Source organism: Abramis brama (genome assembly GCF_963993115.1).
Source record: "Abramis brama genome assembly, chromosome: 1".
Lineage (NCBI taxonomy): Eukaryota > Metazoa > Chordata > Actinopteri > Cypriniformes > Leuciscidae > Abramis > Abramis brama.
In genome coordinates this window covers 64,515,661-64,570,082 of record NC_139963.1, presented here as the reverse complement: position 1 = coordinate 64,570,082, position 54,422 = coordinate 64,515,661, and the positions used below count along the sequence as shown (strand labels likewise).

At 39.7% G+C, this 54,422-nt stretch overlaps 1 protein-coding gene across 3 annotated transcripts; it reads right to left on the bottom strand.

The window, feature by feature from the left end:
- Positions 1-980: 980 nt before the first annotated feature.
- LOC311077351 (uncharacterized protein) lies at positions 981-33,531 on the bottom strand. 3 transcript variants are annotated; one of them, XM_084105747.1, is made up of 4 exons: positions 33,489-33,531; positions 31,637-31,857; positions 28,251-29,427; positions 981-1,100 (listed from the first exon to the last, which is right to left on the bottom strand). In XM_084105747.1, coding segments are annotated over exons 3-4 (1,173 nt in total). In that variant the 5' UTR covers positions 29,423-29,427; positions 31,637-31,857; positions 33,489-33,531; the 3' UTR covers positions 981-1,099. The 3 variants fall into 3 exon arrangements, with proteins under 3 accessions (XP_083961873.1, XP_083961871.1, XP_083961872.1); XM_084105745.1 differs by lacking the exon at positions 981-1,100 and adding an exon at positions 24,036-24,649; XM_084105746.1 differs by lacking the exons at positions 981-1,100; positions 33,489-33,531 and adding exons at positions 24,036-24,649; positions 32,417-32,459.
- Between the last annotated feature and the right edge of the window lie 20,891 nt (positions 33,532-54,422).

The following is a 54,422-nucleotide window of genomic DNA, read 5'->3' as shown; positions in this document are numbered from 1 at the left end:
ATTTTCCCATAACTTTTGTAATTATACGAAATATTTTGTAAAAATCGAAATTAATATCGATATCGCAATATCACTCATTGTCAATATCGTTCACCCCTACCGTGATCTCAGACTGCGTTGATGTGGTTTCTCCACTGAATGGATCTTCATGTGTCGCTTCAGGTCACTTTTAACAGAGAAACTCTTTCCACACTGATCACACATGAATGGTTTCTCTCCAGTGTGGATCCTCTCATGTGTTGTTTTATCTGCCGACTGAATGAATCTCTTGTCACAGTGTGAACACTTGTAAGGTTTTTCTCCAGTGTGGATCCTCTCATGTGTTTTCAGAGATGATGAGTGACTGAATCTCTTGTCACAGTGTGAACACTTGTAAGGTTTTTCTCCAGTGTGAATTCTCTGGTGCTCTTTTAAATGTTTAGCTGCAGTAAAAGTCTTCTCACACTTAAAGCACATGTACTCTCTCACACCAGTGTGTATTTTCTCATGATTCTGTAAAGTATGCAGCAGTGAAAAACTCTTTCCACACACAGAACATGAATGCGGCTTCTCCTTCGTATGAACTGTCAGGTGTGTCTTCAGGTTTGATGCACAGAGAAATGTTTTGCTGCATTGATCACATGTGTACGGCTTCTCTCCAGTGTGGATCCTCATGTGAATCTTAAGATAACTTTTGTATGAGAATCTCTTTTCACACAGATCACACATGAATGGCTTCTCTCCAGTGTGGATCCTCATGTGTTCTTTATGGTGTGAAGATTGACTGAAATCTTTCCCACATTGATCACACTTAAATGGCTTCTCTCCAGTGTGGATCATCATGTGACGCTCAAGACGTTGTTTGGTTATAAAACTCTTTCCACACTGAGCGCAGGTGAACGGATTTTCTCCAGAATGAACTCTCATGTGAAGCTCAAGACTATGTTTGTGTGTGAAACTCTTTCCACACTGAGTGCAGGTTGTAGATTTCTTGGCTCCTCTTTTCTTTAAAAATGTATTTTTAGTCTCTGAGCGACTCAAAGGTTTTCCTCCAGGTTTGACATGATGTTCCTCCTCCACTTCACTCAGTTCTTCACTCTCCTCGCTCTCTTCCATCAGGTCTGACATGAAAGAAAAATGTATTAAATTTCATTTTCAGTACATCAACATAATTAAAAGAGAAATATAAAGTGAAAGGACATGAAATTGAACCCTGATGTAATAGTAGAAAGTAGACAACTGTTATAAAATATTATGATAATTTAATGCCTTTTTATAAATTGATGATATGCCCATGAAACTTTCCAAGAATGAGGTAAATTTATCTTCCAATTATTATTTTTAAAACATTATAGGCACAAATCCCATGTTTCTTTAGCAAAAACTATTACATATATTTGATAAATAACACAATTATCTAGCATGATATTAACATAAAAATATACAATACTGCCATATTTTTTCACCGACTTTGAGATTGATATTTATTTTACTAAAAACGTTTGAATTATTAATGGCCGTTCACACTAGACTTTTCCTTCATAGACTTCCATTCATGCGCATGTAAAAGTGGGACACCAGAAACACAAGCTCAAGTGAATTACCCTGTGAGAAATAACACAAACGTTCAGCATTCAAGTGGAGTGGATTGTTTTATTTTTAAATTATTATTATTTGTTATGTTGAACTTGTGTTTGTAAAAAAGCTGCCGCAGAGTTTGACGTCATTTCACGACCGTTGCAGTGTCTGTAGAAACTTCACAAGCTCAAAGTGTAGAGTAGCCGCAGCTTTAACTAAATTTAAATTGACTATTTTATTATATTTATCTGTGTCCTATATGTTTCACTCAACCCAGAAAGTTATTCCTGACATGATTTTCCTCCTTTCAAAAACAGAGCATTTCAACATACATGTTTCACATTATTTTTGTGACAAGAAAACATCCCTACAGCTTCTGAAAGTGAACATCAGTGTTTTACTGTAACATAAGAAGTGTTATTTTAACATCAGGGTAAACCACAGGGTTCAGGGTTTCAGGTTATCCTACATTAGGGTTATTTAACAACAGAAACTGAATAATCAAATGTAAAAATAAAACACTGCTTAGTTTTCACTATATAAATTAAATATATACTGATTCTACAAAAAAGTTATTCAGTCAAGAGCAGTGAGTGATTTTCTCTTTGTCTTTTGTTCATGACCCCAGTTATTACAAACCGTTTCGATATGGATATCGCGATATATGCCTTTGCGATATTTCGAATTCAATATATTGTGCAGCCCTACTTAAAACTGTGACACCCAGGAAATGACATCATCTGAGGTCTTTCTACTGCATGATGGGAAGGCAAGAAAATAATCTCAATCCAGATGTGTTTTGTTGTGAAAGAAATACTGTTTCAATTTCAAGCATTTTATCCAAAATGTAAGCACTTTTCAAACCTTGAAAACACAACATCAAATTTCAAGCACTTTCAAGGATTTCAAGCACCCGTACGAACCCTGCTCATAATTTGGCCTTTTCCTTGCATTGCAGTTTTTTTCTTATTCTTAATGCGATCAACATTTGATGTGTTTGAGGAATTTGACTAACATGTAACATTTTACATGCATTCTGCTGAAATGAACGAAATGACTCGAAAAAAGATTCAACGATCCGAGTCTGTAAAATGATCCGAACTTCCCTCTACTAGAGGTGAAACTGGGCTCTTTCTACTGCATGATGGGAAGACAAGGAAATAATCTTAATCCATTGTCTCAGTTTTGACACAAACTGTAGCATTGACTGTATCCATCAACCCTGTTACCAAAGTTACTGTAAGAAGAATCTTTATAACTATGAATAACTTACATTTACATTAATTCATTTAGCTGACGCTTTTATCCAAAGCGACTTACAATTGCTATACATGTCAGAGGTCGCACGCCTCTGGAGCAACTACGGATTAAGTGTCTTGCTCGGGGACACATTGGTGTCTCACAGTGGATTCGAACCCGGGTTTCTCACATCAAAGGCATGTGTCTTACCCACTGCACCATCACAACTTGAATCGCTATAACTATGAATACGTTGAAAATGACAAAAATTCTGGTAACGTTGTTGCAAATTGGGAACCAGATATAAAATAAATGTCAAACAAAACTGTTAAAATAGTATTTAGCTTGATCTGATGTTGACAATCAATATACAAAATTCTCAAACCTCCCTTTACTGAAAATTTGTTGAAAACAAACAAAAAACATTCTGTACCATCTCATAGTTTAACTGTTTATCTAAAAGTGCTTGAATGTTTCTAACATGAATGTTCTTCAGCATCTTGAATGAATGAAGAATAAACACCAACCTCTTTGTTCTTCAGGATCTTCAGTGTGTTTCATTCTGCAGGGTTCTGGATCACTCATGTTCTCACTGTCCTCTTTAATAAACTCAGTCTTTGCAGATTTCAGCTCTTCCTGATGCTCTGATGCTCGCCTTCTCTTGTAGCTGATGGGAATTTACAACATTTATTGGAGAATTGCTGTGGGAAGAGCTTCACTGATTATGTGATTGCTATGGGAGGAGCTTCACTGATGATGAATTCCAGTGTGGGAGGAGCTTATCTTCCAAAATCAAAAATATAAATTACTGAGTTTGTTTTTATAATAAATTACACTTCTAAGCATTTATGTCCGTCTATATATTGACCGTACAGTAACTGATGCCAATTAATGAATTATTTTCAATGCTAATCCTAACATTATTCTGCTTCATTAAAATACAGTTATCTAGAAATAAAAAAAAATGATTATAAATATTACAATCATTGCACTAATGTTATTTAAAACTGACAATGATCCTAAAAAACTCACTATAAGCTCAATGTGAAGTATTTAGTGTTTGGAAGTTTTCCTCTCTGTCCTACAGTTGCCACGCCCCATTTTTCTTTGCCACTCAGTTCCCCATGCAGTTCACCACACCTTCAACTAATTAGCCTCAATCAGCCACAGACTTCATTAGACAGCACCTGTACACACAGCCCCTTCCTTTTGTTCATGCCACATGGAGGAATCCTTGTGTGTTGCTGCTGGAAATGCTGTCTCCTGCCTTGTGTGTGTTATTGAACTATGTAAGTTCCATATGTTTCTACTGTTAGATTAAACAGTTTAACTTGGTTTATATTGCTCATGTGACTCACTGTGGTAATTGTTAGAATGTGTATTTGAGGATTTATTGGCATTACCAGTTCATTAATTACGGGGCAGAGAAAATGTATGTATTGACTTTGTTTGTAGTATACCTAGCTAATTTTCTGCATTCTTAGTTATTGTACAAATGTTTGATTCTCATTCAAATGAATTGTGGCCTTGTATTGTAGGTTTATGTAGCTAATTGTATCCCATATCCCTTTCCCTCCTAGAAACCACACACAGACATACATACATACACATACCTAATAAAGAAAGACATTGTGTAATTAAAGTGACTGGACTGGACTGTTCTTACCGACACCTTCATTGGTCTTAAGCCAGCCACCTACACATCCCTCTCAAACCTCCTTTACATGGTCCTTCGAGCCGGAGCCATTGACGACCAGTGGAGATGTCCAGTCACTCCTTGCCTTCGTTACTTCAGCGTCCTCACCGCCAAGCCCCGCGTCCTGTACGCTATGATGACCACGTCATGGAATATGGTCCTGCTGCAGCACCAGAGCCACCACCGCTTCACTCTGCAGACATCTGTGGTGTTGGACCTCAGTATCAACCACAGTATGAGTCTGAGGAGGAGGAAGAGCCACCTCAACTACCCAGCGAGGAGGATGAAGAGCTGGAGCCAGCAACAGACTCTCCCTCACATGTCTCTTCTGGAAGAGCCTTAGCCCCTGAGTACCCACATGACCCTCATGTAGCCCCAATTCTTGACCCTCAAACTGAGTTCTTACAGCAGTTACAAAAAGAAGCAAGAAATCAAGGTAGACTAATCCAGTGCTGTATGCTTAGTAAAGGTCACTCCTCACGGTCTCGTTCAGTACCATCCCCTGAAAGCCCTCAGTTAGTAGTATCACAAGCCCAACATGCTACGATGCCACCCCAGGCTACCACAAGTGACTATAAGCCCTTTTCTTCCCAACCTCGAGAGCAGCTTTCTTATCCACCTTCTGTAAGCCGTGCCCCTGCCATTCAGCCCTTAGCTCAGTCCTGGCAGCACACAAATCCTTCTGACCATAGTCAGTTCCCTGCCACCTGTCAAGTCCCAGTCTCACGTAACCCCTTGCTCCCAGCCTACATGTCGTCACCTCAAATTTCGCCTAGAGCTATGGCCCACTCTGCCCAGCCAGCATACCAGCCCCATAATGTGCAGCCTCACCATCTTACTTCTGCAGCCCCACCAAGCCATTTAGCTCCCCCTCCAAGCCGACTGCAGTCATATAGCAAGATAGAAGGTCCCCCATTCTCTGATCTTACTAGAGGATGAAAGCCAGTATATGATGTTAAAGATGGCCCTATCCAACCTGTTGGACCCAGGAGAGTCAGAGCAGTATAAATATTACATCTTACTGAATCACTTAAAGGTAGATTAGGCGAAGCGGCTTGCCTTAGCTTATGTTTATGCCCAAGATCCCTACTCAAGCTATTCGGTCCCTAGATGAGCGTTATGGCCAACCCGGACAGCTTGCTCTGAGAGAGCTCCGTGCTATAATGGAGATGCCTGCTATCCGGATAGGTGAAGGTAGAGGCCTAGATCAGTTTTCCCTTAGAGTACAGGCCTTAGCGGGTCTCCTCCAGTCCATGGGCCGGGAAGGTCTCTCCGAGCTTACCTGTTGCTCATGTCGAGCGGCTACTAGATAAACTACCCAGTGAGCACTTTTGTCAATTTAAGAGAAGCATGTGTTTGAGCAGACCAGGTCTCCTTTCCTATAACTTCCTAGATTTCTTCTCCTGGCTACAACAGGAAACCCACTGCCAGCCCAGAAGGAAGAGAACCCTTCAGCCTGTCCAACCAAGGCCACCACCCTCTCACCCAGTCAGAGCTACAGCAATATTCCATGGTAGCAAGACTTCCCAAGTGACCTCCCCTAATGTCCAGATGGCTCCTCCTAAAGCCAGTCAGCTTCCCCTGACTGGGGAACACCACATCCACACGCTGTCCAGTGTGTGGTTACTGTAATTCCCCTGAACATCATGTCAATAAATGTGATGACTTTCTCCAGCTCACTGAAGATCAGAGAACTAGTTGGATCAAAGGACAGAAACGCTGCTGTCGGTGTGCACAAGACCACTTTGCAAACCAGTGTGATCTGAAGGGATGCTGCAACCAATGCAATGGGAAACATCTGCAGGTCCTATGCAACATCAACCAGTGACAAGTGCAGAATTTCTACTAGACCATCCTAGCGATTGCAATAAAGTGCTGCTGAAGGTAGTTGAAGTGACCCTGCGTAATGGAAACAAGTCCTTAGATACATATGCCATACTGGATGATGGGTCAGAACGTATGATCCTTCTGCATCCTGCTACCCAGAAACTCCAGTTGGTAGGAGAGTCTGAGAGCTTGAAGCGGAGGACTGTGAGACAGGATGTCCAGACTTTAAACGGTGCCGCCACTGCTGATCAGCTTTCCTTGTCCGAACATTCTCATCCTGTGAAATCCCTCCAGCGGCGCTACACTCATCTCCGGCAGATTCCCTTGAAGCAGCATGATAACGTAAGCCCCCTTCTACTCATAGGAGCTGATCATGCCCACCTGATCACTCCAACACTGCCTGTAAAGTTAGGCCCCCTGGAGCCCCTGTAGCGATCAAAACCCGTCTTGGCTGGACGTTACAGGGCCCTGCTAGAGATATTGTTAGCTCTCCCTCCACCAAGTGTCATTATATCTTCTTTAAATGCCCACCTGATGACATCCACCACAATGTGCAAAAACTGTGGCAGCTGGACACAGTACCTCCGAGGAACACAAAAATGGTTGTCCGCTCTAAACAGGACCAATATGCAATTCACCAGCTGGAGACTCAAACCATCCAAATTCCTGTTGATGACATCCTACGGTATGCCACACCTTTCCTCTGAATAGATCCCTGGCCCCCCCTAAAGGCCCCTAAGGAAGCAGTTATGTCACGTCTTCGCAGCTGTGAGAGGCGACTGCTCCAAAAAAACCCACAGGCAGAGACCTATACCAGAGAGATCTAGAAGTTAGTTGATGCTTGGTATGTCAAGAAGTTAACCTCATCTGAAATAGCAGATGCTCCTGAGTCTTGGTACATACCTTACCACATTGTGCGTCATAATGGAAAGGACCGCATTGTATTTGATTGTTCGTTCTCCTATCAGAATCAGTGCCTGAATTCACAATTGCTCACTGGTCCAACCCATGGGCCTTCCCTCCTTGGAGTTCACCTCCGTTTCAGGCAGCACAAGATTGCCATCAGCGGAGACGTTAAATCCATGTTCCACCAGATGCGCCTGGTACCCCAAGATAAACCCCTCCTGCGCTTCCTCTGGCGTGACAGTAGATCACCTCCAACTGTATATGAATGGCAAGTCATCCCATTTGGCACCACCTCCAGCCACCGCATTACCTATTCCATACAGCATTGTTTCTATGTGGATAACTGCCTTCAAAGTCTTCCCACACCAGAGGAAGCTAAGGACCTCCTTCACTGCATGCGTGTAACCCTCTCCTCTGGTGGCTTTGAGATTAGACAATGGGCCAGTAATGACCCCAAGGTCATCTGTGATCTCCCTCCCAATGCTAGGTCAGACCAGGCAGATCTCTGGCTGTCACATCATCCTTCCCTTGATCCCATGGAATCTACTCTAGGCCTCCACTGGAATTGCCATACGGACACCCTGAAATACAGGCACAGAGCTATTGAGCTATTGTCCTACGGTATGCCACACCTTTCCTCTGAGTAGATCCCTGCCCCCCCCCAAAGGCCCCTAAGGAAGCAGTTATGTCACGTCTTCACAGCTGTGAGAGGCGACTGCTCCAAAACCCCCCACAGGCAGAGACCTATATCAGAGAGATCCAGAAGTTAGTTGATGCTTGGTATGTCAAGAAGTTAACCTCATCTGAAGTAGCAGATGCTCCTGAGTCTTGGCACATACCTCACCACATTGTGCGTCATAATGGAAAGGACCGCATTGTATTTGATTGTTCTTTCTCCTATCAGAATCAGTGCCTGAATTCACAATTGCTCCCTGGTCCAACATTTGGGCCTTCCCTCCTTGGAGTTCTCCTCCGCTTCAGGCAGCACAAGATTGCCATCAGCGGAGACGTTAATCCATGTTCCACCAGGTGCATGGGAGGAGGAGAACTCCCTAATCTCTCCTCAATACTACTGCCCCGTTGTCTTATCCATTGGACAGTAGACACCCCCTCAGCCATCCAAGACCTGCACATCTTCTGCGATGCATCAGAACAGTCTTATGGTGCAGTCGCCTATATGTGACAATGGTTGTCCGCTTCACAATTGCTCCCTGGTCCAACCCTTAGGCCTTCCCTCCTTCTCCCGATGACATCTCTGACCCTACCCAGTGCACCACCTTTCAGGATCTCCTTGACTCTACCACTGCCTCCCACTCTGAGGTGGCAGAGCCTCCTGAAAACACCATCGGCAGCAACCTACCTCGATGCAGAGATTGCCATCCTAAGACAGACCCAGCTGGATTCCTTTGGAAATTATCTAGCATGCCTTCAGACCCACAAACCCCTTCCACATTCCTGTCATCTTCTCTCCCTTGCTCTGGAACTAGACCCAGTGTCAGGTCTCATTCGAGTAGGTCGAAGGTTACGACAAAGCAGTGGCCTGCCTCCTGATGCCATACATCCAGTTGTCCTGGTCCCTGCCCATCCGATTACAAAACTTATAATTAAAGATTGTGATGACCACCTACATCATTCTGGTCCCGAGAGGCTATTCGCTGAGCTGAGGAGGCGATTCTGGATCCTGAGGGGTCGTGAGGCTGTCATGAGACATCAGCACAGGTGTGCCAGCAGTCCTGTGCCAAACTCCTTATTCCTCAAATGGCCGATCTCCCTCCTGCTCGCTTCCGCAATCCTCCCTTCTATTCCACCGGGGTGCTGTTTGGAAGATTTCCTCTCTTTCCTGCAGTTGCCATGCCCCATTTTTCTTTACCACTCAGTTCCCCATGCAGTTCACCACACCTTCAACTAATTAGCCTCAATCAGCCACAGACTTCATTAGACAGCTCCTGTACAACCAGCCCCTTCCTTTTGTTAATGCCACATGGAGGAATCCTTGTGTGTTGCTGCTGGAAATGCCATGTCTCCTGCCTTGTGTGCGTTATTGAACTATGTTCCACACCTAATAAAGAAAGACATTGTGTACCTAAAGTGACTGGACTGGACTGTTCTTGCCGACACCTCCATTGGTCTCAAGCCAGCCACATACACATCCCTCTCAAACCTCCTTTACATTTAGCCATATCTGTTCCAGTGTATTTTAACAATGTGAAGTAACAAATTTGATTCGTTAAAGATAAAACTTTGACTCTTGACTTGACATTCAGTAACAGTTCTCACTCCAAACATCGAGACATTCTCACAAACGAACACAAAATCGCTCCGGTCTGAATGAACTCAACATATTCTCCTCATGCTTGCTGCTGCTGCACTAAATGTTTATTTCAGTAGGAAGACGCCAGAAAAGACGCACAAGTATCGCTGTGATCGATGAAAACAACACAGAAATGACTCTGTCACTTAATCAAACTGTATAAAGTGTGTTTGGTTGTGTAAATATGAGAAATACCATAAACTGCTCTCCTCACCTCAGGACGCGCCATCTATTAAGGATTTTGGATAAGAGACTCATTTTACTCCTTTTTTTCATGTGATGCATGATAATGAGGAAGGAAGCAGTTTTTATTTCAAAAAGTACAGCAATTACATATTTATTATATACAACTTTGAATACAAAATGTATTCAATGTCATCAGAATACAAATGAGAAAATAAGAGTTAACAGTGATTAGCTGAAAACTGAAAAATAAAAGACAAAGAATATAAAGAGAAAGAACACAAGAGTAAAATTCTTACAAATACTTGCTCTCATATTTACTGAAGATTTAGGCCTAATTGTAGTAATATGTATTTTAAATTCTTTCAAAAACACAGAAAGAAAAGGGTTTGTTAATGGCAAACTTACATTTATGTATATAACATTTTCCAAGAAGTCAAATAAAATTCATAACAAAGCAAGTCAAATATTTCTGAGCTGAAGTCACAAGATCATCCGAAACAACAAATATGAAATGTAAATATTAAACCTCTGGTATGTCTGAAATAAAAGGCAAAGGGAGGGAAGCACAGGCATTTGAAAATACTACAGGTTTTCTAATGATACAAAACTTAATGCTAATCGGAGAAGTATCCCTTTAAGTCTACCTTTTTCACAAGAATTAATAACTACAGATGTTCTAATATAGTGTTTCTAATTTTTCCAAAAGAAGTTAAATAAACATTGGTGGACTATCCTGGAAGTCTGAGCATCAACATAAAGAGACTTAACTTTTCTCACTCTAGTAAAAGAGTTCGTACACATGGTGTAGAGTTTCCGTACAGTGTTAATTAATTTCTCAAAATTTCTCGACAGAAAAAGTTTATGAACCACTGGTTAGGGGTGTGCGATATGACGGTTTTTGATCGTGGACGATTAAAGGGATACTTCACCTCTGGAAAGATGAATGTGTATTTAAAATGGGTCATTTATGTAGAAGAAATGTGAAATTATTTTTGAATTTGGAGCTTTCTAGACTGAGAAAAGTCAGAAAATGTATTTTTGGCTTATGTGGATGAAAGACAACAACTCCCAGAATGCACTTGCTTCGCTGCCCAAGGAGGTCGCCTACCGGTAAGAGAGCGCACAGCGCAGTTAAACAACAAGACTAGGCTACTAGTGAGTCTCCGTGACGAGTCTGCCCGGGATTTTGAGATCGCCCAAAATGTCCGGGATTCGGCTTTTGCGTTCTACAGTCGCCATTCATTATGTTTACTGTGGCGAGCAGAACGAGACTGAGGGCCGCGGGAGAACGATGAGAGGCCGGTGGCGTTATTACTGATGAGCAACACCTGTGAGACGCACCGGTCTCGTATCTCTCACGGAGGAGTGGGAATTTTCTTAGCAATGTTAAAAAGCACATCAACCGTTTACTTGTTTAGCGTTCATGTAAACACTACATTCAGATTCACCAATCGGAATGAATTCAGTTAGATTGAAACAAAAGATGTGCATGTAAACAATGAATGGCGACTGCAGAAAGCAAAAGCCGAATCCCGGACATTTTGGACGATCTCGACGGCCGGACATGTCTAGGAAAAAGAGGATGGTAACCCCTACTACTCAGCTTTCTCCACAGAACAAGAGCCTGCTAGCTTAGCTTCCAAAAACAGATGACTGACACTATGTGTACATTCTGTGAGTGAGATCCCCCTACGGGCGGGTTGAAAACATGCAGGACAGCTCCTACTGCTGGCTGTAGTCTTTAGCCTCTGTCCAAAAAATCCTTAGATGACGCAAAATTACAATTTTTGCGTCATCTGAGGATTTTTTCCAGACAAAAAAAATACAGAAATCTCTCGTCAAGTCAAGTCACCTTTATTTATTTTGCGCTTTTTACAATACAGATTGTATCAAAGCAGCTTTACATTTACATTACATTTTTACATTTATTCATTTAGCAGATGCTTTTATCCAAAGTGACTTACAAATGAGAACAATAGAAGCGGGTAAACTAACAGTAGGACAACAATATGCAAGTGCTATGACCCTTCTCAACTTAATCTAACGCAGAACTTTTTTTTTGTTTTTTTTTTGTTATAGAACAGAATAGAATAGAGTAGTAGAGAAAGTGTTAGCAATACTGGATCAAGTGCTGTCGAAAAAGAAGCGTCTTCATCCGTTTCTTGAAAGTGGCTAGGGACTCAGCTGCTCTGGTTGAGTTAGATCATTCCACCAGCAGGGAACAGTCATGGTAAAGGTCCGCGAAAGAGTTCGGGAGTATAGATAAAAGCCCGCCCGCACTGGTAGCACACACACGCAAGGTCTCTCGCTCCCTCTCTCTGCCGTGCGCGCGCTAAGTATGCTCGCTCGCTCTAGATTCCGGGAGATTTTATCTAATTAGCGGGCATCAGGGAGCCGCTATCAACATGCGGGAGACTCCCGGAACTTCCGGGAGACTTGGGATGTCTTAGCCTGGATGCCAGCTGAACTTAGCCCCGCCCACAAAATTTTTAGGTCGGGAAGTTCGGTCTGGACTCAATCCGATGAGGAGCTATTATGCCCGAACAAAAATTGTTCGGACCAATCAAATTGTCAGGGTGGGCTTTATACGATGATGGACAGATGATCAACAGTAACGTAATCATCCACGTCACCAAAGAGCGCTTGGGTTGAATTTGTTTACAACAAAAATGACTGCCGCTGGAAAATTGAGATTCCACGAGTTCACACTTACAAATAAGTCAGATAGAATAAATGCACATTTGACGTGCTGTCCGAGGAGAGGCTCCGGGCTCGGTATTCGGCCCGAACCTAAAGTACTCCCAGGCTGTGGAAGAATAAGCCGAGAGTTAGCGGAGGGATGCTGGTGAGTTGACAGAGTGAATATATGTTTCCTCTCATGCTGATAGGGTAGACATGGTGTTTGATGACAAGTTGATTGGATTGATTGTGTGAATGTGCTCCTGCCAAACTTTGTTTCTGAAACATCAAGTGTAGATTCCGCCATCGCGTCTGTTATAGAAGATATCGACAGCACATTTTTTATAAAAGAGGAACAGAGAACCGCGATCAAGGCATTTGTCGATCGGAAACATGAATGAAAACTTACTCCATTGCTCTGATTGGTTGTAGGTCTATCCAATTGAGTGCAGAGGCATTTTCCTTCCTGATTCGGTTGAAACATGCCCCATAATCAAAGCTCAATGGAGCAGTATCAGACTCACATTCTGACTAGAATCTGAGGATGACAACGTCAGGCTAGGGATGTCTGCTACTGTTAAATACACCTACTGTAGCTGAAAAAATATAGCACTGTTTATTTCATTTGTATATTAAGTTGTGTATGTTTAATGTGTATCTTTGTTAAAGGAGAAGTTCACTTTCAAAAAAACTTTTGCTGATAATTTACTCACCCCCATGTCATCCAAGATGTCCATGTCTTTCTTTCTTCAGTCGCAAAGAAATTAAGGTTTTTGATGAAAACATTCCAGGATTTCCCCCCATGTAATGGATTCTATTGGGACCCAAACGATAGAAGGTCCAAATGACAGTTTAAGTGCAGCTTCAAAGAGCTTTAAACGATACCAGACGATGAATAAGGGTCTTATCTAGCGAAACGATCGGTCATTTCCAAAATAAATAAAAAAGTTTAAGTTTTATAAGCACAAACGCTCGCCTTGCTCTGTTCTGTGATGCGCGTTGAAGACGTCACGTAATACGCAATTACGTTGAAAAGGTCACGCTTGACGTGTTTACAAATGTGCGGAAGGAGGACCATATACACATTTTCAAATGTATTTGTGTCAGTTTATCGTTTAAAATGCCCATTTCGTGTGCGTATCCTGGGTGTTTTAATATTAAAAAGCCAAAAAGAACATTTTCTTCAGGACAGAAATTTTTCAAGCGTGACCTTTTCAACGTAATTGCGTATTACGTGACATCACGAACGCGCATCACAGAACAGAGCAAGGCGAACATTTGTGCTTATAAAACTTAAACTTTTTTATTTATTTTGGAAATGACCCATCGTTTCGCTAGATAAGACCCTTATTCATCGTCTGGTATCGTTTAAAGCCCTTTGAAGCTGCACTTAAACTGTCATTTGGACCTTCTACCGTTTGGGTCCCAAAAGAATCCATTACATGGGGGGAAATCCTGGAATGTTTTCATCAAAAACCTTAATTTCTTTGCGACTGAAGAAAGAAAGACATGGACATCTTGGATGACATGGGGGTGAGTAAATTATCAGCAAAAGTTTTTTTGAAAGTGAACTTCTCCTTTAATTTTTAATAACAAAGAAAATAATGAAGAAGATTTTTATCTTCGCCACATTGGCCTAAATGTCTGCCATTCTTTTTTATTTTATATTTTGTTGCCTATAAGGCTAAAATAGGGACATTACTTTGGCGGTATTGCTCAGTCACTTGCAAAATAGTAAAACCAACATGAAAAAGAATAGTGCTAAAATCGTGAATCGTGATTTTCCTGAAAAAAATCGTGATATGATATTTTTGCCATATCGCCCTTCCCTACCACTGGTTGAAATCTTGTTTTCTTGATTTTTCTTGATTTCTTGATTCAGAGACAACACTATCTTGTAAAGTGGCTAACACAGCATAATCAGATGCAGAAGGGCAGAAGTCAAAAAAATGGGAAGCGGGAAGTTATTATCATTTTGGCCTTTGTAACGCAATATGTGCAGAGCTGACCAATGCACAAGATAAACTCACAGACACATTAACTCTCAGGCTAAATGTTGATGGAATACTGCTTTTCAGAAGCTCCAATGCACAGTTGTGGCCCATACTTGGTAAAATTAAGGAGCTACCTGGATCAAACATGTTTCTAGTGCTGGCCCATCTAAACCTCCATCAGTTCATGAGTTCATGAAAGTTGTCGTTGAGGAATTTAAAAAACTCACAAAGGAAGGCTTGTACTTCAATGAGAAACATTACTGTGTTCCCCTGCCTGATGCATTTATATGTGATGCTCCAGCAAGAGCTTTTCTTAAATGTATAAAAATGTCACTCAGGTTACAGCTCTTGTGAACGTTGTGTGCAGTCTGGTGTTTATTTAAATGAAAAAATAGTGCACCCAGACATGGAAGCAGCCCTCAGAACAGATGCCCAGTTTGATGAAAATGATAGATGAGGAACACCATCGTGATGTATCACCTCTTCGATATGCATTTAGTGTGCTTAGGAATTGTCCGTAAACTTGTTTCACTGTGGGTCAAGGGACCCTTGACATGTAGAATTTCATCAAGTTCTCTTACGAGAGGTCTCTCGTACTGCGTAAGTAATCTTACGCTATGGAGAAATCTCTTTTCCGCGAGATACTGAAGCAAAAAATTATCCTTTAAGGCAAGACACTACAGGTGAATAGGGTAAAATTTTTAACTAGCAGATATCACCATGAAACTTTCACAGTTGATTACCTACATTAAGATGAGAAAAAAATGTATTACAAGTTTTCTGTAATTTAATGTTTAAATATGCAAATGAGGCAATATCTAATCAAATATGCACTAATTTGCATATATTTTAAAAAACGAAATCTGAGTATTGGATAAAGCCAGGTTAAAAATTATTTTTTCAATGTGTTCACATATTAGATGGGAAAAAAATTACAGAGGGATTTATGGATATCTACTTTTGTTATCCTGTAAATCAGAAAATACTGTCAATAGCCTTAAAAAAATGATTTTCGCCATGTTTTTTGGAATAAAATGTTATATAAATCAGGCTAGGAATAATATATTTACAAATCCCTCTGTAAATGTCTTCATAATTTAACTAGGTACAAGACTGGAAAGTTTGGTGTATAGGTGCTACTGAAGTGGGAATTTCGGACTTGGAGTATATTTCGGACTTGGAGTATGAGAGAACAGTCATTTTGAGAAAACAGGCTTTAAAGATTTATCATCAGCCAATGAGATTGCGCATTCAGCCCTTTTACTTTCACGATTGGTTGCTTATAAAAAGGAAATGACCATATTTGGATCTGACAGGATTGTACACAAGAGAGAGAGCTTCTTAACGGTGCTTGTGATGACAGGCTGACGGCAGAGATCGCAGAGCAGCATGTTGATTTGCAACGCGAACTTTTGTTGAATTTATGAGAAATCTAAAGACGCAAACAGACAAAGTGTAATAAAATAAAGACCTAAATGTGTATTTCGGACTTTTTTTCAACACAAGTCTGAAAGAAGACATGTTATTGAAGACAAATATCCAAAAATCTCAAAATTGACCAGTAAAAAAAAAAGATGTTTTTGCCTGCCGTGTCTCTCCTTAATTTTGAAATAATGTAAAACGCGTTGCGGCAGCATGCAGGCATAGGCAAGACGGGCTCGCGTGCCTATTGGCTGCCCTGCGGCAACTGCAGCAGCCTATCGAGAGACGCCCCAGTGACGTCAGATCCAATGGGGGTGCTTCACGCCCACTACGTCATGTCCCACCGAAACTCAAGTGGCGTGGGCCTTATAAATATGGACTGATAGGCTGATCACACTGATTTTCATCTCTTCAGCAAGCTTCACGCATTGCTGGATCCCGAGAGGAAAAAGTTGCGCCGTCTGAGAAAGCTCTTCAGCAGGACGAGCCACTGCACCTGAAGCCGCTGGCCGCGCCGCCTTCAGTCGCCGTTCCTGCTGCGCTATCCGGCTTTATATCCTTTTCTCTGCTACTGTGTTTTTGTGTGTGTGTGTGTGTTCGCCGCCACGACACACACTCTCTTTGCACTAAAAGAGCCGGGCATCTTTTCAAGACGCCCCTTTCCGGGATGAGGATCATGCAGCTCTCGTGCTCGCTGACGGCGACTGCCCTCACTGCGAGCTAGTTACTGCCTATGGTGACTCTGAGGACTCACCTGGCATCCTTCTCCGAGACTGCACCTCCGCCCGCCGCGGTACCGCGCCGTAAAAGCACCGTGCTCAATGGGTCCCGATACCTCGCCCAAGCCGCAAAGCTCGCCGGTTCGCCCGTCAGCTTCACCTGCTTCACTAGTCTCTTCCTGATGGACAGCGGTCGCCGTCTGCCGCCGCTTCCGTCGTGGATATCGACCAAGAAGCCGCTGTGGGGGATGATACCTGCTCTCGGGGCTAGCATCTCTTTCCCTCTGTTCGAGCCGTTCACGAGGGAGGCCGGAAGCGGACGGTCACAGGGTTTTTCTTTACGTTATAAGAAAGCTACCCCGCCCCTACGCCCCATTCACGTGTCACTCACCGGCGAAACGAGAAAAGAGAGTGTTTTAGTCCCGCCGAGGCCGGACTGACCTCCATTTCTCACACATTTCTCAGTTCCCTTAAGTTCAGGCGACTGGAAATGTCAATATTGCTGTAAAAGAGCCTGTTTTAATACACGCACGCCTGCTAACAAACACCAAAGCAAACATGTTGACGCTCTCTTATATGCTCGTGCTAACTGAGAGCTTATGTATTCCCCCCCTGTGGCTCAGTGGCGGAATCTTAGGCTTTTGCATGAGAGACCCGTGTTCGATCGCCGGGTCTGCCGGCAGAAAAAAATTATGCCGTCAATGCTTTCGCTCTGTTAGTTCCGCCGAGGCTGGACCAACCTCCATTTCTCACACATTTCTCATTCCCCTCTGTAGTTCAGGCAACTGGAAATGTAATCTTGCAGTAAACAAGCCTGTTGTAATACATGCACGCCTGCAAACAAACGCCGTCACAAGACATGTTGACGTTCTCTTATATATACTCGCGCTAACTGAAAGTTTATGTGTCCCTCTCTGTGGCTCAGTGGCGGAATCTTAGGCTTTCGCATGAGAGACCCGTGTTCAAATCCCGGGTGTCCCGGCAGATAAAATTATGCCATCAATGCTTTCGTTCTGTCAGTTCACTTTAAGACGACTGTGTATTTTGCAGCCAACGAGCGCGTTGTACAACCAGCTCGCCTGCACCCAAACACTTCTATGGCAACTCAAAGTCTTCCTAGCCAGTCTAGGGAAACGACGGTGTTAAGGTCGCTCGTTCAGTTCCAGTAAATGCGACTGTTCCAGTGTATTCTGCAGTAAACAAGTCGGTAACACAGCCCACTTGCCTGCACATAAACGCTGTTTTTACTGGTACTGGACTGGTTTATGTCGATAGATCTGAAGGACGCGTATTTTAAAATACAAATAGCGATTCTTGATATTCGCCTTAGAGGGCCAGGCTTATTAATACACAGTCCTGCCGTTCGGCTTGTCCCTATCACCCCGTACATTCACGATGTGCATGGACGCAGCGCTCGCGCCCCTGAAACTCCGGGGCATGCAAGTTTTGAAGTACATGGACGATTGGCTGATTCTAGCTAGATCACAATCAGAGCTCATAGAACACAGGACCATTTTACTCGAGCATCTCGAGAATCTAGGTCTCAAAGTCAATTGGGTGAAGAGTTCACTGTCTCCCAGTCAGATAATTTCTTTCTGGGCTTGGAACTGGACTCGCTGTCTATGACAGCTCAGCTATCGCCACAGTGCAGGCTGGACATTCAGTGCATGACGAAATCCTTCCGCTGCGGCACTATAGTCCCCTCAGAAGGTTTCAGAAAATGCTGGGTCTCATGGCCTCAGCATCATTAGTGCTCCAGCTGGGTTTGCTTCGCATGCGTCCGCTGCAGCTCTGGCTAAAAGTGTGAGTACCGCGGCGAGCTTGGTCCTCTGGTCTGTTTCGCCTCAAGATCACTCAGGGATGCATCGCAGCCCTGAAATCTTGGAAAGTGACCGACTGGTACCGGTCAGGTGTAAGCCTAGGGACCTCCTCGAGTGTGAAGGTGGTGTCTATGGACGCCTCCACCTCTGGGTGGGGAGCGTTGCTCGAGGGCAGACCGTTCTTCGGCCAGAGGTCAGAACAGGAAAGGCTCCTGCATATAAACTGCCTGGAAATGATGGCAGTCGACAATGCGCTGAGGCGCTTTTGTCCCCGAAATAAAAGGACACCATGTCTTGGTCCGTTCAGACAACATGTCAGTGGTGTCCTATATAAATCACCAGGGAGGTGTCAGATCCCGAAACCTGTACAGGCTGACGGAACGCCTTCTGGTCTGGGCTCAGCACAATCTGCACTCGCTGAGGGCAGCGCATGTGCCAGGCCATCTGAACTTGGGACCAGACAGACTGTCCAGGAACAATGTTCCGGCAGGAGAATGGTCTCTACACCCACAGACAGTCCAACTGCTGTGGAATACTTTCGGCAGTGAGAGGGGATCTCCTCTCTCAGGCCAAAGGCTCGATCTGGCATCCTCGCCCAGAGCTGTGGTCCCTACATGTGTGGGCCATCAATGGGTACCCGCTAACCTCCCGGTGGGAGTGTTAAACACGATCACGCAGGCTAGGGCTCCTCGAAGTAGTCTGTGTCTTCTAGCTGGTGCACAGCCCAAGGTACATCACCCACAGGCTGTGGAGTGACAGAGATTCTCTCCTTCCTGCAAGAGCTACTGGATAAGGGTAGAACCCCTTCCACGCTCAAGCTCAAGGTTTATGCGGCGGCTATAGCGGCGTTCGCTAAACCGACTCTCGACCAGTCACTGGGGAGAAATGATCTGGCTATCCGCTTCCTTAGAGGAGCTAAGAGGTTAAATCCTCCCAGACCCCCCTCAGTTCCCGTTTGGGACCTTTCTATGGTACTGAGCCAATACAGTCAATAGACATCAAACACTTGTCCTTCAAGACAGCGTTTCTTCTGGCTCTCGCTTCTGTGAAGCGCGTAGGGGACTTGCAAGCGCTCTCAGTAAGCGCAACGTGCATGGAATTTGGGCCGAATGACTCAAAGGTCATACTCAAACCAAAGCACGGATATGTTCCTAAGTCCCTCAACACATCGTTCAGGCCTCAGGTGATTTCTCTGTCGGCTTTGCCGGTCTGTAATAAGGAGAAGGACGCAAGCTTCCTTTGCCCAGTCAGGGCATTAAGAGCCTACGTGTCGCACTCAACCGTCTTCAGGCAGACGGAGCAGTTCTTCGTTTTGTTCAGCGGACGTTCTAAGGGACTAGCCGCATCGAAACAGACCCTGTCCAGGTGGATAGTGGACGCTATAGCGCTGGCTTACACTTCTAAGGGCTTGCAGTGCCCATTAGGTGTCAAAGCGCACTCCACTAGAGGGATGGCCTCATCGTGGGCTTGGTATAGTGGAGTTGCCTTGCAAGATATCTGTATGGCGGCAGCCTGGGCCTCCCCGTCTACATTTATAAGGTTTTATAACCTAGAGGCCTTCTTTGCAGGCTAAGCTGCTTTCGGTCCAATAAATCAGAACTATCTGCCCTGACGTTTTCGGCTCAGGATTCTGAAACTACTCAAGCAACGCTCGCAGATCGATCAAATATCTCTAACGGGCAGTGTGTAAGACCCATTATATTCATCTGTCTAGGCCGATTTCTCGCCCTATCAGTGTGAAACAATATAAATGACCCCTTATCAGGTGCTATTTATTTAGGGATGATGCTATCAGCCCCTTCCCGTTCATATGATTTTGCACTATATGAGCCCCGGGCACCTGCCCTTGGGACTTTGGTGTCGGATCTCAGCACGCACAACGTTTTACACTGTGATCCCCATAGCGTAAGATTACTTACACAGTAAGAGAGACTTCTCGAAAAAAATGAGAACGTACTCGGTTACTAACGTAACCTCGGTTCTCTGTAGAAAAGAGGGAACGAGTACTGCGTATCTTTGCCATGCATACAACAAGCTCTGGTTCGCTTTGGCGATGAAAACCAGTGTGATCAGCCTATCAGTCTATATTTATAAGGCCCACGCCACGTGAGTTTCGGCGAGACGTGACGTAGTGGGCGTGAAGCGCCCCCATTGGATCTGACGTCACTGGGGACTCTCTCGATAGGCTGCTGCAGTTGCCGCAGGGCAGCCAATAGGCACGCGAGCCGTCTTGCCTATGCCTGCATGCTGCCGCAACGCGTTTTACATTATTTCAAAATTAAAGGATAATTTTTTGCTTCAGTATCTCGCGGAAAAGAGATTTCCCCATAGCGTAAGATTACTTACGCAGTACTCGTTCCCTCTTCTAGAGAGAACCGAGGTTACGTTAGTAACCGAGTATGTTTTCTTTCAGTTGTATCTGAAAACCTGAAATTACTTAGGCAAAATTTACCTAGGAATTTCTCAAGAAAGCCACGGTCACTTTACGAATATAGCCGCTGGAAGGCTACAGAATTTAGGCAGTTTTTGTTATACACGGGCCCTGTTGTGTTGTTTAATACATTTCCTAAACGTTTATAGTCTTATCAGTTGCCATGAGAATTCTTTTGAGTCCGGATCTGTGCAATAACTATTGTGATTATGCTGAAAGCTGAAATGTTTTGTAACTATTTTTGCCAAAATCTATGGGAATGAATTTCTTGTATGTAACATACGTGGTCTTATACATTTGGCACAATATGCTCGTAAATATGGTGCTCTTGACTCTGTATCATGCTTTCCATTCGAAAATTACTTGGGACAATTGAAAAGGAGGGTTAGGAGACCTCAAAATCCAGTTGAGCAAATTGTGAGACGTGTCCTTTCCTAAATTTCCTAAAAACCTTTCCTAAATGATCATGCAACACAACTTCTCGTCCAGGCCCTGGTCATCTCCAGGCTCGACTACTGCAATGCTCTTCTGGCTGGACTTCCTTCATGTGCAACTAAACCTCTACAGATGATTCAGAATGCTGCAGCTTGTCTTGTCTTCAATGAGCCCAAGAGGGCCCACGTCACTCCTCTGTTCACCTCTCTGCACTGGCTACCTCTCGCTGCTCGCATCAAGTTCAAGGCATTGACGCTTGCTTACAGATCTATCACAGGCTCAGCTCCCTCCTACTTCCACTCACTCCTACGAGCCTACATCCCCACCAGAAGCTTGCGATCGGTCAACGAACGACGTCTCGTGGTTCCATCACAGAGAGCCACAAAATCACTTTCTAGAACATTCTCATTTAGGGTTCCATGCTGGTGGAATGCTCTCCCCACCCTCATCCGGAATGCAGAATCCCTGGCAACATTCAAAAGACAGCTGAAAACCCATCTCTTCCGTGAGCACTTAACCTCATAAAAAAAAAAATAAAAAAAAAAAAAAAAAACTTTCCTCTTCCTTTTTCCTTTAAATCCTTGCTTATCGTGCTTATGTTACTCTGAATAATGCCTGAACTTTGTATTTTGAGCACTTCTTGCGTTCTTTTTGCCTCTACATGACGACTCGCCTAATGTAGTCCTAATCTGTATGTCGCTTTGGACAAAAGCGTCTGCTAAATGACTAAATGTAAATGTAAATGTGTCCAACTCCACCAGGATTTTCCACATGCACACAGTTTTAGCAATGCCAATACAAAGGAATGATCATCAGCTGCTCTCCAGGAAACAACTGCTTTGAAATTGATAACAGAGTTTCCCTTGGTAGAAATGTTTTGGTCTCTCCCGCAGCAGACATTTTTGCAGTATGTGAGTTTTTTAATGCAGGGACTTGTTTTTATTTTTTATTATCCTATCAATTCTTCATGCTTGGGAATTGCTGTCGTCTCAGGACTTACTGGCCAGTTATTTGTTGTTCCAGTGGCACAACTTTCAAAAAAACTTGTTCTTCTGCCAATGACTGATGTGTATGTGGCTTTGCCACAGCTGCATGATTACTGACTCTATATTTTCATGGTTCAGAATGTCCCATTTTAGTGTTGTGGAGCTCACTGATGAATTTACAGCCGATGAAAGGACTGTCATTGATGTCATCCCTACAAGCTGGATTACTGGACCCAAAAGAGATGAATGTTTTTGGCCTACTGGTAGAACTCTCTGTATCAGCAAGGCTGTAAAAAAACAATTAACTCCTGGAGCAGACTGGGCAAAGTACAGCATATGCATTATAGGAAATGCAGGTAACATGAAAGGATCATTTGCTTGAAAGATTCCAGATGGTAAGCTTTTTTCTCCAGGTAGAGCCAGTGTCCTCTCATGTACTCGCTTCCACTAGCCAGTAAGTAGGACCTGCTCGTGTCATTGCTTGCTGCGCCATTCCACTCCATGGACTGGATACGTGCATTATTTCACTCAAATGAGTTCTCATTAGAAGACTGAGTTCATCCTGCACTGTTGATGCCATCACCAGAGTGCATGCCCGCTCGGTCAGCCCTCATGATTGGCTAGGTGCTCCATGTGCATGGTTACCCCCGTTGGGCAACATGTATTTCCACGGTAAGTCTCCTCCGAGCACGTTTTCTCTCGACAAGACCGTTTCGCCATCTCGAGGTTGAAACTTTCCACCCTGTGGGCTGGATACCTCTGAGTTTTCCATATGCATCCCGCTCTCGGGTCATATGTGTTTTCTAAGTCCTCCCTATTCCACCTGGGATATGCCGACCAGTGTACCTTAATATTCCTGCGTTGGTAGAAATGTTTTGGTCTCTCCCGCAGCAGACATTTTTGCAGTATGTGAGTTTTTTAATGCAGGGACTTGTTTTTATTTTTTATTATCCTATCAATTCTTCATGAATTAGCATCCTAGCCCTTCATCCGTGGTAGTCTCACAACAGGGAGCTCAGACTTGCGCAGGGCACTGAAAGACAGCTGTTGTGGCGTGATTGAACTGGGTCCCCCATTTCATCATTCACTGACGTAACTCGTAGTGACTGAACGAAAGGGAACGTCTTGGTTACGTATATAACCCTCGTACCCTGAGGAGGGAACAGAGACGTAACATCCCTCTACCACAACTGCTGTACCGCTGGAACGGCCTGGAGTTTAATCTCGCCTCCTCAGCGGAAAACATGATGCGAGATTGTCAGCGTCCTCCTTTTATACTTACGCAGTGTTTTGCTCCCTCATGTTTTGAGTGATTACATTTTTTTTTCAGGGTTTGGATGAAGACTCTGTCCACAAACAAACTGACTCATCTGTGTTGAGCACAGCAAATATCAAGACCTTCCTCTTTTGTTATAAAGTTTTGTTACTGAGAATTTTTTTATAATATTAAAACTTTATAAAAATTTCACTTGGCCCACCCTCCATCTCAAAGCCGGGCCCGGTGTTGTTTAAAGTTAATAGTAATTGACTTCATGAAGCCTCATTGTGTGTGAATGAAACTTCCAACTGACTAGAACAAACTCTTTGAAATGTATATATGTTAATGAATATCAAGGGTGAAACGGTTAATAATGTAGATAGAAATCAACCTCATTCAATGTCAGTCATGTGTGCAGTGAAATATAATTTATTAGGCATTTAAAAGCTCTGTTGAGAAAATGAAAAGCTCAAAATCAAATATATATAAGTCTACTTCATGGCTTTCAGAACTGAAATTATTCCTGATTCAAGCAGAATCAGCAGAAAATAAGACAATAACAATGAGATGTTGATAAAAAGACTAAAGAGTTTAATCAATAATTACATGAAGTAAATACAAACATTAGAATTGAAAGTGAATGAGACAGATCTCACTCTTTACTGACTTATAAGAGCCAAAGTATCTCAAGAGAAGAAGAGAAGAAAAGTGTCTAATTTTAAAGATCCATGAAAGTATATCTTGTGTTTGCATGGAAAAGTAGAAGTGAAAGAGAAACTAGACGTTCTGATGAAAAACAATGAAGAAAGAGTTAAAAATTAATATCAGATTCATGTCTCACTTAAAAGTTTCATGGCCTCTTCTTCATCTCCTGAACTTTGCCTTCAAAATGTTTTTTTTTCCAGTGTGAATTTTCTGGCACTCTTTCAGTTCATCTTCTGTAGTAAAGGACTTCAGCACTGAAACACACACCGCCGTGTCTTTTTCTGCTGTAATATCACTAATGAATCTTCTCATTTGTGTGAATCTTCAGGTGTTTCTTCAGGACTGATGCCCAATGAAACCGTTAAATGGTCTTTCTCCAGAATGAGAAGCAGAAGTGATGTGAAGCGTTTTTTACACTGAGGGCAGGAGACAGAGTTTTTGGCTTCTGTTTTTCTTTTCTTGTTCACGTCCATCACGTCTAAAAGAAACATTAAATCAAGTTAGTTTTAATGGACTATTTTATGCAAACAACTTGCTAATCATGTCTTACTCATGTAGTTTAAGTAGTAGTGGGCAATTTCGAAGCACTGCTTCACGGATCTCAGACACCTTTATGAATCTTTTGTTTCAAACCAGTGGTTCAGAGCGTGTATCAAACTGCGAAATTCATGAGATTTCAGTAAATGAGGCTTCGCTGCCTCATAACCGTTTCAAAATATCAATAACCTCTGTGAACCCATCATCCGGTGAACAAGTGTCTATGGGTTTTACCAGATTTAGCAGTTTTAAACATTTGTAGACATTTGTATAATTAAAAAGAATAATAATAGTTAATCTCTAAAAATAACATATATACAGATACTTAATATTTATGATACAAGATGATTTGTTGATTGCATTTGATTGATTTCCTTCAATAAAAACTAATAAAAGGTGTTATGATGCATGTTTAGCCTGAGTTTCTGTTGCATTTACACTGTACTGACCAGTGTGTGGCATTTCGAATTCTTCGAAATAGTGAATAATTATTTACGGAGCAATTGATTCAACTGATTTGAACCTTTGAAAAGCTTAGTTTTTCCCATCACTACACTCTAAAAAATCTTGGGTTATTTTTTTTCACCCAAATACTGGGTTTAGCCTTTTAGGTCATTTTTTGGGGGTTATTTTTTTCAGTGTATGGGTAGTTTTTGTGTAATCCAGATCCTGGTTCAGATGTAACAACCCAATGTTTGGGTAGTTTTGTGTTACCCAGATCATGGGTCAGATGTAACACTCCAGGGATTGTGTTATTTATCAGAGGCTTTTTGCCTCTTCAACCTCTTCAGGGGAGAGCAGTGCAGCTCCGTCAAATTGGTGCGTATCTTCTGTAAAATGCGTTTGTGTAATTTTTTTGTATCTATAAATTAGTTATTGTTCTGTATATCGTGTAATTTAATGCAAATAAAGGAACATACAGGGCCGTGATGTGAGTCACCTAAACGAGACTTGTGTCTATCTTTTCACATGATGCCATGCATAAAATTCTATGAATTTAGTTTTAAAAAAGAATACAGAAAATAAATGCTTAGACAGTTAAATATAAAGAGTTCAGATGCAAAAGCCTCTAAATGCCATCTGAAAATCTTTTTTATCAAGCTCGTATATTTAAATTCAATAATTTCACTTAAATGGCAATGAAGATTGCCTATTAATTGTCATTTAAGTGAAATTACTGAACTTAAAGGGGTGGTTCGGGATTTTTGACATCGGACCTCATTTTTAAGTCAGCCTAGTTGTTATTCATCAGTGGAGACATTTTTTTTTTTAATTATCCAGTCCTTATATTTGGATAGTTAGCCGATGCTAGGCTAGCGCGAGTCAATGGTAGATGTTAGCCAGCCATTAAAAACCGTTTTACCCACTCCACAGTGCACCAAACGCAAATCAATTATAACACTAGACTATCGATGCAAATATCCGTTAAGAGAATAATGTTAGAAATCAAACTTACCTTTCATCACATTGCATTAGTTATAATTTGTTCCCTGTAATCATAAGCCTTGTCTACAGCAGCAGCGGAGTGATATTGATTACTTAGGCCAGTGATTCCCAACCCCCGGTCCCCGGACCGGTGCCGGTTCGTGGACCCGTTAGTACCGGGCCTTGAAATATTCCCAGAATAATGTTTCTTTTTTTCTTTTTTTATAATAATAATAATTGTCTTTTTAAATGCTTTTTTAAGTGCTATGACGTCATGTTATTTAATCCAAAACCTAAACAATAAATAGATTAAAATGTGTTTCTTTGAGCGCCTTGCGATTGCTTAGCAACGCGTCATATCTGAACGGACTGCAAAAAAGCGCGCTACACCTGAAGTGACAGGGAAGTGGAGAGATGAGCGGGCCGCGATATTTTTTTCAATGGCTAATTTTATTGCGGACAGTTCTGGTAAAAGGAAAGGCGATGACCAACTCGAAAATAGAGAGAGAGAGAAATAAAAAAAGTAAAGCTTCATAAATACGATACCTCATATACATTAGGTATGGATTTATGACAACAGGCGATTCCGTGGCGCCAAATCCGTTGTGTTATTTGTGGTGAAAAACTGTAAGCTGGTTTTCGTTCATATTTGTGAAGCAGACCTTTTTAAATTTTGTTATAATTTGTGTGCATTGTTTTGGATATGTTTTCTATGGATGCTCAGGAAGAACAACTTGTCTTGTGCACAGCTACAAATATAGTAATATCAATAAGCAGTTCATGCTCACATTAAAATAGTTTTGTTCTCATTGGTCTGATCTGGTATTTTTTGTTAAAGGTTAAAGCTTAATTTCTAATTTTATACTTTTAAAAATGATTGGCTGAAATCACTAAGTTATGTGTTTGCTATTGTATTCTGAAACTGTCTGACTGTTGAAACTGGCTCTTATTTTCATACAATTAGCCTTTGTTGTCACCTGTTGGTGTGTGAAAACACTAAGTTGCTGTTGAAGTGATTGTCTTTAGTGGTTCTGGAGAGATTTGACAGGTGAAATGGACTGGTATTTTCATACAATTTGCCATTACTACCACCTGCTAGTGAGTGAGTGCTGTGTGAGTTGCTTTTGAAGTAGACCTAATTGTATGGCAGTAAAGGGAAACATTTTGTGAACCGGTCTGAAAGTTTAAAAAGATTGGTATATTCATACAAGTAGCCTTTGTTGCCACCTAGTTCATTATATGCAAATAAATGATAGGCTGTTACTGTTTTACACAGTGATATGTTCCAAACGATGCATCTTAAAATTGACAACTGGTCCCTGGAATTTTTTTTATGAATATGCTGGTCCCTGGCACAAAAAAGGTTGGGAACCCCTGACCTAGGCAACCGAGTGAGCTGGTACACACATGTACTACACACACTGTAATGCGCTTCTGTTCTGTGTTTAATTTTTGCCGCATTACTAACCGGAGCAAAGTAAAATTCCGCAGCTGCTGAGAAACTAGTTCCTTTGGGATCATTGAGATAAAAGGTAAGTTTGATTTCTAACATTATTCTCTCAACGGACATTTGCATCGATAGTCTAGTGTTATAATTGATTTGCGTTTGGTGCACTGTGGAGTGGGTAAAACGTTTTTTAATGGCTGGCTAACGTCTACCATTGACTCGCGCTAGCCTAGCATCGGCTAACTATCCAAATATAAGGACTGGATCATTTTTTTTAAAAAATGTCTCCACTGATGAATAACAACCATGCTGACTTAAAAATGAGGTCCGATGTCAAAAATCCCGAACCACCCCTTTAAATATACAAGCTTGATAAAAATGATCATTCTATAAGAAAATTTCAGATGGCATTCAGAGGCTTTTGCATCTGAACTCTTCATATGTTCTCAAAACTGTACACTGATTGTTTATGGATAGGTTATGGAGTCAGTCACTCCAAAGTTTGTGTTTGCGTCGCTCAAATTGCTTTTACGTCGCTTAGCCAGCTACAGAGACACTGGTAACCAGGCAACATACAAGTGACCAATCCTGAGTGTCGATGTGTCGAATTGTGCCGTACCAGAAAGAAAAGCAGCTTTTGAATCTCAGCACATAAAGATGAACTACATACCATGATCTCAGACTGTGGTGATGTGGTTTCTCCACTGTATGGATCTTCATGTGTCGCTTCAGGTGACTTTTAAAATAGAAACTATTTCCACACTGATCACACGTGTGCGGCTTCTCTCTGCTGTGAATCCTCTCATGTGTTTTCAGATTTGCTGACAGACTGAATCTCTTGTCACAGTGTGAACACTTATAAGGTTTTTCTCCAGTGTGTATCATCTCATGTCTTTTCAGATTTGCTGACTGACTGAATCTCTTGTCGCAGTGTGAACACTTGTAAGGTTTTTCTCCAGTGTGAATTCTCTGGTGCAGTTTTAAATCGCTCCCTGTAGCAAAAGTCTTCTCACACTCAAAGCACATGTACTCTCTCACACCAGTGTGAATTTTCTGATGTGCATGTAAAGTATGCAGCCGTGAAAAACTCTTTCCACACACAGAACATGAGTGTGGCTTCTCCTTCGTATGAACTGTCAGGTGTCTCTTCAGTTGTGATACACAGAGAAATGTTTTCCAGCATTGATCACATGTGTACGGCTTCTCTCCGGTGTGGATCATCATGTGAAGTTTAAGGTGTGCTAATTGACTGAAACTATTCCCACATTTATTGCATATGTACGGCTTCTCTCCGGTGTGGATCCTCATGTGAACATTAAGGTATGCTAATTGACTGAAACTATTCCCACATTGATTGCATGTGAACGGCTTCTCTCCTGTATGAACTCTCATGTGAATATTAAGATTTTTTTTGTCTATGAATCTCTTTTCACACTGATCACACATGAACGGCCTCTCTCCAGTATGAACTCTCATGTGAACATCAAGACTGTGTTTGCGTGTGAATCTCTTTCCACAATGAGTGCAGGTGAAAGATTTTTTATCTTTTCCTTTCTTTATAAATGTCTGTTTTGTCTTTGAGCGACTCACAGGTTTTTCTCCAGGTTTTACATGTTCATCCTCCACTTCACTCAGTTCTTCACTCTCCTCCTTCACTTCACTCAGTTCATCACTCTCCTCCTTCACTTCACTCAGTTCTTCACTCTCCTCCTCCACTTCACTCAGTTCTTCACTCTCCTCCTTCACTTCACTCAGTTCTTCTCTCTCCTCCTTCACTTCACTCAGTTCTTCACTCTCCTCCTTCACTTCACTCAGTTCTTCACTCTCCTCCTTCACTTCCATCAGGTCTGAAATGAAAGAAAATCTCATTTTCAAACTTTCTAAATAATCAAAATGATTCAAAGAGGGAAATATGTGAATGGAGATTTAAGAAAATATATCCAAAATATAACAGACAACTGCAAAAAAATATTACAATAATTTGTCTTTTTATAAATTAATTAAACATCCCTGAAACTTTTCATGAATGAGGTACACTGATCTTCCAGTTACTATTTTTCAAACATTATAGGCACAAATTCCATGTTTTTAAGCATGTGAAAGTGGGACACAAGAAACACAAGATCAAGTGAATTTCACTGTGTGAAAGAAAACAAATGTTTGCAGTAAAGCGGAGTAGATTGTACATTTCTACATTTTGGAATGATTATTATTTGTTATACACTCACCTAAAGGATTATTAAGAACACTATACTGTGTTTGACCCCCTTTCGCCTTCAGAACTGCCTTAATTCTACGTGGCATTGATTCAACAAGGTGCTGAAAGCATTCTTTAGAAATGTTGGCCCATATTGATAGGATAGCATCTTGCAGTTGATGGGAGATTTGTGGGATGCACATCCAGGGCACGAAGCTCCCGTTCCACCACATCCCAAAGATGCTCTATTGGGTTGAGATCTGGTGACTGTGGGGGCCATTTTAGTACAGTGAACTCGTTGTCATGTTCAAGAAACCAATTTGAAATGATTCGAGCTTTGTGACATGGTGCATTATCCTGCTGGAAGTAGCCATCAGAGGATGGGTACATGGTAGGGCTGGGCGAATTAAATCGTGATATTGTTATGCGCATCTCGTCAGTAAAGCCGGATCCTTGATTAGTAGTAAATCGCCATCACCTGCTTTTAGATGGAGCGGCATTTACTACAAAGAGCCGTAGTTCACTGACAAGCTGAGCCATATCGCATTAAAATCGCGGACGTATCGCTCAGCTTGTCAGTTTACTACGGCTCTTTGTAGTAAATGCCGCTCCATCTGAAAGCAGGTGATGGCGATTTACTACTAATCAAGGATCCGGCTTTACTGACGAGATGCGCATAACAATATCACGATTTAAATCGCCCAGCCCTAGTACATGGTGGTCATAAAGGGATGGACATGGTCAGAAACAATGCTCAGGTAGGCCATGGCATTTAAATGATGCCCAATTGGCACGATGGGGCCTAAAGTGTGCCAAGAAAACATCCCCCACACCATTACACCACCACCACCAGCCTGCACAGTGGTAACAAGGCATGATGGATCCATGTTCTCATTCTGTTTACGCCAAATTCTGACTCTACCATCTGAATGTCTCAACAGAAATCGAGACTCATCAGACCAGGCAACATTTTATCATGTCTTCAACTGTCCAATTTTGGTGAGCTCGTGCAAATTGTAGCCTCTTTTTCCTATTTGTAGTGGAGATGAGTGGTACCCGGTGGAGTCTTCTGCTGTTGTAGCCCATCCGCCTCAAGGTTGTGCGTGTTGTGGCTTCACAAATGCTTTGCTGCATACCTCGGTTGTAACAAGTGGTTATTTCAGTCAAAGTTGCTCTTCTATCAGCTTGATGTCGTCCCATTCTCCTCTGACCTCTAGCATCAACAAGGCATTTTCGCCCACAGGACTGCCGCATACTGGATGTTTTTCCCTTTTCACACCATTCTTTGTAAACCCTAGAAATAGTTGTGTGTGAAAATCCCAGTAACTGAGCAGATTGTGAAATACTCAGACCGGCCCGTCTGGCACCAACAACCATGCCACGCTCAAAATTGCTTAAATCACCTTTCTTTCCCATTCTGACATTCAGTTTGGAGTTCAGGAGATTGTCTTGACCAAGACTACACCCCTAAATGCATTGAAGCAACTGCCATGTGATTGGTTGATAAGATAATTGCATTAATGAGAAATTGAACAGGTGTTCCTAATAATCCTTTAGGTGAGTGTACATGTTTGTGAAAATATTCACAAAATTCAGGTTAAAATTCTGGTAACACTGTAACAAATTATAAACCATATATAAAATAAATGTAAAATAAAACAGTTCAAATACTTAAATTTAGATGTACCTGATGTTGACAATCAATATAAAACCTCCCTTTACTGATCATTTGTTTAAAAAAATAAGAAACTTTTGTACCCATTTCACAGTTGAACTGTTTATCTAAAAGTGATGAAGTGCTTGAATGTTGTTCATGAATGTTCTTCAGCATCATGAATGAATGAAGAATAAACACCAACCTCTTTGTTATTCAGGATCTTCAGTGTGTTTCATTCTGCAGGGTTCTGGATCACTCATGTTCTCACTGTCCTCTTTAATAAACTCAAGTCTTTGCAGATTTCAACTCTTCCTGATGCTCTGATGCTCGTCTTCACTTGTAGCTGATGGGAATTTACAGCATTTATTGGAGAATTACAGCGGGAGGAGCTTCACTGATGATGTAATTGTAGTGTGAGTTGATCTGCCAAAATTAAAAATATAAAAGTTACTGAGTTTGTTTTTATGCTCATGGACAAACAGAATAAAATAATGTATATTTTTCCAAATATAAATAATTGTAAGAAAAACAGTTGAAAGCATATAAATAGAAATAATCATAGGCTACTTGTAGTAACCAACAAATACATTGAAATAAGTTTCAAGTAGAGATGCACCGATTACAATTTTCTAGGCCGATTCCGATTTCCGATTTTTCATTAAGTTTGACTTGCCGATACCGATTTTAGCCGATTCCGATTAAATTTTTTTCTAAGCACTTTCCAGCACAAATATTTATTTTCGATTTTTTCTTTAACCCTTTCACGCGTAAGTTTAAAATATTCTAACTGACACCCCCACCCCCACAAAGTTTGAATCGGGCAGTGATGCGACGTCACTGAACTCTCTAAATGTGGCGCCGTACTTTCAGTGGCACAGAAATAAAAATCCCATATATGACACCGTACGTACCGCTCAAAAGGTTAATCATGCGGCACCCGAGTGCATTTGACCGGCATAAAATCGGCATATTTCAGACTCACCGGCCGGTCATGGCCTATCACGTGAAAATCGGCCAGTTCCGGTCACCAGTCGATCAATCGGTGCATCTCTAGTTTTAAGTGTACATTTACAGGAAACCTGAAAACATCAGCATAATAAATGAGGTGAAAACAGGAACTATTGTCATGAAATAAAGAATGTTTTCAGCAGATCTGTTAATATTGATGAGCCTCAGACGATCAACACTCATTCAACAAGCCATTCAGGATCATCAGCAGATCATCACACTTAATTCTTAGTGTTTGCTGTTAGAAATACATTATTTGAGTCAGGATACATGATAAAAGCCTGTAAAACTGCTATATTGAAAGACAATACTGTTATTTCTCACAATATAACATGGAAAAGTCATCAACAATATAACAAAATAATTAAATAAATAATCTATGTTTACGAACCTTTACAGGCAAATAACTACCATATGTCAATATAAAAATAGTTCGACTTTATAATAAGTATTAATTGCAATAACGTAATTCAATCATTAACATGTTACAGATTTGTGGACAGAAACTGACAATGATCATAATACTCTTAGAAATAAAGAAAATGTAACGTTTCCAGTGTCAAACTTCATTAATATTTATCTATATTCCCATGCATATAGATTTGAAATTTCCCACGTGCATTATAAAGTGTTAGAATATACATCAATTTTATTAAGTAAATATAATCTGCCAAAGATAAATGTCGACAAAGAAATAAAGGTAAACACGAAAAAGGCAACAGCAAGTCAGCAACACTTGGGATCGATTCCCCTCACAGATCTCACACTTTGACTTGACATTCAGTAAAAGGTCTCACTCCAAACATCGAGACAATCACACAAACGAACACAAAATCGCTCAGGTCTGAATGAACTCAACATATTCTCCTCATGCTCGCAGCTGCTGCACTAAATGTTTATTTCAGTAGGAAGACGCCAGAAAAGACGCACAAGTATCGCTGTGATCGATGAAAACAACACAGAAATGAGTCTGTCGCTTAATCAAACTGTATAAAGTGTTTGAAAGTTGTGTAAATATGTGAAATATCGTGAACAGCTCTCCTCACCTCAGAAGACTCGACGCTATATGACGGAAGAGACGGCGCGAGCACGCGATGACGTCATCGTCATCCAACGCACGCGCGTACGGGACTTTTTTTTATTGCAATATTAACAAACATAACAAGTCGATACATACAAGAAATATAAACAATCTTTCAAAACAAAAGAGAAATTATGGTTCAGTATACATTAAAAGAGGAAATGTGAAAGAAATTTAAATTCAACAATAGTCTTAAAAAAAGAAAAAGAAAAAGAGAGAAGAGAAGGAAAAAAAACAAGAAAAAGAAGAGGGCACAAAAAAAGAAAAACATTAAGAGAGAATATTTAACATGGCACAAATTCTGGATGTTTTCATTTGCTTTCTTGTTAACAGAGTGTACGGGACATACACTGTAAAAAAGAATACATTGATTTTATTGATATCTAATTAATAAAAATGAGGCAACAGATTACAAGCAATATTATTCATTAAATTTAACAAATTAGAATTGAGTAATAATTAATCAAATGAATTCCTTAAAAGGTAACCATTTAAAATGAGTAAAATTTACAAAATATATTTTATTGCCAACATTGAAGACACCTGGTGTTAACAAGCAGAATCACTGAAGGAGAAAACCATAATTTAAGTCACCATTGTGGAGATCAGTGTGTGTTTTAGTTGGGCTCTTGACCTTAAATTATTAACTTTAAGTTTTGTTTGGCTGCTGTACATGAGTTATAACAGCCAGATGAACAAATAGAAAAGGTGATGTAATGGCGTTGGTTGTGTTTTAACATAATCATTATTTCACAATCATTTGATCTGAATCACTGAACTCATAGAGTCCAATTTATGAGTTAGGTTTACTTTATTAATTATAGCAGCACTGGCCTTGTACAGCATAATATTTTTTAACTTTTACAATGTAAGGCAAATAATTTCTAAAAAGTTTCTCTTACATAAAAAGGAGACACACAGACATCAATAATCAGCCTGTGAATCTCAACAATGGTGACATTTATAAAGCATGTTGCTGTGCATTCTGGGTTCCACCAATCAAAACTCATTCATGGCTCCCATCATGCATTGCTGCATGAATAAATAATGAGCTTATGTTCAGAGGTGATCTGTTCGTCACCATTGCTGAGATTCATACGCAAAATCTTGATGTGTGTTTGAAAAAAAACAAAACATATTTATTTATTTTTTATTATTGATTTGATCATTTGAATTTCATTGAAAAGGCTAAAAATATTATACTGCTGTAATTAATAAAGTTAACTTAACTCATAAATTGGACTCTATATGAGGTTCAGTCAGGGCCGTGCACAGGGGGGTGGCCCGGTGGCTAGAGCCACTGCCCCTATGCCCTCATCGACTGAGGTGCCCCTCTTCCCCATCCCCACCGCTCCGCTCAAAGCATTCCGCTGATTCCGCTAATCCGCTCCAGGTTTTCCCGCTCGCTCCGCAGCATCACTCACAGTATACGACAGTTCACGAAAGCTGTCGCATTAACAGGTAGGCTATGCAAGACAGTGGTTGAATCTGCGAAATTAGTCATTTGTTTTTGTTGTATTTATGTCGGTAATGTTTTGCTCTTGGTCTTCTGGCTTCTGGCTCTTTCTTTGATTTATATCAACCAGGGCTGGACTGGCCATCGGGCATACCGCGCACTTTCCCGGTGGGCTGACGTGCTTTTTGGGCCAATACATCTCATACTCATGGGCCGATACATCTCATACTCATACTCATAAAAATTATTAGGCTTATTATTTTTTCTTTTTCTTTTTAACGGCCTATAAAATTTGTACATCGGCGGCCCATTCATTTTGTTTTGTTTTGTTTTGCTTAATTGGCGGTGCCGGGTTTGTGCCAGTGTAATGCATTGGTCAGAAAAAGTCAGCGTTAGGTTTTTTTTCTTTTTTTTTTCTGACAGACCAGCCCATGAAACACGTAGATCAGCGGCCCATTGGTTATTTTCTTCATTGACACTGGGCTGGGCCAATCACATCTTTAAACGAGTGAGCGAGAGTGCAGCAGTGTCAGTGTGTATCTGTCAAAATAGTCAGCGAGATGGAGAAGAAACGCAAGGAATGTGCAGAAAAACAGCTTGAAAAAATGGAAACAGGCCCTTGAAGCAGACACTGTAAAATGTGTCAAAATAGACACTACCGTTCAAAAGTTTGGGGTCAGTAAGATTTTTTAATGTTTTTAAAAGAAGTAGCCTATCTTCTGCTCACCAAGGCTGCATTATTTGATAAAAAACAAACAGTAATATTGTGAAATATTATGACAATTTAAAATGACTGTTTTCTATTTTAATATATTTTAAATTGTAATTTATTCCTGTGATCAAAGCTGAATGTTCAGCATCATTACTCCAGTCTTCAGTGTCACATGATCCTTCAGAAATCACTCTAATATGATGATTTGATGCTCAAGAAAAAATCATTATTATTATCAATGTTGAAAACAGTTGTGTACATTTTTTTTTTTCAAAATTCTTTGATAAATAGAAAGTTCAAAAGAACAGCATTACTGTATATTCACATAGAAAACAGCTGTTTTAAATTGGAATAATATTTCAGAATATTACTGTTTTTGTTTGCATTTTTAATCAAATAAATGCAGCCTTGGTGAGCAGAAGATACTTCTTTTAAAAACATTAAAAATCTTACTGACCCCAAACTTTTGAATGGTAGTGTATATTTTCTGACCTTCATCAGCTCCAGTGGCAGATGATGATAGTGAGGAGGATCAGGAGAGAGACGAGAGAGTGTAGAGCCTGCGGTATTAAAGCAGAACTACTTTCAAAACACTTTGGCTATGTCATGAGTGTAGGAACCCATAACCCAGTTACAGATTATTTAGCACATCTGCATAGTTGACGATTACCGCAATTCACTAGAAATCTAATGAGAGGCGTTTGTAAACCATGTTTTCCGCCAAAATAAAAGCTTGAAGCAGTTTGCGTCAAAATAAAATATCATGTGCTTATCTCTTTCAAGTATAGAAATTGGTACAAAACTAATTATGAAAGTTTCCTTTATTGTTTTACAAAATATGGCTATTACTGTCATTGGATTAATATTATAACTATTATTATGTAGTAGGTGTAATGTAAATAGACACTGTAACTAAAATAGGTTTGAATTTTTCTTTGTTTAATTTGCACACTGAATATGGGTTGGAGCTTTTAATTTTGAACTCTCAAAGTGCACCAGATTGATGAATTTAACATTAAAATGCACAAAATTTTCTTACAGGGGGGGGCATGCCCCCAACCCCCCCTAGAAGGACAGAGGTCCCACCACAGTTTTACCAAAAATCCTGTGAGAAACACTGGTATTGCTATGCCAGTGCAGCTTATAGCTTGTTTTAGGATTCATCACTAGTATTAATAAATGTCAAATTTTTACTTATTTCATCTGTTAACTCTCACTTGTTCATATACTCACTCATTACATGGCATTAGTGGTTTTAAGGAATTGGAGTTGGTATGCATATATTTAAGGGCGTGCAAAGATGGGTGCTGTTTATGATCATATAGTGGGCCAGTCTGGGCCAAAATGCCAGGGCCGATTTTTTTTGCCCCAGTCCAGCCCTGTGTACAACATATCCACGTTCTTAGAATTAGCTGCTTGTCTAATCAAATTATTGTACTCTTGATCAGATCTAATACAAGTAACTAAATTTTGGCACACTAGTGTGCCACCCCCCCCCCCAAAAAACAAAATAGTGCCCCTTTTTTGGTTTAGGCCACTGCCCCTTAAAATGTCTGTGCACGGCCCTGGGTTCAGTGATTCAGGTCTAATGATTGTGAAATAATGATTATGTTAAATCGCAACCAACACCATCAGATCACCTTTTCTATTTGTTCATCTGGCTGTTATAACTCATGTACAGCAGCCAAACAAAACTTAAAGTAAATGATTTAAGGTGTCAAGAGCCCAACTAAAACACACACTGATCTCCACAATGGTGACTTTAATTATGGTTTTCTCCTTCAGTGATTCTGCTTGTTAACACCAGGTGTCTTCAATGTTGTCAATAAAAGATATTTTGTACATTTTACTCATTTTAAATGGTTAACTTTTAAGGAATTCATTTGATTAATTATTACTCAATTCTAATTTGTTAAATTTAATTAATAATATTGCTTGTAATCTGTTGCCTCATTTTTATTAATTAGATATTAATAAAATCAATGTATTCTTTTTTACAGTGTATCTCTGTCGGTACACGATCCGTTCCACCTGCACGATCCGTTCTACACATGCGTAGTAGACGCAGTAGGTACCGACTGAATTGCCTATCGAGTATTGAAAAATTACTTCTTGTTCGGTACCAGATTTCGATACCGGCGTCAGTGCTTAAACAAATACATTAAAAATATACAATGACACACCTAAAACATACTCATATGAGACGCGCGTGCACACATAAACTCTCCACGCACATACTCAATGAGATGCGAGCACACACACACACACACACACACACACACACACACACACGCACACACACAATACCCTAAATATGTGGAAAAGTTGATCAAAAGTGTGCCAACATTTCTCCAGGCTCGATGCCAACACCGCACGATGCAGTAGGCTATTTGCGGTAAAATAATTGCTGCAAAGACCGGTACCACGACAAATATGATGAAGACCTTGACAGTGCACGGAGTAAACATGAGAGCAGAAAGTTGCTTCGCCTTCGACTGGTAAATGAAGAGATACCTTGTTGATCACTCTGACAGTGTTATATTGCAATTTAGTCAGAATTTTTTTTCAGTAAGGAAAAGTGATCAAAATCGTGAACTTAAAACATGTGTAATGGAATACGGAAGCGTATTGCATTCACTTGAGGGAAAATAATCTACTCTGTTTTTATGAATTAACGAGTTAATTATCTCAGAATTACGAGATAATTTTTCATGAATAAAAAGTTTTTGCTCTGTTTTTCTGAATTAATGACTTAATTATCTCAGAATTACGAGATACTTTTTCATGAATAAAACGTTTTTGCTCTGTTTTTCTGAATTAATGACTTAACTATCTTATAATTATGACATAATTAAGTCATTAATTCAGAAAAACAGAGCAAATATTTTTATGAAAAATTATCTCATAATTTTGAGATAATTAAATCATTAATTCAGAAAAACAGAGCAAAAACTTTTTATTTATGAAAAATTATCTCGTAATTCTGAGATAATTAAGTCATTAATTCAGAAAAACAGAGCAAAAACTTTTTATTCATGAAAAATTATCTCGTAATTCTGAGATAATTAACTCGTTAATTCAGAAAAACAGAGTAGATTATTTTTCCTCAAGTGAATGCAATATGCTTCCGGAATGTTACAAAAGATTTCTGTTTCAAATAAATGTTGTTCTTTTTAAATTCTTATTCATCAAAGAATCATGAAAACATTTATCATAGTTTCCAAAATATTAAGCAGCAAACTGTTTTCATATTTGGGTCATTCTACAGAAACGTCCACTTTTGGTATGGCAAGATGTCTTAAAATTAATTTATTTTTCTAACATTTAAACTTACTCCACATTATTAGACTACCCTTTGACTTTATGAATACACATAAATGACAGCTTAATGATTTTTTATATTTTTTGTAAATTTATTTAAAGAACACATGTACCATTTTTTTTGTCACTGGTGTTACCTTACTTCTTTGGCAATATTAAAGGTTTTTATGAAATATTATTTCTAATTTTTTTCAGCACATGTAGACAGAGTTACCGAAAAATAATAATAATGCAACAAATAAGGAGATTATGTTTTATTTATTTTAAACAGGTTTGTTAAAAGTGTGCATGAATGAGGCTTGTTCATCTGCGCTACCATCTATTTGCTATAACAATGAAAATATTTGAAAACCAGTTAAAATCAAGTAATGATGCAATCCTTTAAATCAGCGGTCCCCAACCTTTTTTGCGCCACGGACCGGTTTTATCTCAGACAATATTTTCACAGACCGGCCTTTAAGGTGTGGCGGATAAATAATAAAAAAAATAAAAATAAAATTAATAAAAAAACTAGGGTATTTTTTAAATATAATAATACACGTGAATCCAATGTGTAGGCTTACTCGCAATTTTATTAGCAGTGTACTCGTAATATCGCGCCTAAAGACAACCGAGAAAGCCTGAGCACAAACAAAATGCCCCCCAAAAGAAAAAAATCTCCATGTTTACGGTACTGATGCGATGTAAGGGTGGCGCTGCCAATAAAGCACCTAAAAGCTGTCACAAAGAACTGGCAAAATTAATGATTATGAATATGTAAAATATAGCAGGAGACATTTTAATTGTTTAATAATAAACAAGTGTTTTCTGTGCAAAGATGAAGTTAACGATGCTGACTCGATCTTCGCAGTATGCCTAGTGAACGCGCCAGAGAAAAATGCACATTTCATATGAATTACATAAGCAGAGAACAGTCAGTTTTCTTTCGTTTTGAATTGTTCTGTTTAAAATTAGACATTTCAAGCTTTCTATGTCTCAGGTCTGTGAGGCAAGTAGGCTACCTTATACGCTGAATTTCGGCTAATTTATGAGATCAGCTCCAGTTCACGCGCCCGCGCCTCCGTGTCGTGATTAAATATTTTCTATTATATTTACTCCTTATTAAATCCAGGCAATTGGTTGATGAAACATTGATTAAAATTAAGATACAATTAATACAAAACGAAATAAAATTTAAAGACAGGCTTTTTGCTTTCTGTTTGAGGTCTCTGTGAAAGTTTTAAAGCAGTCTTTTAGTGCCGCTTTCAGAGCGCTCACGTCCGTAAGGGATAACTGTCCCGTCCGTAACAATTATTATTATTATTATTATTATTATTTTTTTTTGTGTGTGTGTGAAATAGGCTACTATTTCTAAATAAATAAGATTTATAGTCCAGTGCAACTTAGGCTATATTATGTTTTTTCTTCTTCATGACGCATTTTTTGACTGATGCGACTTATACTCCGGAGCGATTTATAGTCCGGAAAATAAGTTAAGTTATATATTCTTTCTGTGCGGCCCGGTACCAAATGTCCCACGGACCGGTACCGGTCAGCGGCCCGGGGGTTGGGGACCTCTGGGCTATGGGATTTGCAAAACGGCCGTCAGATTTTGAAATTACACAACTCAAATGGTCCTACCTTCTTTCCTCCAACGCTGGTTGACTCCACCCATTCATGTGGAGGGAGTGGGATGGGGGAGGGGGGTATGGTACGACCGTTTGATTGACGAACTTACTGTCCAATGATTCTAGGTGGTCTTGGAAATGATGGGCTGGAGTTTTTCGAGTCATGCTTGTTCCACAGATGATTAAATTGCTTAATTTTCATTTCAGTGCTTCTAAGTCAGTGGCTGTAAGTGGGTTAGGAATAGGATTTCAAGTGATTTTTAAAAAATGGACAAAAAAGAGAATCACATACCCCACCTTTAATCAAACTGTAAAAACTGTGTTTGATGGTTGTTTAAATATGAGAAATACCACAAACTGCTCTCCTCAACTTAGGACTCCTTCTTCTTTCTTGGCGGCTCGAATTAGTGCCATCTATTGTGGGTTTTGGATCAGAGACTCATTTTACTCCTTTTTTTTCATGTGATGCATAATAATGAGGAAGGACTTTTTATTTCAAAAAGTACAGCAATTACATATTTATTATATACAACTTTGTGTAGAAAATATACAAAATGTATTAACAATGTGTTCAGTGTCATCAGAATACAAATGAGAAAATAAGAGTTAACAGTGATTAGCTGAAAACTGAAAAATAAAAGACAAAAAAAGAAGATAGAAAGTACACAAGTAAAATTCTTACAAATACTTGCTTTCATATTTACTGAAGATGTAGGCCTAATTGTAGTAATAAGTATTTTAAATAAGTATTTTAAATAAGTATTTTAAATTCTTTTAAAGTAGTAACCGGCACACGCATGCCCAGTGTTGGTGAATGGTCACGTGATCCTCCGTCGTTTTAATGTGGACGGAGTACTACTACTTTAAGTCCCGACATCAGAGTCCTAAATCACAATTAGTGTCGAATTCAATAGCTTACATACAGCGCGCGTCTTCCTCTGCTTATAAACAGATCGTTTTGCGCTTCCGGCAATGTCAGGACTTCATCTTGTACAGTAGATGGCGGCAATACTCCCAAGGAGTGAGCAGTAACAAGTAGTACTAAATTTCACAGTAACAACTAGTAACAAGTACCAGTAACAAATTTACCAGTAACAAGTAGTAGTAGAAGAAGAACGCTGTAATCTCAGTTCTCGCGCATGCGTCCTGGCGCTCCCTTGAACTCTCGTCAGAGGCCCACATTGAAGAACACTAATAGTTGGATAAAGTCGTTATTTTTGTTGTTTTTCCGCACAAAAAGTATTGTCGTCGCATGATAAACTTAATGTAGAGCCACTGTAGTCACTTGGACTATCTTAATGATGTTTTTAATAACTATTCTGGGCCGGTGAGTTGTGGTCCCTCTGAAAGCCTATGGAGGAGTGAGACAGCTGTCAGATTTCATCAAAAATATCTTAATTTGTGATCCGAAGATGAAAGAAGGCTTACATGGTTGGAACAACATGAGGGTGAGTAATTACTGACAGAATTTTTATTTTTGGGTGAACTAACCCTTTAACTGAGCTAACTAATCAATTTCAAACTTCCAAATGTTAACTCGCTGAACACTGACAGCTGTGGCCTATCCCCACATTAGCTAGAACATTTATATAGCCTACTGTAACGTACACACGGCATGGTACTGTATATGCGTGGATTAATGTATTTGGAGCAAACAACCCTGATGCTAAACCTTAAAAACGTACTTCAAATATGATGTTTTCTTATTCTTCGGTGAAGCTGAAGTATCTTGCAACCATCTCTCGTTCCTCTGCTCGTCTGTTTAAAAAAACTGCGTGCGCTGCCGGCGAACGTAATTTTTATTTGTATTTTTTAAAATCAGCATCAGCAACTGTCAGTAGCAAATAAAATTTTGGGGTGGCACCAGGGGTGGCCAATCGCATGTCAGGGGTGTTCAGTGCCACCCTGGACCCCCCTCTGACTCCGCCACTGAGCTAGGCCTATATTTTTTATAAAATGACATCACATAACCCATAGAGATCACACTATCAGAAAGTTTGGGAATATGCGCTTATGATTTATACACATAAAAACATGATATCAGAGTTTTAAAATAAAACATTTCAAAAGAGAACAATACATCATGGTTTAAACCATTAAGCATTAAGCTGTGTTGTCAGCAAGTCGTTTCCCATCATGCTTTGATCAGCGCAGTCGGTGGAGAGAAACTGCATCTCGCGCTGATCACCGGTGATGATCGGTTCTGTGCAGATTTTGCTCAAGCCTACTGATAGTGATACTGAGCATGCGTGTGTGTCACATCACATGTCATGTACCCCGAACGTAAACACAGAGGGTGCTTCTCATTTCTTATTTGTGCATCCTCGTTTCCTTTCCTCGCGTCTCAGCTCCACCCCCTGTAGGATGCGAGGGAAAGCTGTAAGGAAAGAAAAGGAGGACGGAGGAATCGAAGGAAAGCTTTTTTTATGCATTGGAATACTTGATCATTTGAGCGTCACTTCACCGCGTTTTCAGCAGTGCTCAAAGGATCTGCCCTTATGTTGATAAAGTTTGGTTATTGAAGACATTTATAATAAATAATAATAAAGCAAGATACCCTGTTGGAATATGTGAGATTTGTGGTTTATATAAACTGCAAAGGTAAAGTATAAATTAAAATTATTGTGATGTGAAGGGGGAGGAGAATTTAAACTTGCATCACGTTTAGTCGATAAAACTCTTCCCCATAGGATACACCCGTGTATTCTTGCTCATGACTCCTCTGGAAGCTCCTCACTCCTATGGCAAGCAGTTTTAGCTCTTATTCATTTCCAGGATATGAATTGTTGATATCAAGAATTACATTTTTGATATCAACAATTACATTTTTTTTACATCAAAAATGTAATTGTTGATATCAACAATTTAATTCTTGATATCAACAATTGAATTCTTGATATCAAAAATGTAATTGTTAATATCAACAATTTAATTGTTGATATCTGTAATTATATTTTCACTAGTGAAATGTCATCATAGGCTGCCATTCAAAATCAATTGTTGATGTCAAGAATTGTTTTCTTACTAGTAGAAATATAATTTTTGATATCAATAATTACATTATTACTAGTAAAAATGTGAATTACTGATATCAATAATTCAATTGTCACTAGTTGAAATGTCTATTCTTGATTGAATTGAATTGTTTGTTACTAGTAAAAATTTTCATTTTTGATATCTGAAAATGTATTTCTGATATCAATATTTTTTCAGATATCTAAAATGGCTTTCTTACTAGTAACAATCACATTCATGATATCAGAAATTAACATTGTCACTAGTGGAAATGGAATTATTGATATCAAGAATAGACATTTCAACTAGTGACAACTGAATTCTTGATATCAAAAATAAAGGTTTTTACTTGTAAGAATTGTATTTCTGATATGTGAAATTGGAATTTCAACTAGTAAGAAATCAATTCTTGATATCAACAATGGATTTTGAATGGCAGCCTATGGTGACATTTCACTAGTGAAAATACAATTACAGATATCAAGAATTATAGTTTTTACTAGTTGAAATTCAATTGTTGATATCAAGAATTATCATTTTAACTAATGAAAATTTAATTGTTGATATCAAGAATTAGCATTGTAACTAGTGGAAATGTAATTTCTGATATCAAAAATAGCCATAGTAGAAATCTAATTCCTGATATCAATAACTTTTATTTGAACTAGTGAAAATTGAATTGTTGATATCAAGGATTCATATCCTGGAAATTAATAAAAGCTAAAACGGCTTGCCATATCACTCCTCGATCTTCACCTCCTCGCGGTGCAGAATTGAGATGTTCTTCAAGATGGCTGAGCTCGATCGGTTTCTGTATCACAGGATGGAGGACGAAGGAGCGAGGAAACGAGGATATTGAGAAGCACCCAGGGGTTCTCGAAAGAGGCATGTTCTACTCAATCGGTGTATGACATAAAAGTATCACGAGAGCAATTATAGAGCTGATGGCTCCATATGCTTTCTAATCGCTCTCGCGGTATTTTGATGTCATAGAGCGCTCGGTCGGTCTGCTTAGCGCCGGCGCCACCTCTTACAATGCAGGCTGCAGCGCCCCTTGATGACAGCGGTTTCACTACATTGGAATTTAAGATGACATGACTTTTAAATAACTTTTTGTTTTTCAACCTGTTTTTTAAGAACACCTTTAACCTTTATAAAATGACTAAAGATTATTTTGTTTTTATATGTTGTTGATTAGGGTTTTATGACTAAAAGAAATGAATATATCATAAGGCAATAAGCCGATCTCGCATGGAGTGAGTGACGTGACATTCATTTAATGCATGTGAAAAAAATAAATAAATAGACGTACTGATTAAAGCATTAATCAGCATTAGGGCTGTTCACACAGAACGTCAATCATTCCACTCTGCTACTTTTCCATTGTTTTTCAGTGTGAACGCACTACTTGAGTTTAACTGTTGTGCTCGCGTCTCGCGCATGACACATCATTCTCAAAACGCAGCACTCAAGTTTAAAATAAGTTCAACTAAAACCCACCTCAAGACCTTGCGTTTTCCCCCCGTTCCACTGCCCGAGTTTGGCGTCTTGCATTTTCGCTTTGAAAGATTATGTTTCTGTGTGATAAGGTAATATGCAGATTTGTGTGCTGTGCTTTTTAAAATGTATCATGAGTTCTGAGCTTTCTCTCATTCATTTGTATGTTTATCTTTTTGTTTGGGCTGTTTAATATTAGAATTTTGTTTAAAAAAAACTCTACCATAGCACCGCCCCGCAATATCAAGCCCCGCCCATTAAGCCCCGCCCCCAGCATCCCCCTGATAAAATATGTTCCCAGGGCTCTGCCGAAAACTGTTTCTTTCGGACGCGTCCGACATACTGAGAACCAATGAGCTGGAGATACTGAGCATGCGTGTAATTATTTTCCCCGGATGAAATACATTTATTATTTTGTGGCAAACCAAAAAGGGTTACAAAATAAAACATGTTGGAAAAGTTTATGACTTAATTACTGTATTATCACTGTATGAGTTTTTGAAACAACTGGTGGAGCGAAAGTATTAAATTGTTTTTTTGTTTTTTTTTAAATCTTGTCTTAAATGACAGTGCATTGTTTTAGTTGAAGATGCTGTTGAAGGCTAAATGAAGGGTGTTTTATGATCTCAATAAGGGTTTTTGGACAAAAACAACTGAGTTACAGTAGGCTGTTTTAACAGTAAGCAAGGGTGATTTATGAAATTCCAGTACTGTAATTATAGTTAATGACACATTAACAAATTTAGTTTGTATTAAATAAACTGTTTTAATAAAACTGTTAAAGTGTTTCAAACAATACACCATTCAAATTTAACGAAGAAGAATTGTTGAAAACTAGTGCACTTGCACACTACACTGTATTTAACTCAGGCAATGCCTGTTATTATCTTGCATTATCAAAAAAAAAAGTGCACTTGCACACGTTTAACTCTTCAGGCAATGTCTTATCTTGCATTATCAAAAAAAAGTGCACTTGCATGTATTTAAGTCTTCAGGAAAATGACTTATATTCAATTATATAAAAAAAGTGCTCTTGCACATTTAACTCTTCAGGCAATACCTGTTTTTATCTGTAAATAACAAATGTCATCTTGCATTATCAAAAAAAGTGCAAAAACTGTTTTAAACCAGTGCAGTGAAAATACAATAAAAGATACACAAGTAACAATATGCAACTATGCAACGTCATTTGACCCTCTCTTTGGTGCGTTGTCTTACAAGGGCAGGTTTGCATTCAGAAAAACAATCTGCCTAACTTTGTTTGGACTCAGTCTGTTCCGTCTTTCTGAAATAATCTGACCTGTTTTGGAAAACACTCTCAACAAGTCTCCTTCTCATCACTGCTGTTAACCCTTAATGGTTAGACACAGCACCCCGCAATCGCTGGACAACTTTATGCAGTCCCTTTGCAATCAAAATGACCTTGGATGCAGTCACAAATCTGTTTCAATAAAAACACAAAAGAACTAAGTCAGATCTAATAAGTTATCATTGTTTATGAGAAGGGAAAAAAAGAGGATTGAAATATGACAAAATCATTCACTTATTTCAAATATTTCACTAGTGGAAGCAGTTCTATGTTAAATTAAATTATACATACCTTCCACCACTAATTCAATAGTGATTTATAATTTATCCTTGCTAGTATTTTTAGGCATTTACAACTGGGTTGCTCAGGGCCGTAGCAAGAGGATTCGGGATCCCCTGAAAAAATATTGATGTGGGCCCCCACCACCCTCCACCAATATCATATACTGTAAATAAATGAGCATGGAGGCCCACATATAACAGAATATGGTGATGTTGTTGTAAAACGTTTATTTTAAAAGTCAAATGTTTGCATAAAAATTACAACTAATAAAAACTAACAAAAAGCAAGAAATTGTTAAATAATAATAAAACCAATATTAAAAAAGTAATATCAAAATAACGTTCTTTCCCATCAGTCTGTTATAATTCATAAATTAAAAAGTAAACATTTAGAAATTGACAATGCAGTCAAGTTTTACAAATAAAATCATTTATTGTCTTATTTTTTAATAAAGATCATATGGAACTGGTAATATTATTAAATAAATCTAATAAATGTATTCATTCAAGTGTAGTGTGTAGTCGTGTTTTATTGATGTAATAAATACATCATCAGCCGGCAGGTCAGGTGCATAATGCAATGCGTCGTGACTCGCATTTACAATAGTCGACACTATTTACAATAGTGTAAAAAGACAGGAATTTTGAACCTGAATCATTCGGTGGACTGTGGTGCGCAGCGATAATAGAGAGTGACAGGAGGCAGGCTGGAGACAACAATACAACCTGTCTTTAACGTCTTGATTGACAGGGATACAACAACTCTCCTTATTTTCATGCCGTTTCTGGTACCCTGATTTATGTTTTCTTTTCCCCAGAAATTTTCAGTCAGTCAGTCTCCTGCTCTTCCACCAAGTTCATCGTTAACTTCAGGCACTGCCGCCTCAACTCTGATTGGTTCTGTTCACGAGCTGGGGTGGGACTTAAAATTTTATTGGGTCCATCTGATGTTTGTCACGGACTGAATAATTAATAAATACTTTAGATTGGACTAAACCATTTTTAGGGAGGTAAGAGAAGCAGATATTTGGAAAAAATATTTAACCAAATTGTATGTTTTTGTGTTTTTTATTTAAATCTCAGGTATACAACTAATATATTACGCCAAAGGGTACGCGCGCTACACACAGCCTACGACGTAGCTACGGCGTGAGTTCAACGCAGAAGTATAAATAGGCCTTTACTGATTCCATGATAGCTAACACTTTAATGCATATAATAGTCAAGTCAAGTCACATTTATTTATATAAAGCTTTTTTTTACAATACAGATTGTATCAAAGCAGCTTCACAGTGATAATAATAAAACAAAGTTTGTTTCTAGAAGAAAATTGCATCATCGTCCACCCTAAATAAGGCAGATCAATAATATTGTTGAATATTAAATGTCCCCAACTAAGCAAGCCAGAAGCCAAGGCAACAGTGGCAATGAACCAAAATTCCATCAGAGACAGAATGGAGAAAAAAATAAGTTAAGTTACAACATCAACAAAACTAAACATGAATTCCTCATAATTATCTTCTTGATTCTCACTGTTTTGTTTGGTAAAGTAAATCATATTTAGTAATATTATCATCATTTCCCTATTTTCGTTTGATGTGTTATGCATTCTAATTGTATCAACATCTTTCATAGAATGCAAAGTAAATAAAGGAAAAAACAAACAAACAAGGAATTCTTCTTTTTTTTTTTGCTGCCCTTTTTGGTCCTTCCACCCCTGCCCCTGAGGAGGTCTGTGCACGCCTCTGGCACAGGCAAACCACATATGGTTTATGACATACCTATAAAAGATAATACAATTAGTAATTTTGAACCTTGCAAACCAATGCAAAGTCTGCTAGATTACAAACCAACACTGACCTGGTCCATGCATAGATGATTTCTTTGGCCTTTTTCTTCCCCTTATTCTGCATCTTCTTCCGGAAACATGTGAGTAAATGCAGCACAAGTTTTGACAAACACCAACATTTTTCTTTTTAATTTGTATTGGCCCAAATTCACACCTTAGTATATCACACTTTGCCCCTTACAGAGCTTTACAGACTTCCTGCACTGTGCTAGTGTATAAGTTTGAATTGTTCATGGTTTTCTTGAATGAACAATTTACACTAATACACTGGCTAAGTGCATCATGGCTGCAAAACTCTGTGACGGGGGTGAAGACTGTGAGACCATGAAGTGTGTCAGTGGGGGTAGGGATGGAGAAGTGTGTAGGTTTGTGTGTGTAGAGGGGGAACTAAACAAATACATACCTTTTGCTGTGTGTCAGATGTCAAACTGATGTTGGACATTAGAAAATTGTTTCTTCATTATTTTTTGAATAGATGTGGAGCGATCTGTGGCCATCACCTCCACCTCAAGGCCCTGGTCCATCAGCTCAGTCATGCCCCTTGTGAAAGCTAGTGGTTCCAGGGTAACAGAGCTTGTGGCCTCAGTAACCTAAAGTCAAGTTTGAATCATAATCATAGTTTTACAAATAACATCTGTAATTTTCCATTATTACAATTTTGCTGCTATTTATATTTATTTTACCTGCACCAGTTCTGTGTGGAGTATCTCCTTTGTGTCATCCAACATAAATGTGTAGTGGCAGTATTTTGCACTGAAACCTGGCGTCACATCGGCCATCACCCGTCAAGTGTAGCCTCTTTCCATCCTCCTGTTCTAAATACACTCTTGCCAAGATTTCTGTTTCACTATACACTTCCTCGATAGCAGGGTGCAAGTTTACCTTCTGGATGTTGTAAAATGTAGTCTGTCCCATCATTTGGACACCTATGGTCTTGCAGCAGTCTGAGAGTTCTGTGTATGTGCCCCCTCTGAACAGAACAGCTGCTGCTGCAAGGAGGTTCACCTCTGGCATTCCCCAACATCACGTGAAGATTTCCAGGTCCCAGCATGGCCCCCAAGACATGTCCAATCCACCTTCCTCTGTGCACCCATAGACTGTAAAAAAAGATGGACGACGCCCCTTTGCTCTCTTCCATTGATGAGAACTGAAGCCGCCAGTGTCCCAATATGGCCCTTACATATTGGAACTAGAGTCTGCGCAGTAGCGATCTCGGGACCAGACCTGCGCAATAGTGAGCAGAAAGTAAAGCCGCTAAATCAGCGCTCCGCCCTCACACACTTTTTTAAAAAATTGATTGCAATCTCCTCAGTCCTCCGAAGATCCCGAAAAAAATGTCCGTTGGTGCTTCAGTGACTACTTCGCTCAGAGAACCTGTCAATCACAGCTGTCAATCATGACGTTACACCACCGCATCACGTAACTAACTAAAAAACAACTTATTTTTGAAACAGACACTTGAACTTACATCAGCGTGATAAAAACGACAGCAAATGAAAGAAACCACCTTTGGAAAAAAGATATTTGAAGTGTAATTTAATTGTTTAGTTGGTCTCACGTCCGTTGAATAACACGGGGAGGCGGGACTTATGACCTATACTAGGACCAGTCACCGGGGGGCGATCGAGACTTTTTGGCTTCACTTTTCAGGGCTTGTGCGGCACGCTTGTGTGCACCAACGTCAACAATAGTCTTTGACGAAATTGGTTTCCCGCACATCTGGCAAAATTTGAAGAGTGACATGAGGCTGGACTAGGGTTTCCAACTTCAGAAAAGAAAAATGCGGGACAGTCGTGGTTAATACAGGAAAATGCGGGACACTCAAAATATTTGTACTGTATCACACAGTATATGTCATTTCAGGTTCGTATGTGATAAAATTTTCTCAGATATAAACACATTTGTTTTGCTTAACCTATTTGTGTACAATTTAATTCTAAAACGAATTTTAAGGTCACACAAAAAAGTCACATTACACACAAACCATAGTTCAAAATAATAGCATTTATCTGAAATAGAAAGCTTTTGTAACATTATACACTACATATTAAAGAAATGAAAGAAAGTAATAGCATACTTTTCCCTCAGGAAGATTTCATGTTTTCTTGCGTGGCTGGATGTTGGACTCATGAACAATAATCACGTTGTTTGAATTCACCAAAACTGATTTGCCGAAATCAAAACACGGTCGGACAGTGAAAAGGATTTTGCATATAGCGCGAGTACGGAATCTCCGAATCAAACCGGAAGTGACCAGACAGCAGAGGATTCTGTTCGCAAATCAAACAATAATTTGTCCAAAAAGAATAATTAATTCTCAATTTAGAGTTTGTTATTCGTATGGTCTGATGCGCGTGAGTGTGCACTGTTATTGGATGATGCGGTGTCGTGCTCATTCTCAAGTGTCTTGTTGCTGTTGTATCAGTCAGTGGTTATATCAACGTAGCAGTCTATTTAATCGGGACAAGGGAGGTCCCGTACGGGACAAATAAATTAGACCCAAAATACGGGACGTCCCAGCTAATTCGGGACAGTTGGCAACCCTAGGCTGGACTCATTGACAATTAGCTTCTTTTCATGCCAGTCCTTTTCACCTTCATCATCTGATGATGATGTTGATGTGAGGGTGATGGTTGACTCGGGCTGATAGCTTTCATCATCTTCACCTACAGCTTCAATGCTGCTGATGGTGGTATTGAGGCCCCCAGGTGTACTTAGGCACGGTGACTTAAAAACAAACAACAATAAAAAATAAAATAAAAAGTCATACAGTTGCTTTTGAATTAATTTAGAAAGAATAAGGTGTGAAGTATGTTGGTTCTTGAGAAACTTACAAATTGTTCTTGGACAGAGGCAGACATTTTTACCGGTGTTGAGGTCAGCAGGGTTTTTTCTTCATCTTCCGACGACACTAATGCAGCAGACGCGATTGGAGTCTGAAATGACCAGTTCAATACCATTACATAACATTTCAATGAACTGATGTTATTCTGAAGTGAAAACAATTCGGGTTTTTTTCTTTGCCCAAATAAGAAGGTAATACCTCTAACATATGCACATTTGAGGTTACTCACGGACATAGATCAAAAATTTTACCAAAAGTGGATGTCAATTATATTTTTAAGCTTACAGTAATTAACATTATTTTGTTCTAGTCTGCACTACATCAGGGGTTCATCTCGCAAATGTATCTGTCTCTGCAGTCATCTCAACCAATACAGCAAAAGGCTTGTGTGGTAACGTTAGCATAAATCGACAAATAGGCTAACTCAGTTTTACAGAACAGTGGCTTTACTTTGATAACAGTCAACTTATATGTAATTGTCTATCTAACGTTACTTTGCTAACTTAGCCGTTTTACTGCTAACAACTACAACACTATATATATAGGCTACTGTGTGATCAGAAATAGAGTCGAGTATTAGTGAGAGTCTTACCTCTAGGGGAATGTGTTTAGTACCAGATGGCCCAGGCTGTTCGTCATCTGGGAAGGTGAATATAGATGGAATTGCGATGTCCTTCAGAATAGCCCGCAGCCACTGTTTACATCGCTCCAAATTCTTTATCGGCAAATGATGGAAACTTACTTTTTGTCCTTTCCTGGTTTTGGTTGTATTTTTGTTTGTTATACACATTTTTATTAATTCTATTTATTTGTATTTATTTAACTACTGGCCTGCAGAAGGAAAATAAGTTAACAACAGCCATTACATACAGATGAATAAATTAGGCTTCATTTAACATATTCTGTCTGCTTAACCAAAAAATGTGAACAAAATCCACCCGGTTTACACAAGGAACACTTATAAAACATTTCCAACAGGCAGCATGCTTCAGTTTTTTTTCTTTATCAACAGCAGAACAAAACTCATTATCAAGGTTTCCTTTCTCTTTTTATTTTTTTTAGAGTCAAGGGTCAATTTGTCCAGTCACCGAACCAACTTGGTGGTTTCCTGACTCGTTGCGGCCTACCCCTCATTTGGCCATTAACAGTCCTACCTTCACTCCATGAAGCATGTTCCCTCATGTTCCATTGTCGGCACACCAGTGTAATTTAAAGGGATAGTTCATCCAAAATTTAAAATTCTGTCAGTAATTACTCACCCCCGTAAGACTTCCGTTCATCTTCGGAACACACATTTTTGATGAAATCTGACAGCTGAATCACTCCTCCATAGGCTTATAAGAGATCGAAACTTGCCGGCCCAGAAAAGTTATTAAAGACATCGTTAATATAGTCCAAGTGACTACAGTGGCTCAACCATAAGTTTATCAAGCGACGAGAATATGTTTTGTGCGCAAAAAAACAAACAAAAATAACGACTTTATTCATTTTCCGAAGATGAACGGAAGTCTTACGGGATTGGAACAACATAAGGGTGAGTAATTACTGACAGAATTCTTCATTTTCGGGTGAACTAACCCTTTAAAACAGGCACCCTGTCCATGCCGCTGTAGTTTTCAGGTTCCTCCACGAAAAGACTAGACAGGTCCAGGTCGAGTTCAGTTCCATCGGCTTCCAGGTTTGTTGTAGGAACTTCCTGAGGTTGCCAGCCTTCTGAGTCCTTAAACACCCAGCTGTTCTCCAAGGGTTGCCGTGAATGGTAAGGTTTGAACTTGTCATGGTGGATGACTTTTACTTTGGTCCTTGGGCTCTTCTGGATCCTGTACACTAAATCGTCCAGATATGAAGTAAGGACCATCATAGTTGGGAAGAAATTTCCTGATCTTGTTTTTCACCTGTTTAGTTCCCTTAACCCTTTGGAACCTGAAGCTAAAATAGGTGTTTTTAAAATTCTTAAAAGACTGTAAAATTTTAAAATCTTCATGTGCAAGGTGTCATCTTTTTCAGAAAAAGTTTAGCTTTCAACAAATTACAGTTATTGACCATTACTGTGTGTGGTGAGTTTGTAAATGAAATATATATAAAAAAAATAAAAAAAAACGAGAATAAATTTACTGATTTTTATTTAGAAAAAACCCCCCAGAAAAATCATGAACAAAAGAAACTAACACTTTAAAGTTGAAAAATGAACTATAATATATACAATAGGGGTGGAACGGTATGTATTCGCATTGAACCGAAACGGTACGGGCGTCAAGGTTCGGTGCATACATTTACACAGAGAAATACACGGTATAAAAATAAATAAAACTTGCGTGCAAATTAATTAATGTAATGCACACCTACTGTTAGATACACAGGTTCTTTAGGGACACCTAATCTGTAGCCCCACCTTAGCTCTGAAGCAGGATGTGATGTAAAGATTGGAATGCTGGAACGTGTTGTGTGTGTGTGTGTGTGTGTGTGTGTGTGTGTGTGTGTGTGTGTGTGTGTGTGTGAGAGAGAGAGAGAGAGAGAGAGAGAGAGAGAGAGAGAGGCGCGGGTGCGATCGAAAAAGTCGCAAAGTGTTTACATTTGTGTGCGTGCGTGCATGCGTGTGTGTGTGTGTGTGAGGCGCGGACGCGATCGAACAGTGGGAACATAAAAACATAGGCTACTCTGTAATTTTGTTTATACAGGACATTCAAACTGCAAAGTGTTTAAGTTACTGCTAATTAAAATTTTAAGGAAAAAAAAATATTAATATGAAATGTAGCAAATTAATTTTCAATTCATTCAGGTACAATTACCAAACATATCTCAAGGTCTTTTTGTCCTTTTATTAATTTAATTAATAAACTAATTATATAAAACTATTGTCAGTGCACTACAAATAAACTGGTTCTATGCCTTTACTTTATTAATAAAACTTATTTAAAAAAATACAAGGTAGGTAATTTATTTTTCTTTTGGTGGTAGGCTACAGCCTGAGACATGCACAAGCCTTCTGCATTTTTGTTTTGCTTTT

Excerpts from the sequence above, each read along its gene's own strand:
- LOC311077351 (XM_084105747.1), bottom strand. The coding sequence starts at position 29,422 with ATGGAAGTGAAGGAGGAGAGTGAAGAACTGAGTGAAGTGAAGGAGGAG.